This window comes from Staurois parvus, unplaced genomic scaffold (genome assembly GCF_062004578.1).
Source record: "Staurois parvus isolate SC_StPar_1 unplaced genomic scaffold, SC_StPar_1.0 ptg000283l, whole genome shotgun sequence".
Taxonomy (NCBI): Eukaryota; Metazoa; Chordata; class Amphibia; order Anura; family Ranidae; genus Staurois; species Staurois parvus.
In genome coordinates, this window is record NW_028318079.1 from 2,828,918 (window position 1) to 2,890,463 (window position 61,546).

The following is a 61,546-nucleotide window of genomic DNA, read 5'->3' on the forward strand; positions in this document are numbered from 1 at the left end:
GGGTGTAAGAACAGCTGTGATTCCTGCAACCACCCACAATAATGTGAACCTAGCCTACATGAACAAAAGAAGTTGCAATGGAGCAAAAATTATATTGCTACATAGTAACTGTTCTTGACGCTGCAGACACAGTTTTGTACGTGTTCACCCCTTGGCGATGGCACCTCCCGGCCCTTTAAGGGTTCCAGAAGCAGGGAGGCGGGGCGGGGTTTAGGGTTATGTGACCGCTGTCACGGCGGTCACATTATCAGGAAAGGTCCCGATCGAAAGAGGAGATTGGGACCTTTCCGTGAGTGTCGGACATGTGTGCTGGGAGCACGCAGGGCGCGCGCTCTCAGCACATATGTTCTTTTTTAATAGAATGTAAATGTCTGACAGGGACTCTAGCATTCCCTCAACTCACAAAAACCTTTTTATTTCTGTAATTTTTTTAAAGCATTTCCTTCACTTCTTGCCTAATTAAATGTCAGCAGGCAAGAAAGTAAAAGGAAATGTCTTTAATGGAGCCCTGGATGGTAGTCAAAACAGTGCAGGAGGTCTAACACTTTCTCACGCTACCGTAACATAAAAAAGGTGCCTAGATTTGGTGCACAATTTATGGTTAGTTACCAGCATCCAATAAAGCATTTTGATCTGTAAGAATGGTAATTGCATTCATAGGAAAAAATAAATAGAAATACAACTGTGAACAGTGTCCTCTATAACTCGTGTTTGATGATGGATCTTTTCTCTTTTCTTTTTTTTTTAGTTGGAGACGCATGGTGCAAGAAATATATTCCCATGAATGGCAACTTTGGGGAAACATATGATAAACTCAGCTCGGTCGTAAGCAACGTGGGCAGTTCGATTTCCAGCAAATTGATCAAAGAGGTAAGTGTGGTAGCCAAAGCAATTTGACTGGTTAACGCTCATTAACCCTTCTTCCAGAATCTCTTACAGTATAACTAAGCGTTCTTATCATATGTCTTACTTACCTCCCCTTTTATCTTGACAGAAGGAAGACGACGTTGGTGCTGGAGAAAATGTGACCAAGATTGACATAAAGGACAGTATCTACATCGCCGTGGAAAAGAGAAGTGTAATATTGGAAAGTATTGCAAATGTCCTGAAGCACATCGCTGCGATCACCTTCATTTACATCTTCTTTTCGTAAGTATTCCAAAACCTTTCTCAAACTACACCACAGTTGGAAATGATGATTGGCAGGGAGTCTTCAAAAAGTTAAATGTTTCAAACTGACTTTGGAAATATATAGGAAGTAAATTAGGACATTAAAGTGTATCTAAACCCAAGAACACAAATCCAATATACAGCAGCTTGCCAGTTCCTAGGCTTGATGGCTGCATTCATTTTCATTTTTCACACTAAGAACATTCTCTGCAAGTACAGCTGAATAGCTGTTAATTATGAGATTTCCGGTTTCTTTCACTTCCTGTGCACTGATCTGAAATCTCAAAAATGTTATCAGCTTTCTCTCCTGTGAACTAGGGAACTACTCCCTTCCCTACGTAATGGGGATCAGGAGTTGGGGAGGTGTTTGTAGTTCAAATTAGAAAAATAGCCTAGGGTGACAATGCTGCTGTATTACATTTACATTACAGTGAGTGATCAACAGACGCAAACAAATGTAAATGCAGCCAGCACATCTAAAGATCAGTAAGTGGCGATAAATTACCTTTTTTGGGTTTACATACACTTTAAAGTGTCTTGCAGTGAGTAGGGTTTAGGAAACATAACTAAAAAAAGATCTCTATACTCAATCCTCCTCTCCTCCATACTGCTAGAAGTTTAGATATGCTTATTTTTAGTCACATTGGTACCGTTTGGACCAATGTAAGTATGCATGTGTCATGCTTGGCCAACACCCGTGATAGCTGGGAATCACTAAGGTAAGCACTGCTACTAAAGTGTTAACAACTAGCTTCCGAGTCCCTTGCTGCTTTGCTGTTAGTGAACACAGGAGATCGCTCAATCAGCATGAGCATTGTTCAGAGAACATTTTGAATTTCCTTAAAGTGATATTCTAGGTTAGTTTTTTGTTTAAAAAAAAAAATATTAAACATCTCATACTCTGTAGTTTTGCACAGAGCAGCCCCAATCCTCCTCTTTTCAGGTCTCCCGCCGGCCCTTCTGGCCCCTTCCTTCCTGCCAAGTGCCCCCACAGCAAGCAGCTTGCTATGGGGGCACCCAAGAAGGCTCGCTGCCGAGCCACTGCTCTGTATGTCCATTCACACACAGATGCGGCTTGTCCCTTCCCCGTTCTCTCCTTATTGGCCCACTGGCTGTTATTGACAGTAGTGGGAGCCAGTGAGGAGGGAGAGACCTGAAACAGCCGAGGCTCTTGTGCACATCACTGGATGAAGACGGGGCTCGGGTAAGTATTGGGGGTCTGATGGACACAAGTTTTTGACCTTCATGCATAGAATGCATGAAAGTAATGAAAACCTTGAGCCTTTACATCCACTTTAATGAAAGCAAAGCACTCTTGACAATGACATCATAAACCTTAAAAGCTCCAGAATATATCATTTTTGTAGGATGTGAAGGAGTATACATGCATACATCCTTACCAGACAATTTGTACGTGTCAGTTGTATATAGTTCATTTTACTAATCTCTTTTTCCTTTACAGTGCCTTCATGTACACCACACGATATAATTCTGACATCCGATATGACAACTGCTATGTGACAACCTACTTCAGACAGATAGATGCAAGGCGTCGGAAACAAGTAAGTAATTCTACATCTAAATCTATGGCTTTAATGATCATTCAATTTAAACTTGATCTTTAACTTTAACCTCTGATTTGTCTATATTGTCTTTGCAGAAAAAAAGATATCTACTGCCGATGAAGAAAGGGGAAACTTCAAAATTCATTTTTCCTTTTAGCCCCAAGATCCAGGGACCAGAGGTCTCATCAATGGTAAGTACATTGTTTAGTGCCTGCTACATCAGCAGTTATTATAATAGATGTAAACATAACATTCTATTTTGGATATTGTAGGGAAAGCAACTGTACACGCTACTCAAACTTCCTCACTACTCTATCCAAAACTGAAAAAAATGTAGCTTTAGATATACTTTAACATGAACATTTTCTTGTTTTAAACAGATGACGGAGTTACGCCAATGTATCTTTCCCATCGTGACGTTTACAATCCTAGTGATGTTCGACAGGATCCTCTATCACGTTCTGGATATAATAAGGAGGCATTCGAACATTTCTTATGTGTTTGCAAGTAAGTATCAACTTTACTGAAAAGGCGACGGTAATATTCACAGGCCACTTCATCCATGGGGAGCACAAATTACATACATACCATATGCACCTCACAGATCTTTAAGTTAATTCGTAATTGAACTTTCAGTTTATCCATTTTTTGTCCGCCCTATAGCAGATTTACTGCTACAGGGTGGACGTTCTGTGCTAAATCATGTGTAAATGCATGATTTTGCACTTCCATCGTAGGGGGCGAGCGCCGCTTCTGCTGTGATGGGACACAGCAGAAGCCGATCAACAGGTACTGGCCAATGGATAAGCGCTAGTACCTGTTGATCGCTGAGAAGACTGACAGAACATAGCTCTGCCTATGTAAACAAGGCAGAGTTGTGTTCTGTCAGCGGCAATCTGCTGGATTTTCTTCCTCTGCAAAGCAGAGAAAAAAAACCTAGTAGATTTCCTAGTAAAAACAGCACACAGAGTACATAAAAACACTGCCTAGGCACACAGTTGGCCCTTTGATCACCCTAGATGTTTAACCTCTTCCTAGCCAGTGTCATTAATACAGTGACAGAGTATATTTTCTAGCACTGATCACTGTATTAGTGTCACTGGTTCCCACAAAGCGTCAGTTAGTGCCAGACTGTCCGCAGCAATATCGCTGTCCTGCTATAAGTTGCTGATCCCGGCCATTACTAGTGTGTGTGTGTGTGTGTGTATATGTATGTATGTTTGTATGTATATATATATATAAATTCTGGTACATAAGACGGTATAACTTTTGCGCAAACCAATCAATATAGGCTTATTGGGATTTTAGTCTTTTTTTTGTTTATAACGCATAAAATAAAAAACCCTGAGATTATCAAACCCCACCAAAAGAAAACTCTATTTGTGGGAAAAAAAAGACACAAATTTCATTATGTACAGCGCTGCATGACCGCGCAATTCTCAATTAAAGTAACGCGGCATTGTATAGCAAAAAATGGCCTGGTCGTGAGAGGGGGTAAATCTTCTGGAGCTAAAGTGCTTAAATCAGTAGAATACATTCCAAGTGCTTCAAATAGGGATGCAACTATCCACTGAACAACAAGGCCAAATGGGGTCCCGTGTGTGATTATATTATTCAGAAGTACACGCAACAATATTCCTAATTGAAGGGCCTGAGACAACAAATATAGGTCACACATTTTACTCAAAACTTGTCACAATGCCTGATTCTAATCTTGCATTCTCTCTCAACAGGTCATCACAAGCTGGAGGTCGGCGTGGACGGAGACAGCATGCTGGCAAATCTATTAAGAAGAACTATTGGTCTTTTGAATTCATCATCAAATACATTTGAGACCAGCAGTAATGAAAGTAAGTATACAAATGGTAGCTTATCCTGTAAAGCAGTATTTTGTAGACACTAGAGGAAGAAAAGCTGCTGTAAGCCAAATACTCTTATTGCCCATTTCAGTGAATTTGGAGGTCCATTGGAGGGCAGAGTATTTAATAGATACTGTTTAGAAAGCAGCTATAGCTTAAAGCGGAGTTCTGGTCTTTTTTTTTTTCTTTTAGAAGCACCCCCGTGATAGTGGCAGCTTATGCCATGCACTTTGGCATAAGCCAGACAAATAGGGTGGAACTTCGCTTTAAGTAGAAAAGCCTTCCCGTTTCCAGCATGCTGCAAAGAAGGAGCCTTGCTCTCTTTGTGGAAGCAGTGGTCTTTCTGCAGAATGGCTGGAATCTGCAAATCTGCTACTACAGGTGTTACTAAAGCTCATTTTAGTTTTAGCAAATACAAACATATTGTATCCGTATATATTACAATTCTTCATTGTTCTAACGTTTAATCTCTCTTTCCCATAGTGTGCCTCCCAAAACCCACTGCCTTGACAGGCTTGGATTACGTCGTCACCTGTCTACCCATACTGGCAATGCTTTTCATGTCAGTCTTTCAGGTCTACTTCTACCGCCTACGCCGAGTTGTGGCATCTTACTACTTTCCACAAGTAAGTCTCATACACAAACTTTAAGGACCCATTCGCACATCTCTGCTGCATTGTGGTCCTGTGCTTGATCATTATCTATGTTAGCAGGTTGTAACCACTTAGTGTCAATCGATCTTTAAATGTATTTGAATGTGTTTTTTTCTAATTGATTCCTTTTCTTTTCCCCAATAGAGAGAGAAACGGAGAGTCCTCTTCCTTTATAATGAGCAACTCCGTAAGCGGGCCACCTATGCACATGTCAAAAGGAAGCAAATCATGAGTAAAGCCCGTATCAACCGGAAAAATCTGAAGACCACCATGGGAACTCTCTATCAAAAATGTAAATTTTTGAGAAAGTTCATCAGAAGGCACTGCATAGTGTGTGATCAAAGTGAGACGAAGAATTCGTTTGTGTGTCCAAAGCCTGATTGTGGAACGGTCTACTGCCGCCAGTGCTGGAGGGACATGAAAAAATTCTGCTATGCGTGTACGCCATATGAGGATTTTATTCTAGGTCCCGATTACAGTGACAGCGAGCAAGGCAGTGACTGATCACCATACATCGACTAGACTGGCTTTTGACATTCCCTGGAAATATGGATTCATTATAATGCCTAAACATCTGGAACTACAATCAAGAAAAAAAGTACAGGAGACTTTGAGGACCCTTTCAGACAGGCGCCTGATTGGAAGGTCCATGCAATCATTATGTACAGGCGGGTGTAAATGAACTTGTTTCCATTTACACCCGCCTACCATTTTTTATTATTTTTGTACCCTGATCATCGGGTACCGATACTTTGAGAGGAGAGAAAGCTGCCGGGATTTGAAATCCCTGCGGCTTTCTCTCCTCTCCTTGCAGGGATGACAGTACGGGCTAGATGGCTTTTGAGTGGTCAGCACAGTCATGGTGCTGACCAATCAAAAACCATCTAGCCCATACTATCATCCCTGCAAGAAGAGGAGAGAGAGAGGCATGGGGATTTGAAATTCTCGCAGCTTTTTCTCCTACAGCTGAGAATACAGAGCATTGCCACTTAATCTGCCTCATAGCTGACACCAAGGTATACATCCCCACAAGCTGCGAGGGGACAAGGAAAGGCCAGAGGAGGACACAGGGGGGTCTGGAATCCCATGGAAAGTAGGGGCAAAAAACAGTGGAAGTATGTACCTATTAGTAATAGTTACCATTCCCAGAAAAAAACTTCCAATAAAGTTAGAGGAGGGAGGGAGGAGGAGGATAAGCTGAATCTTCACTTTTAAATGAGGTTCTGCTTTAAGGGAAATTCACACTGGAACGTGCACACCCCTGTGAGGTTTCTGCTCGTTTCAGTGCGGTCCGTATTCATTTGAATACAAAATACAAGTAAATGTGGAAAAAGTAGTGCAGGCACTATTTTTTCAGAATGGACTGTGCCAAAACGCATGGTACCATTTTTGATAAGGCCAGGGGAGGACACAGGGGGGTCTGGAATCCCATGGAAAGTAGGGGCAGAAAACAGTGGAAGTGGAAGTATGTACCTATAGGTACCATTCCCAGAAAAAAAAAAAAAAAAAAAACACTTCCAATAAAGGTAGAGGATGGAGGGAGGGAAGGAGGAGGATAAGCTGAACTTTCACTTTTAAGTGAGGTTCTGTGTTAAGGACTGGTTCACAGTGGAACACGCATGTTCTTGTGTGGTTTCTGCTTGTTTCAGTGTGGTCCGTATTCATTTGAATACAAAATGCACTGGAATGTGAAGGTGTGGGGGTGGAGGGTCGGCGGAAAGGAGGGAAGAGAGGAGGGCAAAACTTCCGCAGTTCTTGCTGAAGCGAGAATTGCGGAAGTGGAAGCAGGTACCTGTCAGAGAAAAAGTACCCACTCCCAGAAGAAAAAGCTTTTAACCACTTGCCATCCGGCCGCTGTATATAAACGGCCGGACGGTGGCAGTCCAGGGGTGGGTTGCTGTTCATAAACGATGCCCGCATTTGCAAGCTGTGCGCGCTACCTGGGAGCGCGCAGCACCATGATCCGGTGCCCGCTGTGTTCTCCGGACAAAGTGGAACACCGATCATCGTACGGGACTTACGTCACTTATGACATTACTGTTTACTACGTGTGAAATCTGTGAATGATCACAGAGGTCATATGGTACAAGGCTATTCACAACAGCCTTGTACCATGTGACAATCTGTGACCAATCACCGCTTACACAGCATTTCTCAAAGGCTGCAAGAATGCAGGCAGAGAGAAGGAGAAATGATTGCTTTTATACCCATAAAGGCTGTAAAATCAATCAGTGCAAAAAAAAAAAAAAAAAAAATCATCACCCCCCCACAAGTAGTACAGCGCCTTCTAAGTGTCTCTATCTCTCCCCCATTTCCCACCTTCTAAGCACCTCTCTCTGTCCCGTTTCCCGCCTTCTAAGCGTCTCTCTCTCCCGTTTCCCGCCATCTAAGCGTCTCTCCCGTTTCCCACCTTCTAAGCATCTCTCGCTCTCCTGCTTCCTGCCTTCTAAGTGTCTCACTCGCTCTCCCGCTTCCCGCCTTCTAAGCGTCTCTCGCTCTCCCGCTTACCGCCTTCTAAGCGTCTCTCGCTCTCCCGCTTACCGCCTTCTAAGCGTCTCTCGCTCTCCCGCTTCCCGCCTTCTAAGCGTCTCTCGCTCTCCCGCTTCCCGCCTTCTAAGCGTCTCTCGCTCTCCCGCTTCCCGCCTTCTAAGCGTCTCTCGCTCTCCCGCTTACCGCCTTCTAAGCGTCTCTCGCTCTCCCGCTTCCCGCCTTCTAAGCGTCCCTCTCCCGTTTCCCGCCTTCTAAGCGTCTGTCTCTCTCTCCCGTGTCCAGCCTTCTAAGCGTCTCTCGCTTTCCCGCTTCCCGCCTTCTAAGCGCCTCTCGCTCTCCCGTGTCCCACCTTCTAAGCGTCTCTCGCTCTCCCGTTTCCCGCCTACTAAGCGTCTCTCTCTCACGCTTCCCGCCTTCTAAGTGTCTGTCTCGCTCTCCTGTTTCCCGCCATCTAAGCGCCAGTCTTGCTCTCCCGTTTCCCGCCTTCTAAGCATCTGTCTCGCTTTCCTGTTTCCCGCATTCTAAGCGCGTCTCTCGGTCTCCCGCTTCCCGCCTTCTAAGCGTCTCTCTCGCTCTCCCGGTTCCCGCCTTCTAAGCGTCTGTCTCGCTCTCCCGTTTCCCGCCTTCTAAGCGCCTCTCTCGCTCTCCCGTTTCCCGCCTTCTAAGCGTCTGTCTCGCTCTCCCGTTTCCCGCCTTCTAAGCGCGTCTCTTGCTCTCCCGTTTCCCCCCTTCTAAGCGTCTCTCTCGCTTTCCTGTTTCCCGCCTTCTAAGCGTCTCTCTCGCTTTCCCGTTTCCCGTCTTCTAAGCGTCTCTCTCGCTCTCCCGGTTCCCGCCTTCTAAGCGTCTGTCTCGCTCTCCCGTTTCCCGCCTTCTAAGCGCCTCTCTCGCTCTCCCGTTTCCCGCCTTCTAAGCGTCTGTCTCGCTCTCCCGTTTCCCGCCTTCTAAGCGCGTCTCTTGCTCTCCCGTTTCCCCCCTTCTAAGCGTCTCTCTCGCTTTCCTGTTTCCCGCCTTCTAAGCGTCTCTCTCGCTTTCCCGTTTCCCGTCTTCTAAGCGCGTCTCTCGCTCTCCCGTTGCCCGCCTTCTAAGTGTCTCTCTCGCTCTCCCGTTTCCCGCCTTCTAAACGTCTCTCTCGCTCTCCCGTTTCCCGCCTACTAAGAGTCTCTCTCGCTCTCCCGTTTCCCGCCTTCTAAGCGTCTCTCTTGCTCTCCTGTTTCCCGCCTTCTAAGCGTCTCTCTCGCTCTCCCGTTTCCCGCCTTCTAAGCGCCTCTCTCTCGCTCTCCCGTTTCCCGCCTTCTAAGCGTCTCTCTCGCTGTCCCGTTTCCCGCCTTCTAAGCTTCTCTCTCGCTCTCCCGCTTCCCGCCTTCTAAGCGTCTGTCTCGCTCTCCCATTTCCCACCTTCTAAGCGCCTCTCTCGCTCTCCCGTTTTCCGCCTTCAAAGCGCCTCTCTCGCTCTCCCATTTCCCGCCTTCTAAGCGCCTCTCTCGCTCTCCCGTTTCCCGCCTTCTAAGCGTCTCTCTCGCTCTCCCGTTTCCCGCCTTCTAAGCGTCTCACTCTCTCCCGCCTTCTAGGCGTCTCTCTCTCTCCCGCTTCCCGCCTTCTAAGCGACTCTCTCTCTCCGGCTTCTTGCCTTCTAAGCATCTCTCTCTCTCTCCTGCTTCCCACCTTCTAAGCTTAGAAGGCGGGAAGTGGGAGAGAGAGAGAGAGATGCTTAGAAGGCGGGAAGCGGGAGAGAGAGAGATGTTTAGAAGGCGGGAAGCGGGAGAGAGACGCCTAGAAGGCGGGAGAGAGTGAGACGCTTAGAAGGCGGGAAACGGGAGAGCGAGAGACGCTTAGAAGGCGGGAAACGGGAGGGAGAGAGACGCTTAGAAGGCGGGAAACGGGAGGGAGAGAGACGCTTAGAAGGCGGGAAGCGGGAGAGAGAGAGACGCTTAGAAGGCGGGAAACGAGAGAGACAGAGACACTTAGAAGGTGGGAAGCGGGAGAGAGAGAGACGCTTAGAAGGCGGGAGAGAGTGAGATGCTTAGAAGGCGGGAAACGGGAGAGCGAGAGGCGCTTAGAAGGCAGGAAGTGGGAGAGAGAGAAACGCTCTCCCATTTCCCGCCTTCTAAGCGCCTCTCTCGCTCTCCCGTTTCCCGCCTTCTAAGCGTCTCTCTCGCTCTCCCGTTTCCCGCCTTCTAAGCGTCTCACTCTCTCCCGCCTTCTAGGCGTCTCTCTCTCTCCCGCTTCCCGCCTTGTAAGCGACTCTCTCTCTCCGGCTTCCTGCCTTCTAAGCATCTCTCTCTCTCCTGCTTCCCACCTTCTAAGCTTAGAAGGCGGGAAGTGGGAGAGAGAGAGAGACGCTTAGAAGGCGGGAAGCGGGAGAGAGATGTTTAGAAGGCGGGAAGCGGGAGAGAGACGCCTAGAAGGTGGGAGAGAGTGAGACGCTTAGAAGGCGGGAAACGGGAGAGCGAGAGACGCTTAGAAGGCGGGAAACGGGAGGGAGAGAGACGCTTAGAAGGCGGGAAGCGGGAGAGAGAGAGACGCTTAGAAGGCGGGAACCGAGAGAGAGAGAGAGACGCTTAGAAGGTGGGAAGCGGGAGAGAGAGAGACGCTTAGAAGGCAGGAAGCGGGAGAGAGAGAGACGCTTAGAAGGTGGGAAGCGGGAGAGCGAGACAGACGCTTAGAAGTCGGGAAACGGGAGAGCGAGAGAGAGGCGCTTAGAAGGCGGGAAACGGGAGAGCGAGAGAAACGCTTAGAAGGCGGGAAACGGGAGAGCGAGACAGGCGCTTAGAAGGCGGGAAACGGGAGAGCGAGAGAGGCGCTTAGAAGGCGGGAAACGGGAGAGCGAGACAGATGCTTAGAAGACGGGAAACGAGAGAGCGAAAGAGGCGCTTAGAAGGCGGGAAACGGTAGAACGCGAAAGACGCTTAGAAGGCGGGAAACGGGAGAGCAAGAGACGCGCTTAGAAGGCGGGAAACGGGAGAGCGAGACAGGCGCTTAGAAGGCGGGAAACGGGAGAGCGAGAGAGGCGCTTAGAAGGCGGGAAACGGGAGAGCGAGACAGACGGTTAGAAGGCGGGAAACGGGACAGCGAGAGAGACGCTTAGAAAGCGGGAAACGGGAGAGCGAGACAGACGCTTAGAAGGCGGGAAACGGGAGAACGAGAGAGACACTTAGAAGGCGAGAAACGGGAGAGCAAGAGACGCGCTTAGAAGGCGGGAAACGGGAGAGCGAGACAGACGCTTAGAAGGCGGGAAGCGGGAGAGAGAGAGACGCTTAGAAGGCAGGAAGCGGGAGAGAGAGAGACGCTTAGAAAGTGGGAAGCGGGAGAGCGAGACAGACGCTTAGAAGTCGGGAAATGGGAGAGCGAGAGAGAGGCGCTTAGAAGGCGGGAAACGGGAGAGCGAGAGAAACGCTTAGAAGGCGGGAAACGGGTGAGCGAGAGAGGCGCTTAGAAGGCGGGAAACGAGAGAGAGCGAGACAGACGCTTAGAAGATGGGAAACGAGAGAGCGAGAGAGGCGCTTAGAAGGCGGGAAACGGGAGAACGCGAAAGACGCTTAGAAGGCGGGAAACGGGAGAGCAAGAGACGCGCTTAGAAGGCGGGAAACGGGAGAGTGAGACAGGCGCTTAGAAGGCGGGAAACGGGAGAGCGAGAGAGGCGCTTAGAAGGCGGGAAACGGGAGAGCAAGACAGACGGTTAGAAGGCGGGAAACGGGACAGCGAGAGAGACGCTTAGAAAGCGGGAAACGGGAGAGCGAGACAGACGCTTAGAAGGCGGGAAACGGGAGAACGAGAGAGACGCTTAGAAGGCGAGAAACGGGAGAGCAAGAGACGCGCCTAGAAGGCGGGAAACGGGAGAGCGAGACAGACGCTTAGAAGGCGGGAAACGGGAGAACGAGAGAGGCGCTTAGAAGGCGGGAAACGGGAGAGCGAGACAGACGCTTAGAAGGTGGGAAACGGGACAGCGAGAGAGACGCTTAGAAAGCGGGAAACGGGAGAGCGAGAGAGACGCTTAGAAGACGGGAAACGGGAGAGTGAGAGAGACGCTTAGAAGGCGGGAAACGGGAGAGCAAGAGATGCGCTTAGAAGGCGGGAAACGGGAGAGCGAGACAGACGCTTAGAAGGCGGGAAACGGGAGAGCGAGAGAGGCGCTTAGAAGGTGGGAAACGGGAGAGCGAGACAGACGCTTAGAAGGCGGGAACCGGGAGAGCGAGAGAGGCGCTTAGAAGGCGGGAAACGGGAGAGCGTCTCTCTCTCTCCCGCTTCCTGCCTTCTAAGCGTCTCTCGCTCTCCCGTTTCCCGCCTTCTAAGCATCTCACTCTCACCCGCCTTCTAAGCGTCTATCTCGCTCTCCCGTTTCCCGCCTTCTAAGTGTGTAAATCCTGATTGGCAGCCCACAAATTTTGAAGCACACCTACTTCCCCCATTCACTGCCCAACCCGGAATTCAGGATGGAAACAGCAAATTTAAATGCTGCCCTTGATTTTTTTGAGCTGTTTTTCACAGATAATCTTTATGCATTGATTGTGGGCCAAAGCAATTTATATGCATGACAGTTTATCGCCGCTAACCCAAATTCACACCTTGCCAGACCATTCGCATAGAAACCCATTACGGTTTCCGAATTTAAAGTTTTTTTGGGCCTAACCCTCAACATGGCCATTACTAAAAAAAAATGAATTGCAGTCATATTGGTCCACCGACCCGCTTCTTCACATGCCCGTGTTCTCTGATGTCATGGCCAGGCATAGATATCAGACAATATTGCGTTTTATGCACTTCAACGACAACACACTCAGTCGTCCTCGGGGTCACCCTGAATTTGACCGGCTCCACAAAATTCGGCCCCTCGTAAATCACTTTAACCAAACATTTGCAGATGTGTATACTCCCCATCAAAACATCTGCATCGATGAGTCCCTCATTCATTTTCCTGGCTGCCTTGCATTCAAACAGTATATCCCCAGCAAGCATGCCAGATATGGGGTCAAGGTGTATAAGATCTGGGAAAGGGCAACAGGCTATATATGTAAGTTTTGGATTTACGAGGGAAAAGATAGTCATGTGGAGCCCCTCGGATGCCCAGACTACATGGGGAGCAGTGGCAAGATAGTTTGCGACTTGGCGTCATCCTTTTTCCATATGGGGTACCACTTATACGTGGACAATTTTTACTCAAGCGTGCCACTATTTAGACGTTTGTACAATCTTGGAATTTGCGCATGTGGCACTGTGCGACCTAATCGCCAGGGTCTCCCCCAACTGCTTGTAAATACCCGTCTTAGAAAGGGGGGAAAAGCCTGCTTGAGAAACGAAGAATTGTTCGCAGTGAAGTGGAAGGAAAAACGGGATGTTTTCGTCCTGTCTTCAATTAACGCAGATACGACCATCCAAATTGCCACTACAGCTGGTGTTGTTGAGAAGCCCCTCTGTGTCCACGATTATAACCTTAACATGGGAGGGGTGGACTTCAATGACCAGATGATGCAGCCGTACTTCGTTTCCCGAAAATCCAGATGCTGGTACAAAAAAGTGTCTGTTTATTTATTTCAATTGACTATATATAATGCTTTTGTTCTTTACAAAGCAACTGAACATAGTGGATCCTACTTAAAATTCCAGTTAGAGATCGTCAAAGCCCTTTTGTAGCCAGGAGGTGCTACGCCCCAAACCCCAACCCAGATGCAGTTAGCCGGCTGCATGAGAGGCATTTTGCTGATGTCATTCCTGGTACCCCAACCCAAAGGAACCCCCAAAAAAGATGTTGTGTCTGTAGCAGACATGGAATTAGGCGTGACAGACGCTTTTATTGTCCCTCCTGTCCTGGCCAACCTGGCCTTTGCGTCAAGAACTGCTTCCGCCTCTACCATACACTAGTGGAGTATTAGTATAGGGTACAGCACGGCACAGTTCAGGGCACATTTACACAGGGTCTTGAAAGATGTTAGATAGTCAGGAAACTGGCTATCGCATTTGGAAAGACCCTACCATCTGTTTTAGATGTTAAAGTTTGAAAAAAAAAAGAAGTTAAAAAAAATATAAAAAAGTACAAATCCCCAAAAAAATAAAAAATTTTAAAAAACAAAAATAGTTATAGTTTTTTTTATTGTTGTCATTTTTGTTAATGTTCTACTTTTACTGTTTTATTGTTAACCTTTGCAGTTTGCAGGAATGCTTTCAGCTGCAGCACTGACCTGTTTATTCCGACAGCAATGGGAACTTGCTCTCAGAATATACATAAATCAGTGCGGGCAGCGCTGTCAGATGAGATTTTTTATCCGCAGTTTAAAAAAAGAGCATATATGCCGAAGCATGGGGAACTGGGGTGGCCAGTGGGTGGATGGCCCCTATGCTTCGGCATATATATATTTTATATTTGTTGGCACATTTCATATTTGCCCACCAATAGAAGTGGGTGGATGAAGGGAGGTATTCTGATGGTGGGCATACCACACACTTTTTCTGGCAGAGATTTCTTCTCTTTTTTCCATTCAGCCCACAGGCTGCATAAAGAAAAAAATAACATAGCATATACACCCAACAAGGACCAGCGACGTACTGATACATCACTGGACTTTGAATGGGTATACCAGGGTGATAGCTGCAGGCATCATCCTGGTATCGTTTTTTTCAGCCGGCGATGGGCTTTCATGTAAAAGCAATCCTAATGGCTAATTAGCTGCAGAATTGCTTTTACAAGCAGCGGGAGAATATACCCCCCCTCCCACGCTGCCTTCTACGGCCTTCTCGGGCAGTCCCGTGCCATCGGGGAAACGTGAGAATGCTGAGGGTGTTTCTGCCAGCTGATCATAGAGCTGATTGGAGACCGGAATGGTGCCAATCATCTCTATAGTCTAAGAAATCAGAAGCTACGAGCATTTCATTACTTCAGTCGCGCAGGATATAAACAGCCCCATTTGTAAATTGGGAAAGCATCTGATCACACCGATCTTGGTGAGATTAGATAATGTAAGGGCAGAGGAGATATCTAGAGTATGACAGACCCCAGATTTCTCAAAAAAATATATATATATATGACAATGCCCATTGAAGTTATAGGGGATATTTGAATTCCCTGTGATAGCATTAAAAGTGATCAAAAAAAAAAAAATTTAAAGGGACAGTGTAAAAATAATTAAATAAATCAGAATAACAAAAAAAAAAAGTACCCTCGCCCCCCCCCCCCCGCGCACCTGCAGGTGTGAGGGTACTGTGCCAGTATGGAAACAGTGGTTGCACCATGCATGTGAGGTATCGCCACAAACGTCAGATCAAGGGCAGTAATCATCTGTAAATCTAAAATGGAAGCTTGTAAAGGATGTTAAAGCGTTGTCTATAGATATTAAAAATGTATGCAGTTTGTCGCCATTGCACGGGGCATGCGCAATTTTAAAGCATGGGATGTTTGGTATCTATTTACTCAGCATAGCATCATCTTTTATATCTTAATGAATAATTGGCCAATATATTGTGTTTTTGTGCATTAAAATTAAAAAAAGTGTATATTTTTCAAAAAAATTGCGTTTGAAAAATCGCTGTGTGAGTATTATGTGAGATAAAAAATTGCAGCACCAACCATTTTATTCACTAGGGTTTCTGCTCTAAAAAAATATATAATGTTTGGGGGTTCAAATGAATTTCCTAGCAAAAATACAGATTTTTGTAATGTGAACAAAAAGTGTCAGAAAAGGCTTGTTCTTCAGGTGGTTAGAAGAGTGAGTGATGTGTGGCATAAACGTCTAATGCTAGGCATAAAATGCCCCCACCCCCCAAAATGACCCCTTTTTGGAAAGTAGACACCCCAAACTATTTGCTGAGAGGCATGTTGAATCAATAAAAAAATGTATTTTTTTACCACAAGTTTTTGGCAAATGACAAAAAAAAAAAAATTTACACAAAATTGTCATTTAAGTAATTTATTGATCACACAAGCCATAGGTATATGCGGAATTAATCCCCAAAATACATTCTGCTACTTCTCCTGAATATGGGGTTCCACATGTGAGAGACATTTTGGCAGTCTAGCCAAGTACAGGACCCCAGAACCCAATAAGCACCATCAGGCTTTTAAAGGGCTGTATTTCCTCATTACACTTCCTGACTAACTATCACTGTTTCGGAGGCCCTGGAATGCCAGAATAGCACCAACCCCCCCCCCCCCAAATGACCCATTTTTGGAAAGTAGACACCCCAAGGAATTTGATAAGTTTGTTGCCACAAGTTTTTGGAAAATGAAGAAAGAAAACAAAAACATTTTTTTCTTTTCTTTTTTTATATTTTAAAACCTTGTGAGAAAAAATGAGATCTGCAAAATACTTACCATGCCTCTTTTTAAATTCCTTGGAGTGTCTACGTTCCAAAAATGGGTCATTTGGGGGGGTTTGGGGCTATCCTGGCATTTCAGAGCCTCCGAAACTGTGATAGGTAGTGAGGAAGTGAAATGAAGAAGTTACGCACCTTCAGGCTTTCAAAGTGGTCAGTGGATTTCAGGCTCCTGTAGGTGGCTAGGCTCCCCAAAAGTCTCACACATGTGGTATCCCCATACTCAGTAGAAGTAGCAGAATGTCTTTTGGGGGGTAATTCCACTTATACCCATGGCTTTTGTAAGCAATATATCATTTAAGTGACAACTTTGTGTAAAAAAAAAAACACGCCGATGAAAGCGTAGGTTCCACTGTTACTGTTTGTATTGAGGATAAGGTGTTTTTGACGGTTGTCCCATCTCTTATTTTACCCTCCATATTTGCTTCCCTTACTCCCCCCCCCCCCTTTTTTTTTTTTTTTTTTCCTCTCTCTCTATCTTTCTTTCTTTCCCTTTCTCTTTCTTTCCCTTCTTTCTCGCCTTCTCTTTTCTTTTCTTTTCATATGCTTACACACGTTTCGGACAATTTTTCCAATAGAACATTGAGTAGGTGGTCAGCATCACCTCCCGCAATTCGTCAGCGGTTCACACGACAATTACTCCTACATTCGCACAATTCCATCTTCGTATTCTGTAGTTTTGACTTCTACTTAGGCATCGTATTTGCTCGTCTCCCCCCTACAGATTTTTACCGCAAGACAATATGGTAGGAGGCCAAACGTCTCTTTCTTTTTAGCACTTGACAAGCATACCTGAATATTACAGGCACATCCCTTTCGTGGCCTAGTTCATCCACACTGTTTGGTTTTGCGTTGGACCTCTTTTGCCTTTGTATGATACATGCTTTGTTGTATGTCCTATGTACACTTCATCTGTACATTTTCGTGTGATCATTTGTATCTTGTTTTCAATAAACTTTGTTTTTTGGAAAAAAAAAAAAGACAAAAAACAATTTTTGTCATTTTCCAAAAAGTTGTGGAAAAAGAATAAACCATCCATGGACTCAATATGCCTCTCAGCAGATAGCTTAGGGTGTCTAATTTCCAAAAAGGGGTCATTTGGGGGTGTTTGTACTATCCTGGTATTTTAGCCCATCAAGAAATGTGATAGGCAGTCAGAAAGTAAAAGCTGTGTAAATTTCAAATGATCTATACCATAGTTTGTAGACACTATAACTTACACACAAAGCAATCAATATACACTTATTGGGATTTATTTTACCAAAAACATGTAGCAGAATACATTTTGGCCTACATTTATGACAACATTTGAGTTTTTTGAATATTTTTTTATGACAGAAATGAGAAAATATTGTTTTTTTTTATCCTCAAAACTTTGGGTTTTTTTTGTTTATAGCGCAAAAAATAAAAAGCGCACAGTCGATCAAATACCACCAAAAGAAAGCTATATTTTGTGCGAAAAAAAGGACATAAATTTGATTTATGTACAGCATTGCATGACCGCGCAATTGTCAGTTAAACTAGTGCAGCGCTGTATAGCAAAAAATGGCATAAATTACAATATCTGTACCATAGTTTGTAGACGCCATAACTTTCACACAAAGCAATCAATATACACTTATTGGTATTTTTTCTACAAAAAACATGTAGCAGAATACATTTTGGCTTAAATTTATGACTAACTTTGAGTTTACAATATATTTTTCATAGCTGAAAGTAGAAAATATTGTTTTTATTTTCAACATTTTCAGTCTTTTTTTGTTTATAGCGCAAAAAATAAAAAGCACACAGGTGATTAAATACCACTGAAAGAAAGCTCTATTTGTGTGAAAAAAAGGACGTAAATTTCGTTTGGGTACAGCATTGCAAGACCGCGCAGTTATCAGTTGAAGTAGTGCAGTGCCAAACAGCAAAAAAGGGCCTGGTCATTAAGGGGGGTAAATTCTCTGGATGGCAAGTGGTTAATAACCCCCATCATTGGTGTCAGTGGGCCATTAATAACCCCCAAAATTGGTGTCAGTGGGCCATTAATACCCCCCATCATTGGTGTCAGTGGGCCATTAATAACGCCCCATCATTGGTGTCAGTGGGCCATTAATAACCCCCAACATTGGTGTCAGTGGACTCAAGAATAACCTCCATCATTGGTGTCAGTGGATACAAAAATAACCCCCATTACTGGTGTCAGTGGACCAAGAATAACCCCATTACTGGTGTCAGTGGACCAATAATAACCCCCAACATTGGTGTCAGTGGATACAAGAATAACCCCCATTACTGGTGTCAGTGGACCAAGAATAACCCCATTACTGGTGTCAGTGGACCAATAATAACCCCCAACATTGGTGTCAGTGGACTCAAGAATAACCCCCATCATTGGTGTCAGTGGACACAAGAATAACCCCCATTATTGGTGTCAGTGTCCCAATAATAGCCCCCATCATTGGTTTCAGTGGACCGATAATAACCCCCATCATTGATGTCAGTGGACCAATATTAACCCCCATCAATGGTGTCCGTGCACTGATAACAACCACCAACTTTGGTGTCAGTGTCCCAATAATACTCCCAACCTTGGTGTCAGTGTCCCAATAATACCCCCAATCTTGGTATCAGTGTCCCAATAATACCCCCAACCTTGGTGTCAGTGTCCCAATAATAACCCCCATCCTTGGTGTCAGAGGATGCAATAATAACCCCCAACACAGGTGGCAGTATTATTAAACCCCTCCCCCACATTGGATGTCAGTGGATGCAATAATAACCCCCCATCATTGGTGTCAGTGGACGCAATAAAAACCCCCATCATTGGTGTCAGTGGATGCAATAATAACCCCCATCATTGGTGTCAGTGGATGCAATGATAACCCCCAACATAGGTGGCAGTATTATTACGCCCCTCCCCCACATTGGATGTCAGTATTAACCCCCTCCACCACACTGGATGTCAGTATTAAGCCCCTCCCCCACATTGGATGTCAGTATTAACCCTCTCCCCCACACTGGATGTCAGTATTAACCCCCTCCCCCACATTGGATGTCAGTATTAACCCCCTCCCTACATTGGAGGTCAATATCCGCTGCCATACAGGGCACTGTTACCCCCTTCCTGCCCAAGCCAATTTTCAGGTTTCAGCGCTCTCACACTTTGACAATTGCGCAGTCATCCAACATTGTGCCTAAACTAAAATTGTATTTTCTTCACACAACTAGAGCTTTCTTTTGGTGGTATTTAATCATTGCTGGGGTTTTTATTTTTTGCTAAATTAACAAAAAAAGACCGAAAATGTTGAAAAAAAACACGTTTTTCTCTGTTTCTGTTATAAAAGTTTGCAACTAAATAATTGTTCATCATAAATTTAGCCCAAGATGTATTCTGCTACATGTCTTTGGTGAAAATAACCCAAATTAGGATGTATTATTTAGTCTGTAGGAAAGTTATAGCGTTCACAAACTATGGTATAGATCTGAATATTGATCAATCCTGAAGTACTGACAGCCAATCTAATTTCTTGAGGTCCAAGAATGTCAGAACAGTACAGATATCCCCCAAATGTCAGAACAGTACAGATATCCCCCAAATGACCCCTTTTTGCAAAGTAGACAGTCCGACGTACTTCATAAGAGGCATTGCGAGTTTTCTGAAGTTGTAATTTTTGTGTCATAATTTTTCGGAAAATTGAAAAATTAAAAAAATTATTTTCACTATTTTTTTTTTACAAACTGTCACCAGTGCAGTACAGCGTCATCATATAACTGGCATGGCGGTGATCAGGGACACTGACTGGTGACAGAATGAAAAAAAAAATTACATTTTTAAAACATTTTAACATTTTTTAATTTTTTTTAGATTTTTTTTTCCAAACCATGACCAAAACAGTACAATGTTACCATAGTAACATTGTACTACTTTGGGGAAGTGATCAGTATTTTTTTTTTGCGCGGCTCTACGGACAGGCAAACTACGCATGCCCGAAAGGACGCCATATGGCGTCCACCCGGAGGGATGAGGGGTTTTGCAGGCCGCCATCTGGCTATAGGCCGGGCGGGAACCTGGTATTAACCCCTTCCCACATTGGTTGTCATTGGCATTGAAATTTAACCCCTTCCATATTCACCAATATGGGGGGAGGGGGTTAACTTTACCACAAATTCAGGGGTGCGGGGTATAATTTCACTGCCTTAAAGGACCTATCACTGATCGGCAGCGTATGACGGCATATCGGACAACAGTGTTAGTGCGTGCATGGAACAGCGTGTAGTTATGAAGTTTCTTGAAGGCGTAAAACTGTTGGCTATCTACAGAAGACTTCATGGTGACACTGTACTGCTAGGGTGACAGTATGTAAAAAAAAAAAACATAAATAATAATATAAAAAATAAAATAAAAATGTAAAAAAAAGTTTTTTAATTATAATTTTTGGTTATAAACTAATTTGGGTTATTTTTTTTTTTTTTACTAAAGAGATAACGGAATAAATTTTGGTCAATATTTATGATGAAATATTATTTGGAAAATTTTATAAGAAAAACACTTTTTTTCAAAATGTTTGGAGATTTTCATTTATATAGCAAAAAAAAATAAAAATCCCAGTGGTGAATAAATACCACCAAAATAAAGCTTTATCTGTCTCAAAAAAATGCTAAAAAGTGTACAGTGTTGCATGACCGCACAATTGTCATTCAAAGTGTGATAGCGCTGAAAGCTGAAAATTGGCCTAGGGCAGGAAGGGGGTGAAAGTGTCCGGACTTGAAGTGGTTAAACAAGGGTAGAGGATGGAGGGAGGAGGAGGATGAGCAGATCTGTCACGTTTAAGTGAAGTTCCGCTATAAGTGACAACTGAGTTCTGTATTACATATGGTCTCAGCCCGCCCACACAAGTACAAAAGGAACTACAGTGATTTTTCAAAAACTTACAAATACTGTAGCTCTTGACTTTTAATAAACAGACACTTACCAGCCCAGCAGTCCAGCGATGTCTTCACCGGTCTTCAGATCCCTGGCGCTGTCATCCTGGCTGTGGGGAGCAGGCTGTGACTTCCTGCTGTTTAAAAGCTCCCCATTGCTGGTCCCTCAGCTTCCTGGGACCTGTGATGTGTTTCGGGAGGTTGCAGGTAGGGAAAGGGGTGGAGGACTTCCAATAAAGCTAGAGGAGGGAGGGAGGAGGAGGATAAGCTGAATCTTCACTTTTAAATGAGGTTCTGCTTTAAGGGCCATTCACACTGGAACGTGCACACCCCTGTGAGGTTTCTGCTCGTTTCAGTGCGGTCCGTATTCATTTGAATACAAAATACACTGAAATGTGGAAAAAGTAGTGCAGGCACTATTTTTTCAGAATGGACTGTGCCAAAACGCATGGTAGGATTTGATTTGGTGGCCGCAAGCACACTGCAATTGCAAGATGCATTTGAGGTCATTTACTATAAAATATATGAATTAGAACTGCAAACAATGTTCACTGAACCAGGGACATCCTAAAGAAGAACTACAGTTTTCAAAAAATTAAAAGTCAACGGCTACAATACTGTAGCTGCTGACTTGTAATAAACAGACACTTACCGGCACAGGATTCAATCGGCCAACTGTATGGTAACCCAGAGGCACCGCCGGATTGAATACTGGGCTTCCCGATGGCATAGGAGAGCCCTAGGAGGAGCCGGTGGATGATGGGAGGGGGTGGGATGTAAACAAAACAAATAAAATGGTGTTAATATCAATAGTACTAAGGACACAATATTAGAAGAGTGGGGAGACAGAAAAAATAACCCCAAAACAGAAGTGATAAATATAAAGGCCTGAATCCAGACCTAATTGAGGGCAATCTGAACTGTGACAAAGACAACTTGAGTAACTAGAAAATCTACAATTTCTGGGGAAATTGTGTGAAGTGTTCTTACCTCCACCAGTAGTCTACAACTCACACTCTAGCTGTTGTCACTCTGCTGCCTGCTCACACACCTGGGTTCCTATGGCAACTCACTCTACAGCAAGGGCAGAGGAGAGCGGTTAAAAACAAACTGCTCCAACTTGCTAACTTCACTGGCAGTTGCCATCTTCAAACGGTTGTAATTTACAAAGTATAAATCCTACACTGAAGAGCTTTATATTGTGAGAATCACAAGACCCAGGCCTACATTTTGATGCATGGTATGTCTCCGAAATATTAAAAATGAAGGCACAGTCGCAGTTTAGAAATTGCCCTTCAAATTTGAGGTGGCTAGAGTGGAATGAATGTCAATGGGCGGTGTGAGTTGCAAACAAATGGCCATATTGTGAAAACTATCAGGACTATGGCTTAGCCGTGGACATTTTTAGTGGCAGCAGGGATAGCAGAACGTTTTGATATAAGATTTGTGTAGGTTTGAAAATGAGGGAGTGATGGCAGTTTAGAAATCATGTCCTGATTTTTTAGCTCACCCTCTAGCTTTTGTCAGCTCCCACTCTAGTTTTGAACATTGAGCCATTCATTCCTATGGGACCAATTTCACCACAAAAACGCCGATATTTCGTGAACCATTTGGCGAAACGTTCCACAAAGTAATAGCACACCAATCGGGAACAATCCGCACGTTTCCGTATATTACTTGTCTATGTAGTGTAAAAACTGTGGGAGGAGTTAGGGTGGTAAATTTGGCTATAATAATAAGAATATATATGTGAGGTAACAGTAAGTGGTCTTGTCATGCAAGAACACTTAATAATCAGCAAGTGAACATAAATAATACATAAAAGTGTAAAGGCCTGAACCCAGACCAAACTAAGTGCAATATAGATTGTGATGAAATACAACGTGAACACTTAATCAGCAAGTGAACATGAATGATGTATTCAACATAATAGGAAGAACACGTCCTAAATAAAAGTGCACAAAAAACAGCGTGCAAAGAAAACTGTGCCAAAATCAAATGGCAAAAAATATGTGCAAAACTAATCATACAGGGTGCATGAAACTATAAATGCATCATAAATAATACATAAAAATGTAAAGGCCTGAAACCAGACCAAACTAAGTGCAATATGAATTGTGATGAAAACAACGTGCACAATAATCAACAAATGAACATAAATGATGTATTCAACATAATAGGACTAACACATCCTAATTAAAAGGGCACAAAAAGCGCCATGCAAAGAAAACTGTAACAAAATCAAAAAGCAAAAAAATACATGTGCAAAACTAATCATACAGGGTGTATGAAACTATAAATGCACCTTATAATCAGGATTGATGCCAGTGAAAAACGCACAGTAGAAATAAACGTGCGTCAATAAGCACAAAACTAATGAAAGCACCGTGACATATAACAAATAATAAGTGACCATCAAAATAAATATAAGTGATCATCCAATCGACATAAAGTCAATTTAAATAGACCGCCAACTACAAATGAACAAAGCAACTGGATGAAATGAATTATAAATCCGTCACCGGCTAAAATGCCTCCTCACCTCCACGCCAAGACCCCAAGGGGCCACACAGCTTTCAGGCCTCACACTCTCAGGGCCCTTAATAGATATTCAAGATGATAGAATCACACCGATCACAGGAATATGGCCTTCCTTACCGTATAACCGTAATGATGTCATTAGTCTTGAAACTGGTAATCCTTTTCACAGGAACATCAGACAGCTCAGACGCACCTCAGAGGAAAAAGAGAGAGCACTCCCGTAGTGTAGTAATTTTACAGCAAAAACCTTAATGGAGAAATGCCAAATGAACATTTACATCACATCAGTTGAAATCAGACCTCAAACACATGTATTGATATGGGTTTATACTTCCAGGGTATACCAAAATGGCTCTGTGTGTCTACAGAGCACGGCTTGGCCCCGTTCCCACTCCCTTCTCACTGGCTGTGATTGACAGCATCAGGAGCCAATGCTATGTGTGAGCCAATGAGGAGGGAGAGAGCCCGGGAGAGCCTATGCTCTTGTGCACAGCGCTGGATCCAGATTGGGCTCATGTGCGTATAAGGTGGGGGGGTTGGGGGGAGCTGCATACACTTTAAATAAACTTGACTTTTAATAAACAGACTCTTACCAGTCCATGGATCCAGCACTGTCATTTCCCAGGCCAGTTCTTCGCTGGTCTTTGGGACCCCGGCGCTGCCAACTTGACCGTGAGAAGCCAGCAGTGACTTGCTTCTGTTTCACAGCTGGCTCCCCACTGTGCATACGTGAGATGCGTTATGCTTTCAGATTTTCCCACAGCCTCCTGGGACCTGTGACACTGTTCCAGGAGCAGGGGTGTGGAAATTTTTTTTAAAAACTACTTGTCCAAGGGTCCCAATCTACTTGTCCCTCATGACAATCTACTTGTCCTGATGAAAAAATGTTTTAACCAAAACTGTATTTAAATCTGAGGTGCTTTTAGGAATGTCTAGGGCTTTTAAAAACCAAAGAGGCTTTACGGCGACTTAATGCTTTTAACATTGCGCTGTTTATCTCCTACTCACCTCCCTGCCTGTCTCTAGCATCCCACCCGTGGACTTGCAGAGAGGGGAGATACCTTGCAGTGTGATGAGCACCTATTGGGTGCTAATCAGGAAAGGGGAGTGTTAAGTTCTCCGCTGAGCAAGTAAATGAAGTGCTGGCCCCAATGAGAAAAGAACTCTATTTCTTCAGGTTACCGATCATTAGTAGTTTAGGAAACAGAGATGATCAGCAGAGAACCGCAAACAAAGCAGTGATAATTTACAGCTGCTTAGTAAACTGTGTGTTTGATTGTTCTCTTACTGTAATTTCACGAGATTATAGTAAGATCAGCCGTTTTCCAGCATTCAGAGCGTTTGTAGATCGCTTCTCCCTTCATTCGGAGAAGTGATCTACACCGCTTCATAAAAAGGCATTCAGAGGAGAACTCTCTCCTCTGAGAATGCCGGAGAACTGAGCAGCGGTCATTTATCGCTGCATGATTGAAGGACACCAATATGCTGAAGTAATTCTCGGTATGTGTTCTTATTCTGGTGTCCTTTTATGAAACAGATCAGCGACGACACTGAGGATCATTGTTGTTCTCAGATCATTAGTGGTTTAGGAAACAGAGATGATTAGCGGAGAACATGTTCTCTGCTGATCATCTCACCACACAGACGGCCAGTGTATGCAGGAGCGATGTCAGCCCTTCACTGGTGATCTGTATGAAAATTCTCCCTCCAGGTTCTCCAGCCCAGAGGTGGAGAATCGGGGGAACCACAAACAAAGCAGAGGTAATTTACAGCTGCTTAGTAAACAGTGTTTGACTGATCTCTTACTGTAATCTCGCAAGGTTATAGTAACAGCAGACGTTTTCTAGCGTTCAAAGCATTTGTAGATCGTTTCTCTTCTCATTAGGAGAAGCGATCTACACCGCTTCATGAACAGGCATTCAGAGAACTGTCTCCTCTGAGAATGCCAGAGAACTGAGCAGCGGTCATTTACCGCTGCATGATAAACGGATACCTCTGTGTATATTTGGTTCCATAGTATTGCTTCTCTCCTTCTATAGAATGAATGTAATTATCGGCATTGGTTGTTATCCTTTATGTACATGTGGTGCATAGTATTGCTACGGTCTATATGCTGAATGCAATGCTTGGTATTCGTTCCTATTCCATATGTGCATATGGTGCATAATACAATTTATCTTCTTCTATACTGAATGTAGATCTTGATATCTGTTTTTTTTTTTCTGTATGCATGTATGGTGTAAAGTATCATATACTGAATGTAATGCTTAGTATTTGTTTTTATTCTGTATGTATATGCAGGGATGTGCAAATCCTATCGCCTGACGCCTGGGACATGCAGTTTTGTGCGCCGGGAAGGGTTTTTTCTTTCATTTAGCCCTGCTGTGGGCAAGCAGCGTGGTTTACTTTATGTGGTGCAATTTTCATGTCAGTTTTTAGTGCAATTTTCATGTCAGTTTTCAGAGCGATTTTCATGTCAGTTTTCAGTACCAAAGGTTCTTGTTCAGCGGTGCAGGCAGTGGTGTATGTAGGTTTTGTGCTGCCCTAGGCAAGACAAAAATCGGACACCCCCCTCCCCGTGGAGAGAGCCTGACACCAACCAGTGCCATCCCCCCACTCCCATGGAGGAGAGAGCCTGAGACATTGACCAACAACTCCCCTGCCCCCCCGTTCCCCCACCCGAGAGATCCTTCCACTACCAATGCTCCCCCATACACCGTCTTCCCCACCTGGCAAGAGAGAGAAAGACACTCATCTTCACAACTCCGGACATCCTCAGGAATGAGTCGGGCTCTGTATATACTCTCAAGCAGCCCGCAGCGTCTCTCAGATCCCACCTGACGTGTGTCCCTTCTTCAGTCCCTTCTTCCAGGGGGCAGCACTGCCCCCCTGAAAAATGCCGCCCTAGGGAAATGCCTTATTTGCCTTGTGGTAAATACACCCCTGGGTGCAGGTGTGATTCAAATCTGTCTTCTAGCCACTTCTATTCAAAACTTCCTATGAAACGCATTGTATGAGAACAGTTATCTCAGAATGCCACTATACTCTATGCTGTGTGAGTGTGGAGCGCATCACTCTAAATTTGTACAGGACCCTTTTTTTAACCGGATCAAAATCGCATCGCATAAATGTGAACGTCCTTCATAGAAAACAACGTATTTTCAAATGCCATGTGAATCGATGCCTTTTGGATTGCATCTGATCCGGGACTAAAACTCCATTCACACCTGGGCATTTTCGGTTCACAACAGTCACTGTGGTTCTGCCTGCGATCTCAAAGTGCACTACAATCGCAAACCGTAGGTTCAGGTGCAGATATTTTCAATGGCACCTAAAGCACAATGTGGTTCTGCCACGATTGTTGTGTGATTTATTGTGCGGCAATTGCAGCAAATCACATCACATGAAGCTTGTCGCCTTAAACGGAGCAGCAGCATCTTTTGGGCGACAAGCTTCACACGATATGACTTGCCGCATGAAATTGTGCGACAATCACGGCAAAACCACACCGCATTTTAGGTGCCATTGAAAATAATGGCACCTGAACCTATGTTTTGTGATTAGAGTGCATTTTGAGATTGCGAGCAGAATCATAGCGATTCTGCCACAATCCCAAAATGTCTAGTTGTGAATGGAGCCTCATGGAGCAGACACCAGGGCTTGATTTGGCTGCTCAGCATGCGCTTGTCCAGAGCACCCAACTGCTTCTGTGTGCGAGGGTAACCTGAAGGAATAAAGTGTTTTTTTCTCATTGGGGGCCGGCGCCTCACTTACTAGTTTAGCAGATGCTCTACTGCTGAGCATTAAGAGAACGCGACACTCTCCTTTCCTAATGAGCACCCAATCAGTGCTCATCACACTGCAAGGTCTCTCCTCTCCCTGCTAGTCCCCGGGTGTGGTGCTGGAGACATGCAGGGAGGTGAGGAGAAGAAAAACAGCGCAATCTTAAAACCTGATTTAAATTTTGGTTTTAGTTCATTTTCTTTTTTTGTATTAGGACCCCAATTTAGTCCCTTGGAAAAGTAGTTTTTTAAAAAATGTTCACACCCGATATGATACATAGTTTTAGACAGCTGACCCATAGCTCCACCCCTGCACAGGGCGGGGTCAGTGCTCCATGCATCAAACCACAGTAATTGGAAGATGATGAATAAATAAATAAATAGACCATCATGGCAGTTACAAATATATAAATACACCAGCATGGCAGATAAACATGTATACATAACAGGTCACCTCTCTGTATAATACATACAGCATTCTTTACACATATATATTCCTTGTATCTATTATGTATACATGTATTTCTGCCATGTTGGTGTATTTATATATTTGTAACTGCCACGTTGGTCTACTAATTAATTTGTTCATCATCTTTCAATTACTGTGGTTTGATGCATGTACCACCCCTTAAACAATTTAGCTACGTCCAGTTTTTTTTGTGATAACATACGGTCCCTCTGTATCACCCTCCAAACTAGAGGTCTCCAAACTGCGGCCCGAGGGCTGGATGTGGCCCTTTGCTAGCCTTTATCCGGCTCTTGGGACACTTTTCCTCCAAATGATATGAGGCACTATTCCTCCCACTGTCACCAACAATGGTGCACTATTCTTCCCACTGAAACCAACAATGGGGCACTATTCCCTCCACTGATATAAAAAATGGGGTATTATTCCTCCCACTAATACTAATGATGAGGTACTTTTCCTCCCATTAATACCAATGATGGGGCACTACTTTTCCTCCCACTGACCACCAACCCTGTGTCCATGTTTATTTTCACTGATGCTGGGCCTGGGACATTTTCTACCCCCATCGGCCACAATCTGGCCCTGTAAAGTTATATTGTAAAGCGTTGAGCAAACTGTTGGCGCTATATAAATCCTGTATTATAATAATAATAATGAAGTCTGAAGGACAGTAAACTGGCCTTTAAAAAGTTTAGAGGCCCCTGATCTAAACTGTGCTCCTAAGCTAACACCTCTAGATAGTGTAATAGTCCTTCTCTCCATAAGATTATATGATGGAAGGGATCAGACTGCAATCACATGATTTTGTGTGTTTATGAAAACAACAAAAAACGTGCCTCACACTTGCACTGCTGTTCATTGTTAATGACACCCTGAACACAGCAAAACACGCAAAGCCCGATCCTCAAAAAAGTGCATGAGCTACTTTGCCATATTTTTTCGCTGTTTGGGCAGCCCACTGACATGAATCAGCTGCCCTATGTGTTTGATGCAAATATGTGCAAAGACATGGAAAAAATGCATCACAATTTAGCACACACTTTCGAAAATGATAAATTGTCAATGCAGCCATAGCATTTTGTAAATGTACACAAAATTGATTAATTTCAATTGGGTTTACAAAAACGCACAAAAAACATGTGACACGCTTGCGTTGACATCCATTGTTAATGGCATCCCAATTTCAGCAAAAACAAATGAAGTCTGATACTAAAAATGTTGCTGCGGTTTTTTGCGCTTATGGCAGCCCACTGAATTGGCTAAATGTGCAAAAATGCAAACAAAATCGGCACAATTTTGCATGCACTTTCCAAAATGCAAAAAGCGAATGTAGCCGTAGCATTTTGTAAGTGTACACAACATTTAGCATTTTGTGCTTGCGCTGCTGTTCTTTGTTAATCGCACCCCAAAAGCGGCAAAATGTGCACTTTGGGCATCCGGTTGAAATCAATGGTCTGCCCTTTGTGTTTGACACAAAACAACACAGAAACGCGGAAATACGGCACGATTTGGAAAGCAATCACAAAGAGCTAAATGTGAACGTAGGATTAAGCTACATTGGGGGAACCAAAAAATGCTAGGCTATGCCAAAGTGATGGACAGACAGTGGGGTTGATTTACTAAAGGTAAATATACTGTGCACTGCTAGTGCAGTTGCTTTATATCCGAGGGGAAACTGAAATGGCACATGATTTCTTTCATCCAATCATGTGCCAACAAAAAATGCTGTTTTTTTATTCTTGCATGTTTCCCTCAGTTCAGTGCACAGCCTATTTACCTAAATCAGCCACAATTTTTAAATTCTGCCATCAGACCTAAAAAAAAAAACGCTTAAATGAATCCGTTTTTCTTTTTTCATGTAGCTGAACCAATCAGAACACATCGCAGTCAGAGCAGGACATGGTACATTCTGATTACCTTCTATTGCACTTTAAAACATAGCTACACCATCTTATCCTACAGCCAAGTAAACACACTGCCAACACAGCCTCTGTTTGAATTGGTTGCCATGGTGATATGATCAGCCCTGCCAGCCTGCAGGTTTTTGTTTGAAATCATCTCAATAAAAGATATTTAAAAAAAATGCTTAAATGTGTCCATCTTTCCTTTTTCATGTAGCTGAACCAATCAGAACACATCTGCAGTCAGAGCAGGACATGGTACATTCTGATTACCTTCTATTGCACTTTAAATCCTCATTCACGGGATGTTTTTAGCCCTCATGCACACGGGACATTTTTAGCCCTCATGCACACGGGATGTTTTTAGTCCTCATGCACACGGGATGTTTTTAGCCCTCATGCACACGGGACATTTTTAGCCCTCATGCACACGGGATGTTTTTAGCCCTCATGCACACGGGATGTTTTTAGTCCTCATGCACACGGGATGTTTTTAGCCCTCATGCACATGGGATGTTTTTAGCCCTCATACACACGGGACGTTTTACAGCGGCTGTTTTTGGCCTGTGATGTTTTTTTCTACAACCAGTAAACCCCCCAGCATGTTATCCTAGGTGTCCATGCACACATAGACTGTAATCAACGTTTTTTGGCAGGGACATTTTTTGGCTGGAAAAAAACCCAGGACTAGTGGGTTCCTAGATGAGTTTTTAAGCTGTCAAAACGCTCTAACGCTGAAAAACACGACAGAACGCTGCAAATCAGTGTTTTTGGAGGTTTTTTTTTACCAAAAATGTTTAATTTTTTAGTAAAAAAAACCTCTAAAAATACAAAACAAAACCCTGCAACTGTGGAAAACCGCCGCTAATCGTGGCAAAACGCCTGTTTGAATTGGTTGCCATGGTGATGTGAGCAGCCCCGCCAGCCTGCAGGTTTTTGTTTGTTTGAAATCATCTCAATAAAGTTATTCAAAAAAATGCTTAAATGTGTCCATCTTTCCTTTTTCATGTAGCTGAACAAATCAGAACACATCTGCAGTCAGAGCAGGACATGGTACATTCTGATTATCTTCTATTGCACTTTAAAACAGAGCTACACCATCTTATCCTACAGCCAAGTAAACACACTGCCAACACAGCCTCTGTTTGAATTGGTTGCCATGGTGATATGATCAGCCCTGCCAGCCTGCAGGTTTTTGTTTGTTTAAAATCATCTCAATAAAGTTATTCAAAAAAAAAAAAAAAAAGAAAAAAAAAAAAAGAAACTCCTACACTGTGATGTCATCACCCTGCAGTGGCTTAACCAAATCTTCCAGTCACCTGGTCAGAAGCACAGAGGAGAGAGAAGAGAGAGGAGTGCTAGCAGAGAGCTGTTCGACTATAGATTACTGATCGCAAAAATGACCACCATGCATACCATCATTGAGATGTACGACGAGGATGTGGTGGTGCGCTCAGACATGGAAGCGCCCACCCAAAATGTTACAGCCGTGAATGAACATCATCATGGCGCTCGACACACCAAAACCGGACGCAAGAAGAAGATGAAGAAGCCAAAACGTGCCAAAACAAGTAAGGATTCATTCTTCATTTGTCTTACCTATAACACTAACATTCCCATAGACCGTGATCTGGGGGGGGGAGGGGTCCTTCACATTCAGATATTCCTGGATATGTGACAGTTATGTAGAGGCGGGTCACATGATCGTCTCCAGCTGAAATGAGTTTATTTTTAGACTCTCCAATATTTTCTAGATGGGTTTTCTATAACACACAGAACCACCATTGGCTGTGCTCGCCCTGTACACCCCGCATACAGGACAAGGTGTACACATTGCTATTTCTACATGTAATTACAGCCGTCGCATGCCCCAACCTTCATTAACATTTATATTTTTTTAAAGTATAGTGAGCTAAGAATGACTTAAAATACATACAAGTGCTCAGGCTTCATTCACATGGCTGTACAAAAATAAAAAAGCGCATTTATAAGAGTTTTTTTATATTTACGGATCTGAACGCAGCTGCATTGTTTTCAATGTCGACATTCACACAGGTGTGTAAACAGGCCCTGCGTTCAGATCCATAACATAGAATCCAGAAAGCTATATCAGATGCAGGTACTGGAAAAAAAAACAAACAACCATTTTACACAAATTTTTACTGATCATTATGCAGGAAGTTGTGTAATAGGATCGGTGAAATGTTTACACCAACGTGAATGTGAGCCCTATGAAGAAAATTGCTAGAAGGTAGGCTGGTATTGCAGAACAGAGAAAAGATTGGAAGCCATACCTGCTAGGAATCTTCTTCTACAACACTGGGGTTCCCTTTAATGTAGGACTATAGGCAAAACATTTATTTTGGATAGAGTAAGGGAGGGTTATAACCCCTGTCACATTTCTTTTCCCCATCCATGTCTTATTTGGGAGATTTCACAGGCCCTTAGATTGATCAAACATAGGCTAGGCAGAGTTCTCAAATACAAGAGAAAAATCAATGAAGGAATCTAACAATTTATCTTTTTCTTTTTTTTAGCTTTGAAACGTTTTGCAGACTTCGCTTTTCCCCGAATTATCAACAACTTCCTATTCGAGGAAACAGATGTTTTTCAAAAATCCAAATTCTTCTTTGGATTTGGATTTGGGGGCCTCATAGGATTTGGTAAGAATCTAATTCACTTATTAAACTTTTTTTAGTTGAATAGTAGAATGTATGCATAGTAGTCATCTCTCTTAGATCGTCAGGGACTCTCCCTGGTTTTGTCCATTTATTCCTGAAGGTGACTTCTGGTATTCATGACAAGCTCAGATATATTAGTTGGGCAGCAGTGTTCCTAAAAATGATCATACAGTAACCAGTAAAAAAAAAATGCACATCTTTTTGCGGGTAGAATAATTTTTTTATTAGGATCCTGTAAAGCAGTGGTGTGCTCTTATCTGGTCCTTGGAGCACTATTCCACCAACTGACACCAAAGATGGGGCACCATTACTCCTAGTGACACCATCAATGGGGCACTACTCATCTCATTGATATCAACAATGGTGTACTATTCCTCACATTAAAACCAATGATGGGGCACTGATGTCAGGGCATTTTTAACTCTCTCTGGCCACAGTCCGGCCCCCCTAAAGCCTGAAGAACAACTTTGTATGGGCAGGAAGTTACTGAATGACAGGAGGAATCAATGAATTACCTACAGCACTCATCAGTGCCCTGGTAGTTCATTAAGAACTACAAACCACCAGCTGCAATGCCGAACGGAAGTTGTAGTTCTCCCTTTCAGAGAACTCTATGAATAAATGACAGTGCCGGGTGGGTGGAGCCCCTCTCGGCTGCGTTTTTTTAAAAGCTGTGACAGCAGGTCCAGAGGAAAGGTGAAGGGGGTAGAGGAGGCTGCTCATTTAGTAGCATGTAACATGTTACACCCTGGATACGAGTAAACATGTGACATGTTATGAAAGGCGAGCTTAGCCTTTAAGACTAGCTTGTTAAAAAAAGGTGTGGTATAGGGCAGCACAATGGTTAAGTGGCTAGCAACTCTGCCCAGCAGCACTACGGTTTTTGGTTCAAATCCCAACCATGGCGCTACTTGCCTCGACTTTGCATGTTCTCTCTGTGCCTGCGTGGGTTTCCTCCCACATTCTAAAGACATGCTGGTAGGCTAATTAGCTCCTGTCTAAATTGGCCCTAGTATGTAAGAATGTGAGTGAGGGACACTTCGATTGTACGCTCCTTGAGGGTTTGGGACTGATGTGAATGTACAATATATATGTGTAAAGTGCTGTGTAAATTGATGGTGCTATATAAGCACCTGTAATAAAATAGTAAAGATTTACCTTTCCAGTAGCCTGTGTATTCAAACTCTGCTGATTCCCCAGCTTTGGGGAGTATGCAACATTTTCAGGTGTGAATACCTGCTACCCCCCACATGCTGTTGTGTCTCCTGCTGGCTTGAACGTCCCTATAGGGTATAGAGTCCACTGGAAGTGACCACAGCTTGGTGTGGGGTGCAGACTACTGAGATTTGGAACACCTGTAAACCAGTGGAGTTTGAAGACACGCGCCTCTGGTTAGGTAAGTATATAGCATAGGCTGGCCTTATAGTAGTGACAGGGTCACTTTAAGGTTTTGACCTCTATACATGTAAAGAATGTCTGTGCTGTATTCATTTTCATAACTAACCATGTTTTCTTATGTTTTCTTCAACAGTCATCTACCTCCTTATGATTGACCCCCTAAAACTACCAGATTGGATAAAAATATCCATTTTATATTTTCTAACAGGTAAGTACACTACGGGTGAGGTTTACTAAAACTGGTGCGCTCAGAATCTGGTGCAGCTGTGCATGGCAGCCAATCAGCTTCTAACTTCAGCTTCTTCGATGAAGCTTTAGCAATAAAACCTGGAAGCGGATTGGTTTCTATACAGAGCTGCACCGGATATTTTACTCTCCAGTTTTAGTAGATAACCTCTATTTAATTATCCTTATTTCTGTCTGATATGCAAAATAAAATGACAATTCAAATATTTTTGGTTTTGAATAGGGAAGGCTTAGGATCACTGACAGGTTCTTCATGACTATGGGTGTCCCTACTAATAGTACTACTAAATATATTTCCCATTATTTCCGGTCCTGGTCACCACTGTCCCTGGATCAAGAAATGGGAAATCTCCCCTGAAGGTATTCAGAGAGCAGCAGCAGTTTGGCAAAGGCTCAGCCTTGTTGGAGTTTTCAGCAAGTGAAGAGAAATTGACTCAATAAGGAGACTTGTAGTAATAAAAGCCCAACAGAAGAACCGTTCCTTCCCCACCCTATCCCAAACCTAAACAATGTTTTGGTTGAAGTTTTATTTCAGTGATTATTTGCAGTATTTCTCCCATTTTGACAATGTATTTATATCTGTAACACTTTTTTCCTTCTTTTTTTTTAGTGATTTGTGCTAGTGGGTGGGGCTTGTCCACCTATTTCAGATGCACCACCCTGATCATTGTACCGAATGTACTTGGAAAGGAAGGACGTGCGTGCCTACTCATTATTGCTTTAGCAGCAATATATGCAGGTCCAGGGGCTAATCTCAAGCACAACTTTACAGAGATACCCCGTTCAATTGGCTGCACGGCAGAGCTACAAATCAATAACACCAAGATGCTATGGAAAATATTATCAACACCGGTGAAAAATATCCTAAAGAATGTAATGGTAAGTAAACACAATCATTACCATGCAATAGAAACACAATCAGTACCATACTGCTACAATCAGGACCATGCTATAGAAACACAATCCGTATCATACTGACACAATCAGGACCATGCAATGAAAACACAATCAGTACCTTACTGCCACAATCAGGACCATGCCATAAAAACACAATCGGTACCATAATGACACAATCAGGACCATGTTATAGAAACACAATCGGTACCATAATGACACAATCAGGACCATGTTATAGAAACACAATCGTACCTTACTGCCACAATCAGGACCATACTGACACCATCAGTACCATACTGTCACAATCAAGAGCATGACATAGAAAAACACTTAATACCATACTATAACAGGAAAATGTCACTTGTAGGCCAAAAAGCTGTACAATCTTGCTTGCCAGGGAGGGTGTTAATTTGGCTGGTGGGGGAATGATGCTATGGAAACAGTTGTGTGGTCTCTACTAAGCCTGCTTTTGGGGAGTTGCCACCTATTTTGTCCCAACACATCCAGAGGCAATGCATAGATTTTGCAGTGTGAGGAGTGTCCGGTGCATTAGGATGACACTGGAAATAAATGGGTAAGCATCATATAGTGCCCAAACCCCGTGTTGTTGCTAAGCGAATATAGGGCTCATTAACACCATGGTATACTAATGCCAAAACAAGTTCACATCTGCCCATGTCTGGCCAGTAAGGGGATTTCCATAACATGGTCCTGGTATTTATGCTACATACTTTAAAATAAAGGTGTTTACCATTTGTGGGGTACATGAAATCTAAGCGAGTTCTCTATTATGTTTTCTAGCAAAAAACGGGTGACTTCAAGGGCCTTGGAGAAGACGTGAAGACAGAATTTAAGGAACCTAAAGAAGCCGTGGAAGGTAAAAGTGGATACAACGTTAAGAAAGAAGAAGAGCTGTACCGAAAGATCAAGGTGGACACAACACAGCAAAAGTTCGATATCAAAAGCATGCTTCGTTGTGAATGTAAGTATACAAGATCATCTGCAAAGTCTTTATCTTTACATCTCCACACCATTCTGTGGAGATACTAAGAGATGTCAAGATGTCTTAATCTTAAGAATCAAAGGCTTCTTTCACAAAGGGCAGAATCCTCACTGGGGGATCTGTCCCCCATTAAGCAGAGTGGAGCGGGAGGATGACAGGTCTCGCAATAAGCGGAGCGGACATGGACACAGCCTCCTCTCCTCTATGGACAGTGGGATGTAAACACACCGTTTGTCCGTTTACACTCGACTGCCCTACGATCCAACCAGACGGGGGGAATGGATTTCCCCTTTCGTTTTTGCTTTTAGCGGATGAAATTGGGTTAAAGGTAGGCGGTATAAATAGACACACGTCCGTTTACATCCGTCGCTGAATAGAGGAGAATGGAGGATCCTCCTGACCCTATCAGAACAACAGTGTGAAAGGGGCTTTAAGATTCAACAATATTGAAATCACATTTAAAACATTTTTTTGCTTGTCTAATCTTTGTCTTTCTCTTTCCTCACAGATGTCATCGGACTTGGCATCACCAAATGCGAAGAGTGGTTTGCAACAAAACACGCGGATTGCATGCGTACAATCGCAGTGCCCCTCATCAACCATGTCCTGTGTTTACCACTGCAGTTTTCATTTCTGTGCGGCATCCTAAACAGTAAGTACCTCATTTACATTTAACAATATCATTTGGATATGACCCAGTTTAACAATTGCAAGTATACCCCTTGTGGACCACAGCAATTTTTACATTTCAGCTATGGGCCTATAATTTCACAGATAACTGTCATTACTTACAATAAAAAAAAGTCTGTGTTTTTTTAGCACACACAATTTTTTCGGGGGGGTCCGCTCCTCTCAGCAGGGAGTTTGTGAGCATATTCCCTGATGAATCGGAGCCAAACAGGATGGATGTCAGTTTTTTGTGCCCAGCAGACACAGGTGGACCAGAGCCGGTGTATACAAATTTCAATGTTCGTTTACATAAGGCTACCTCCTACCTGTCACGTGTAGTTCTGGAAAAATGGCAAAAGGGATGCAGTCCTTTTCCTTTTATTTTCCAGACCAATGGGGTCCACCTAAAGAACTGACAAGCAGACCTGATCGAAATGCCGGTGTTGATGTAACTGACATTACATGCAAGGTTGATGTAACTGACATTATATGCACATCAAAGCCCTCCCCTTTTATCTGCTATAAGGCTAAATTCATGCTATTGCGGCTCTGTGAGCTGCGTTATACTTGGGCACGGCAGCCCATTCATTTGAATGGGCTGCTGTGCCTGCGTTTCATACAGGAAAAAGGTTCCTGCACCATTTTTAACCCGCAATGGCCTGGAAATAGCATGGTGCATTTTCCCTGCGGTTCCCGCACTCGCAAATTCACTGTTTTTAGATATGTGGAGGAGCCATTAAGAATGAAGGGCAGACATGCGCATCTGTAAAGAGCGGCGCGTTTTGGCTGCAGGTGGTTACGGGTGTAAGAACAGCTGTGATTCCTGCAACCACCCACAATAGTGTGAACCTAGCCTACATGAACAAAAGAAGTTGCAATGGAGCAAAAATTATATTGCTACATAGTAACTGTTCTTGACGCTGCAGACACAGTTTTGTACGTGTTCACCCCTTGGCGATGGCACCTCCCGGCCCTTTAAGGGTTCCAGAAGCTGGGAGGCGGGGCGGGGTTTAAGGTTATGTGACCGCCGTGACACGCCGTCACGGCGGTCACATTATCAGGAAAGGTCCCAATCGAAAGAGGAGATTGGGACCTTTCCGTGAGTGTCGGACATGTGTGCTGGGAGCACGCAGGGTGCGCGCTCTCAGCACATATTTTCTTTTTTAATAGAATGTAAATGTCTGACAGGGACTCTAGCATTCCCTCAACTCACAAAAACCTTTTTATTTCTGTAATTTTTTTTAAAGCATTTCCTTCACTTCTTGCCTAATTAAATGTCAGCAGGCAAGAAAGTAAAAGGAAATGTCTTTAATGGAGCCCTGGATGGTAGTCAAAACAGTGCAGGAGGTCTAACACTTTCTCACGCTACCGTAACATAAAAAAAGGTGCCTAGATTTGGTGCACAATTTATGGTTAGTTACCAGCATCCAGTAAAGCATTTTGATCTGTAAGAATGGTAATTGCATTCAAAGGAAAAAATAAATAGAAATACAACTGTGAACAGTGTCCTCTATAACTCGTGTTTGATGATGGATCTTTTCTCTTTTCTTTTTTTTTTAGTTGGAGACGCATGGTGCAAGAAATATATTCCCATGAATGGCAACTTTGGGGAAACATATGATAAACTCAGCTCGGTCGTAAGCAACGTGGGCAGTTCGATTTCCAGCAAATTGATCAAAGAGGTAAGTGTGGTAGTCAAAGCAATTTGACTGGTTAACGCTCATTAACCCTTCTTCCAGAATCTCTTACAGTATAACTAAGCGTTCTTATCATATGTCTTACTTACCTCCCCTTTTATCTTGACAGAAGGAAGACGACGTTGGTGCTGGAGAAAATGTGACCAAGATTGACATAAAGGACAGTATCTACATCGCCGTGGAAAGGAGAAGTGTAATATTGGAAAGTATTGCAAATGTCCTGAAGCACATCGCTGCGATCACCTTCATTTACATCTTCTTTTCGTAAGTATTCCAAAACCTTTCTCAAACTACACCACAGTTGGAAATGATGATTGGCAGGGAGTCTTCAAAAAGTTAAATGTTTCAAACTGACTTTGGAAATATATAGGAAGTAAATTAGGACATTAAAGTGTATCTAAACCCAAGAACACAAATCCAATATAAAGCAGCTTGCCAGTTCCTAGGCTTGATGGCTGCATTCATTTTCATTTTTCACACTAAGAACATTCTCTGCAAGTACAGCTGAATAGCTGTTAATTATGAGATTTCCGGTTTCTTTCACTTCCTGTGCACTGATCTGAAATCTCAAAAATGTTATCAGCTTTCTCTCCTGTGAACTAGGGAACTACTCCCTTCCCTACGTAATGGGGATCAGGAGTTGGGGAGGTGTTTGTAGTTCAAATTAGAAAAATAGCCTAGGGTGACAATGCTGCTGTATTACATTTACATTACAGTGAGTGATCAACAGACGCAAACAAATGTAAATGCAGCCAGCACATCTAAAGATCAGTAAGTGGCGATAAATTACCTTTTTTGGGTTTACATACACTTTAAAGTGTCTTGCAGTGAGTAGGGTTTAGGAAACATAACTAAAAAAAGATCTCTATACTCAATCCTCCTCTCCTCCATACTGCTAGAAGTTTAGATATGCTTATTTTTAGTCACATTGGTACCGTTTGGACCAATGTAAGTATGCATGTGTCATGCTTGGCCAACACCCGTGATAGCTGGGAATCACTAAGGTAAGCACTGCTACTAAAGTGTTAACAACTAGCTTCCGAGTCCCTTGCTGCTTTGCTGTTAGTGAACACAGGAGATCGCTCAATCAGCATGAGCATTGTTCAGAGAACATTTTGAATTTCCTTAAAGTGATATTCTAGGTTAGTTTTTTGTTTAAAAAAAAAAATATTAAACATCTCATACTCTGTAGTTTTGCACAGAGCAGCCCCAATCCTCCTCTTTTCAGGTCTCCCGCCGGCCCTTCTGGCCCCTTCCTTCCTGCCAAGTGCCCCCACAGCAAGCAGCTTACTATGGGGGCACCCAAGAAGGCTCGCTGCCGAGCCACTGCTCTGTATGTCCATTCACACACAGATGCGGCTTGTCCCTTCCCCGTTCTCTCCTTATTGGCCCACTGGCTGTTATTGACAGTAGTGGGAGCCAGTGAGGAGGGAGAGACCTGAAACAGCCGAGGCTCTTGTGCACATCACTGGATGAAGACGGGGCTCGGGTAAGTATTGGGGGTCTGATGGACACAGGTTTTTGACCTTCATGCATAGAATGCATGAAAGTAATGAAAACCTTGAGCCTTTACATCCACTTTAATGAAAGCAAAGCACTCTTGACAATGACATCATAAACCTTAAAAGCTCCAGAATATATCATTTTTGTAGGATGTGAAGGAGTATACATGCATACATCCTTACCAGACAATTTGTACGTGTCAGTTGTATATAGTTCATTTTACTAATCTCTTTTTCCTTTACAGTGCCTTCATGTACACCACACGATATAATTCTGACATCCGATATGACAACTGCTATGTGACAACCTACTTCAGACAGATAGATGCAAGGCGTCGGAAACAAGTAAGTAATTCTACATCTAAATCTATGGCTTTAATGATCATTCAATTTAAACTTGATCTTTAACTTTAACCTCTGATTTGTCTATATTGTCTTTGCAGAAAAAAAGATATCTACTGCCGATGAAGAAAGGGGAAACTTCAAAATTCATTTTTCCTTTTAGCCCCAAGATCCAGGGACCAGAGGTCTCATCAATGGTAAGTACATTGTTTAGTGCCTGCTACATCAGCAGTTATTATAATAGATGTAAACATAACATTCTATTTTGGATATTGTAGGGAAAGCAACTGTACACGCTACTCAAACTTCCTCACTACTCTATCCAAAACTGAGAAAAATGTAGCTTTAGATATACTTTAACATGAACATTTTCTTGTTTTAAACAGATGACGGAGTTACGCCAATGTATCTTTCCCATCGTGACGTTTACAATCCTAGTGATGTTCGACAGGATCCTCTATCACGTTCTGGATATAATAAGGAGGCATTCGAACATTTCTTATGTGTTTGCAAGTAAGTATCAACTTTACTGAAAAGGCGACGGTAATATTCACAGGCCACTTCATCCATGGGGAGCACAAATTACATACATACCATATGCACCTCACAGATCTTTAAGTTAATTCGTAATTGAACTTTCAGTTTATCCATTTTTTGTCCGCCCTATAGCAGATTTACTGCTACAGGGTGGACGTTCTGTGCTAAATCATGTGTAAATGCATGATTTTGCACTTCCATCGTAGGGGGCGAGCGCCGCTTCTGCTGTGATGGGACACAGCAGAAGCTGATCAACAGGTACTGGCCAATGGATAAGCGCTAGTACCTGTTGATCGCTGAGAAGACTGACAGAACATAGCTCTGCCTATGTAAACAAGGCAGAGTTGTGTTCTGTCAGCGGCAATCTGCTGGATTTTCTTCCTCTGCAAAGCAGAGAAAAAAAACCTAGTAGATTTCCTAGTAAAAACAGCACACAGAGTACATAAAAACACTGCCTAGGCACACAGTTGGCCCTTTGATCACCCTAGATGTTTAACCTCTTCCTAGCCAGTGTCATTAATACAGTGACAGAGTATATTTTCTAGCAGTGATCACTGTATTAGTGTCACTGGTTCCCACAAAGCGTCAGTTAGTGCCAGACTGTCCGCCGCAATATCGCTGTCCTGCTATAAGTTGCTGATCCCGGCCATTACTAGTGTGTGTGTGTGTATATGTATGTATGTATGTATGTATATATATATAAATTCCGGTACATAAGACGGTATAACTTTTGCGCAAACCAATCAATATAGGCTTATTGGGATTTTAGTCTTTTTTTTGTTTATAACGCATAAAATAAAAAACCCTGAGATTATCAAACCCCACCAAAAGAAAACTCTATTTGTGGGAAAAAAAAGACACAAATTTCATTATGTACAGCGCTGCATGACCGCGCAATTCTCAGTTAAAGTAACGCGGCATTGTATAGCAAAAAATGGCCTGGTCGTGAGAGGGGGTAAATCTTCTGGAGCTAAAGTGCTTAAATCAGTAGAATACATTCCAAGTGCTTCAAATAGGGATGCAACTATCCACTGAACAACAAGGCCAAATGGGGTCCCGTGTGTGATTATATTATTCAGAAGTACACGCAACAATATTCCTAATTGAAGGGCCTGAGACAACAAATATAGGTCACACATTTTACTCAAAACTTGTCACAATGCCTGATTCTAATCTTGCATTCTCTCTCAACAGGTCATCACAAGCTGGAGGTCGGCGTGGACGGAGACAGCATGCTGGCAAATCTATTAAGAAGAACTATTGGTCTTTTGAATTCATCATCAAATACATTTGAGACCAGCAGTAATGAAAGTAAGTATACAAATGGTAGCTTATCCTGTAAAGCAGTATTTTGTAGACACTAGAGGAAGAAAAGCTGCTGTAAGCCAAATACTCTTATTGCCCATTTCAGTGAATTTGGAGGTCCATTGGAGGGCAGAGTATTTAATAGATACTGTTTAGAAAGCAGCTATAGCTTAAAGCGGAGTTCTGGTCTTTTTTTTTTTTCTTTTAGAAGCACCCCCGTGATAGTGGCAGCTTATGCCATGCACTTTGGCATAAGCCAGACAAATAGGGTGGAACTTCGCTTTAAGTAGAAAAGCCTTCCCGTTTCCAGCATGCTGCAAAGAAGGAGCCTTGCTCTCTTTGTGGAAGCAGTGGTCTTTCTGCAGAATGGCTGGAATCTGCAAATCTGCTACTACAGGTGTTACTAAAGCTCATTTTAGTTTTAGCAAATACAAACATATTGTATCCGTATATATTACAATTCTTCATTGTTCTAACGTTTAATCTCTCTTTCCCATAGTGTGCCTCCCAAAACCCACTGCCTTGACAGGCTTGGATTACGTCGTCACCTGTCTACCCATACTGGCAATGCTTTTCATGTCAGTCTTTCAGGTCTACTTCTACCGCCTACGCCGAGTTGTGGCATCTTACTACTTTCCACAAGTAAGTCTCATACACAAACTTTAAGGACCCATTCGCACATCTCTGCTGCATTGTGGTCCTGTGCTTGATCATTATCTATGTTAGCAGGTTGTAACCACTTAGTGTCAATCGATCTTTAAATGTATTTGAATGTGTTTTTTTCTAATTGATTCCTTTTCTTTTCCCCAATAGAGAGAGAAACGGAGAGTCCTCTTCCTTTATAATGAGCAACTCCGTAAGCGGGCCACCTATGCACATGTCAAAAGGAAGCAAATCATGAGTAAAGCCCGTATCAACCGGAAAAATCTGAAGACCACCATGGGAACTCTCTATCAAAAATGTAAATTTTTGAGAAAGTTCATCAGAAGGCACTGCATAGTGTGTGATCAAAGTGAGACGAAGAATTCGTTTGTGTGTCCAAAGCCTGATTGTGGAACGGTCTACTGCCGCCAGTGCTGGAGGGACATGAAAAAATTCTGCTATGCGTGTACGCCATATGAGGATTTTATTCTAGGTCCCGATTACAGTGACAGCGAGCAAGGCAGTGACTGATCACCATACATCGACTAGACTGGCTTTTGACATTCCCTGGAAATATGGATTCATTATAATGCCTAAACATCTGGAACTACAATCAAGAAAAAAAGTACAGGAGACTTTGAGGACCCTTTCAGACAGGCGCCTGATTGGAAGGTCCATGCAATCATTATGTACAGGCGGGTGTAAATGAACTTGTTTCCATTTACACCCGCCTACCATTTTTTATTATTTTTGTACCCTGATCATCGGGTACCGATACTTTGAGAGGAGAGAAAGCTGCCGGGATTTGAAATCCCTACGGCTTTCTCTCCTCTCCTTGCAGGGATGACAGTACGGGCTAGATGGCTTTTGAGTGGTCAGCACAGTCATGGTGCTGACCAATCAAAAACCATCTAGCCCATACTATCATCCCTGCAAGAAGAGGAGAGAGAGAGGCATGGGGATTTGAAATTCTCGCAGCTTTTTCTCCTACAGCTGAGAATACAGAGCATTGCCACTTAATCTGCCTCATAGCTGACACCAAGGTATACATCCCCACAAGCTGCGAGGGGACAAGGAAAGGCCAGAGGAGGACACAGGGGGGTCTGGAATCCCATGGAAAGTAGGGGCAAAAAACAGTGGAAGTATGTACCTATTAGTAATAGTTACCATTCCCAGAAAAAAACTTCCAATAAAGTTAGAGGAGGGAGGGAGGAGGAGGATAAGCTGAATCTTCACTTTTAAATGAGGTTCTGCTTTAAGGGAAATTCACACTGGAACGTGCACACCCCTGTGAGGTTTCTGCTCGTTTCAGTGCGGTCCGTATTCATTTGAATACAAAATACAAGGAAATGTGGAAAAAGTAGTGCAGGCACTATTTTTTCAGAATGGACTGTGCCAAAACGCATGGTACCATTTTTGATAAGGCCAGGGGAGGACACAGGGGGGTCTGGAATCCCATGGAAAGTAGGGGCAGAAGACAGTGGAAGTGGAAGTATGTACCTATAGGTACCATTCCCAGAAAAAAAAAAAAAAAAAAGAAAACCACTTCCAATAAAGGTAGAGGAGGGAGGGAGGGAAGGAGGAGGATAAGCTGAACTTTCACTTTTAAGTGAGGTTCTGTGTTAAGGACTGGTTCACAGTGGAACACGCATGTTCTTGTGTGGTTTCTGCTTGTTTCAGTGTGGTCCGTATTCATTTGAATACAAAATGCACTGGAATGTGAAGGTGTGGGGGTGGAGGGTCGGCGGAAAGGGGGGAAGAGAGGAGGACAAAACTTCCGCAGTTCTTGCTGAAGCGAGAATTGCGGAAGTGGAAGCAGGTACCTGTCAGAGAAAAAGTACCCACTCCCAGAAGAAAAAGTTTTTAACCACTTGCCATCCGGCCGCTGTATATAAACGGCCGGACGGTGGCAGTCCAGGGGTGGGTTGCTGTTCATAAACGGTGCCCGCATTTTCAAGCTGTACGCGCTACCTGGGAGCGCGCAGCACCATGATCCGGTGCCCGCTGTGTTCTCCGGACAAAGTGGAACACCGATCATCGTACGGGACTTACGTCACTTATGACATTACTGTTTACTACGTGTGAAATCTGTGAATGATCACAGAGGTCACATGGTACAAGGCTATTCACAACAGCCTTGTACCATGTGACAATCTGTGACCAATCACCGCTTACACAGCATTTCTCAAAGGCTGCAAGAATGCAGCCAGAGAGAAGGAGAAATGATTGGTTTTTATACCCATAAAGGCTGTAAAATCAATCAGTGCAAAAAAAAAAAAAAAAATCATCACCCCCCCACAAGTAGTACAGAGCCTTCTAAGTGTCTCTATCTCTCCCCCATTTCCCACCTTCTAAGCACCTCTCTCTGTCCCGTTTCCCGCCTTCTAAGCGTCTCTCCCGTTTCCCACCTTCTAAGCATCTCTCGCTCTCCTGCTTCCTGCCTTCTAAGTGTCTCACTCGCTCTCCCGCTTCCCGCCTTCTAAGCGTCTCTCACTCTCCCGCTTACCGCCTTCTAAGCGTCTCTCGCTCTCCCGCTTACCGCCTTCTAAGCGTCTCTCGCTCTCCCGCTTCCCGCCTTCTAAGCGTCTCTCGCTCTCCCGCTTACCTCCTTCTAAGCGTCTCTCGCTCTCCCGCTTACCGCCTTCTAAGCGTCTCTCGCTCTCCCGCTTCCCGCCTTCTAAGCGTCCCTCTCCCGTTTCCCGCCTTCTAAGCGTCTGTCTCTCTCTCCCGTGTCCAGCCTTCTAAGCGTCTCTCGCTTTCCCGCTTCCCGCCTTCTAAGCGTCTCTCGCTCTCCCGTGTCCCACCTTCTAAGCGTCTCTCGCTCTCCCGTTTCCCGCCTACTAAGCGTCTCTCTCTCACGCTTCCCGCCTTCTAAGCGTCTGTCTCGCTCTCCTGTTTCCCGCCATCTAAGCGCCAGTCTTGCTCTCCCGTTTCCCGCCTTCTAAGCATCTGTCTCGCTTTCCTGTTTCCCGCCTTCTAAGCGCGTCTCTCGGTCTCCCGCTTCCCGCCTTCTAAGCGTCTCTCTCGCTCTCCCGGTTCCCGCCTTCTAAGCGTCTGTCTCGCTCTCCCGTTTCCCGCCTTCTAAGCGCCTCTCTCGCTCTCCCGTTTCCCGCCTTCTAAACGTCTGTCTCGCTCTCCCGTTTCCCGCCTTCTAAGCGCGTCTCTTGCTCTCCCGTTTCCCCCCTTCTAAGCGTCTCTCTCTCTTTCCTGTTTCCCGCCTTCTAAGCGTCTCTCTCGCTTTCCCGTTTCCCGTCTTCTAAGCGTCTCTCTCGCTCTCCTGTTTCCCGCCTTCTAAGCGTCTCTCTCGCTCTCCCGCTTCCCGCCTTCTAAGCATCTCTCTTGCTCTCCCGTTTCCCGCCTTCTAAGCGCGTCTCTCGCTCTCCCGTTGCCCGCCTTCTAAGTGTCTCTCTCGCTCTCCCGTTTCCCGCCTTCTAAACGTCTCTCTCGCTCTCCCGTTTCCCGCCTACTAAGAGTCTCTCTCGCTCTCCCGTTTCCCGCCTTCTAAGCGTCTCTCTTGCTCTCCCGTTTCCCGCCTTCTAAGCGTCTCTCTCGCTCTCCCGTTTCCCGCCTTCTAAGCGCCTCTCTCTCGCTCTCCCGTTTCCCGCCTTCTAAGCGTCTCTCTCGCTGTCCCGTTTCCCGCCTTCTAAGCTTCTCTCTCGCTCTCCCGCTTCCCGCCTTCTAAGCGTCTGTCTCGCTCTCCCATTTCCCACCTTCTAAGCGCCTCTCTCGCTCTCCCGTTTTCCGCCTTCTAAGTGCCTCTCTCGCTCTCCCGTTTTCCGCCTTCTAAGCGCCTCTCTCGCTCTCCCGTTTCCCGCCTTCTAAGCGCCTCTCTCGCTCTCCCGTTTCCCGCCTTCTAAGTGTCTCTCTCGCTCTCCCGTTTCCCGCCTTCTAAGCGTCTCACTCTCTCCCGCCTTCTAGGCGTCTCTCTCTCTCCCGCTTCCCGCCTTCTAAGCGACTCTCTCTCTCCGGCTTCTTGCCTTCTAAGCATCTCTCTCTCTCTCCTGCTTCCCACCTTCTAAGCTTAGAAGGCGGGAAGTGGGAGAGAGAGAGAGAGAGATGCTTAGAAGGCGGGAAGCGGGAGAGAGAGAGATGTTTAGAAGGCGGGAAGCGGGAGAGAGACGCCTAGAAGGCGGGAGAGAGTGAGACGCTTAGAAGGCGGGAAACGGGAGAGCGAGAGACGCTTAGAAGGCGGGAAAAGGGAGGGAGAGAGACGCTTAGAAGGCGGGAAGCGGGAGAGAGAGAGACGCTTAGAAGGCGGGAAACGAGAGAGACAGAGACGCTTAGAAGGCGGGAAGCGGGAGAGAGAGAGACGCTTAGAAGGCGGGAGAGAGTGAGATGCTTAGAAGGCGGGAAACGGGAGAGCGAGAGACGCTTAGAAGGCAGGAAGCGGGAGAGAGAGAAACGCTCTCCCATTTCCCGCCTTCTAAGCGCCTCTCTCGCTCTCCCGTTTCCCACCTTCTAAGCGTCTCTCTCGCTCTCCCGTTTCCCGCCTTCTAAGCGTCTCACTCTCTCCCGCCTTCTAGGCGTCTCTCTCTCTCCCGCTTCCCGCCTTCTAAGCGACTCTCTCTCTCCGGCTTCCTGCCTTCTAAGCATCTCTCTCTCTCCTGCTTCCCACCTTCTAAGCTTAGAAGGCGGGAAGTGGGAGAGAGAGAGAGACGCTTAGAAGGCAGGAAGCGGGAGAGAGATGTTTAGAAGGCGGGAAGCGGGAGAGAGACGCCTAGAAGGCGGGAGAGAGTGAGACGCTTAGAAGGCGGGAAACGGGAGAGCGAGAGACGCTTAGAAGGCGGGAAACGGGAGGGAGAGAGACGCTTAGAAGGCGGGAACCGGGAGAGAGAGAGACGCTTAGAAGGCGGGAAGCGGGAGAGAGAGAGACGCTTAGAAGGCGGGAACCGAGAGAGAGAGAGACGCTTAGAAGGTGGGAAGCGGGAGAGAGAGAGACGCTTAGAAGGCAGGAAGCGGGAGAGAGAGAGACGCTTAGAAGGTGGGAAGCGGGAGAGCGAGACAGACGCTTAGAAGTCGGGAAACGGGAGAGCGAGAGAGAGGCGCTTAGAAGGCGGGAAACGGGAGAGCGAGAGAAACGCTTAGAAGGCGGGAAACGGGAGAGCGAGACAGGCGCTTAGAAGGCGGGAAACGGGAGAGCGAGAGAGGCGCTTAGAAGGCGGGAAACGGGAGAGCGAGACAGACGCTTAGAAGACGGGAAACGAGAGAGCGAGAGAGGCGCTTAGAAGGCGGGAAACGGGAGAACGCGACAGACGCTTAGAAGGCGGGAAACGGGAGAGCAAGAGACGCGCTTAGAAGGCGGGAAACGGGAGAGCGAGACAGGCGCTTAGAAGGCGGGAAACGGGAGAGCGAGAGAGGCGCTTAGAAGGCGGGAAACGGGAGAGCGAGACAGACGGTTAGAAGGCGGGAAACGGGACAGCGAGAGAGACGCTTAGAAAGCGGGAAACGGGAGAGCGAGACAGACGCTTAGAAGGCGGGAAACGGGAGAACGAGATAGACGCTTAGAAGGCGAGAAATGGGAGAGCAAGAGACGCGCTTAGAAGGCGGGAAACGGGAGAGCGAGACAGACGCTTAGAAGGCGGGAAACGGGAGAACGAGAGAGGCGCTTAGAAGGCGGGAAACGGGAGAGCGAGACAGACGCTCTCTCGCTCTCCCGTTTCCCACCTTCTAAGCGTCTCTCTCGCTCTCCCGTTTCCCGCCTTCTAAGCGTCTCACTATCTCCCGCCTTCTAGGCGTCTCTCTCTCTCCCGCTTCCCGCCTTCTAAGCGACTCTCTCTCTCCGGCTTCCTGCCTTCTAAGCATCTCTCTCTCTCCTGCTTCCCACCTTCTAAGCTTAGAAGGCGGGAAGTGGGAGAGAGAGAGAGACGCTTAGAAGGCGGGAAGCGGGAGAGAGATGTTTAGAAGGCGGGAAGCGGGAGAGAGACGCCTAGAAGGCGGGAGAGAGTGAGACGCTTAGAAGGTGGGAAACGGGAGAGCGAGAGACGCTTAGAAGGCGGGAAACGGGAGGGAGAGAGACGCTTAGAAGGCGGGAACCGGGAGAGAGAGAGACGCTTAGAAGGCGGGAAGCGGGAGAGAGAGAGACGCTTAGAAGGCGGGAACCGAGAGAGAGAGAGAGACGCTTAGAAGGTGGGAAGCGGGAGAGAGAGAGACGCTTAGAAGGCAGGAAGCGGGAGAGAGAGAGACGCTTAGAAGGTGGGAAGCGGGAGAGCGAGACAGACGCTTAGAAGTCGGGAAACGGGAGAGCGAGAGAGAGGAGCTTAGAAGGCGGGAAACGGGAGAGCGAGAGAAACGCTTAGAAGGCGGGAAACAGGAGAGCGAGACAGGCGCTTAGAAGGCGGGAAACGGGAGAGCAAGAGAGGCGCTTAGAAGGCGGGAAAAGGGAGAGCGAGAGAGGCGCTTAGAAGGCGGGAAACGGGAGAGCGAGACAGACGCTTAGAAGACGGGAAACGAGAGAGCGAGAGAGGCGCTTAGAAGGCGGGAAACGGGAGAACGCGACAGACGCTTAGAAGGCGGGAAACGGGAGAGCAAGAGACGCGCTTAGAAGGCGGGAAACGGGAGAGCGAGACAGGCGCTTAGAAGGCGGGAAACGGGAGAGCGAGAGAGGCGCTTAGAAGGCGGGAAACGGGAGAGCGAGACAGACGGTTAGAAGGCGGGAAACGGGACAGCGAGAGAGACGCTTAGAAGGCGGGAAACGGGAGAACGAGAGAGACGCTTAGAAGGCGAGAAACGGGAGAGCAAGAGACGCGCTTAGAAGGCGGGAAACGGGAGAGCGAGACAGACGCTTAGAAGGCGGGAAACGGGAGAACGAGAGAGGCGCTTAGAAGGCGGGAAACGGGAGAGCGAGACAGACGCTTAGAAGGCGGGAAACGAGAGAGTGAGAGAGGCGTTTAGAAGGCGGGAAACGGGAGAGCGCGAAAGACGCTTAGAAGACGGGAAATGGGAGAGCGAGAGAGACGCTTAGAAGGCGGGAAACGGGAGAGCAAGAGATGCGCTTAGAAGGCGGGAAACGGGAGAGCGAGACAGACGCTTAGAAGGCGGGAAACGGGAGAGCGAGAGAGGCGCTTAGAAGGTGGGAAACGGGAGAGCGAGACAGACGCTTAGAAAGCGGGAACCGGGAAAGCGAGAGAGGCGCTTAGAAGGCGGGAAACGGGAGAGCGTCTCTCTCTCTCCCGCTTCCTGCCTTCTAAGCGTCTCTCGCTCTCCCGTTTCCCGCCTTCTAAGCTTCTCACTCTCACCCGCCTTCTAAGCGTCTATCTCGCTCTCCCGTTTCCCGCCTTCTGATCCTGATTGGCAGCCCACAAATTCTGAAGCACACCTACTTCCCCCATTCACTGCCCAACCCGGAATTCAGGATGGAAACAGCAAATTTAAATGCTGCCCTTGATTTTTTTGAGCTGTTTTTCACAGATAATCTTTATGCATTGATTGTGGGCCAAAGCAATTTATATGCATGACAGTTTATCGCTGCTAACCCAAATTCACACCTTGCCAGACCATTCGCATAGAAACCCATTACGGTTTCCGAATTTAAAGTTTTTTTGGGCCTAACCCTCAACATGGCCATTACTAAAAAAAAATGAATTGCAGTCATATTGGTCCACCGACCCGCTTCTTCGCATGCCCGTGTTCTCTGATGTCATGGCCAGGCATAGATATCAGACAATATTGCGTTTTATGCACTTCAACGACAACACACTCAGTCGTCCTCGGGGTCACCCTGAATTTGACCGGCTCCACAAAATTCGGCCCCTCGTAAATCACTTTAACCAAACATTTGCAGATGTGTATACTCCCCATCAAAACATCTGCATCGATGAGTCCCTCATTCATTTTCCTGGCTGCCTTGCATTCAAACAGTATATCCCCAGCAAGCATGCCAGATATGGGGTCAAGGTGTATAAGATCTGGGAAAGGGCAACAGGCTATATATGTAAGTTTTGGATTTACGAGGGAAAAGATAGTCATGTGGAGCCCCTCGGATGCCCAGACTACATGGGGAGCAGTGGCAAGATAGTTTGCGACTTGGCGTCATCCTTTTTCCATATGGGGTACCACTTATACGTGGACAATTTTTACTCAAGCGTGCCACTATTTAGACGTTTGTACAATCTTGGAATTTGCGCATGTGGCACTGTGCGACCTAATCGCCAGGGTCTCCCCCAACTGCTTGTAAATACCCGTCTTAGAAAGGGGGGAAAAGCCTGCTTGAGAAACGAAGAATTGTTCGCAGTGAAGTGGAAGGAAAAACGGGATGTTTTCGTCCTGTCTTCCATTAACGCAGATACGACCATCCAAATTGCCACTACAGCTGGTGTTGTTGAGAAGCCCCTCTGTGTCCACGATTATAACCTTAACATGGGAGGGGTGGACTTCAATGACCAGATGATGCAGTTGTACTTCGTTTCCCGAAAATCCAGATGCTGGTACAAAAAAGTGTCTGTTTATTTATTTCAATTGACTATATATAATGCTTTTGTTCTTTACAAAGCAACTGAACATAGTGGATCCTACTTAAAATTCCAGTTAGAGATCGTCAAAGCCCTTTTGTAGCCAGGAGGTGCAACCCAACCCAGATGCAGTTAGCCGGCTGCATGAGAGGCATTTTGCTGATGTCATTCCTGGTACCCCAACCCAAAGGAACCCCCAAAAAAGATGTTGTGTCTGTAGCAGACATGGAATTAGGCGTGACAGACGCTTTTATTGTCCCTCCTGTCCTGGCCAACCTGGCCTTTGCGTCAAGAACTGCTTCCGCCTCTACCATACACTAGTGGAGTATTAGTATAGGGTACAGCACGGCACGGCACAGTTCAGGGCACATTTACACAGGGTCTTGAAAGATGTTAGGTAGTCAGGAAACTGGCTATCGCATTTGGAAAGACCCTACCATCTGTTTTAGATGTTAAAGTTTGAAAAAAAAAAAGAAGTTAAAAAAAATATAAAAAAGTACAAATCCCCAAAAAAATAAAAAATTTTAAAAAACAAAAATAGTTATAGTTTTTTTTATTGTTGTCATTTTTGTTAATGTTCTACTTTTACTGTTTTATTGTTAACCTTTGCAGTTTGCAGGAATGCTTTCAGCTGCAGCACTGACCTGTTTATTCCGACAGCAATGGGAACTTGCTCTCAGAATATACATAAATCAGTGCGGGCAGCGCTGTCAGATGAGATTTTTTTATCCGCAGTTTAAAAAAAGAGCATATATGCCGAAGCATGGGGAACTGGGGTGGCCAGTGGGTGGATGGCCCCTATGCTTCGGCATATATATATTTTATATTTGTTGGCACATTTCATATTTGCCCACCAATAGAAGTGGGTGGATGAAGGGAGGTATTCTGATGGTGGGCATACCACACACTTTTTCTGGCAGAGATTTCTTCTCTTTTTTTCCATTCAGCCCACAGGCTGCATAAAGAAAAAAATAACATAGCATATACACCCAACAAGGACCAGCGACGTACTGATACATCACTGGACTTTGAATGGGTATACCAGGGTGATAGCTGCAGGCATCATCCTGGTATCGTTTTTTTCAGCCGGCGATGGGCTTTCATGTAAAAGCAATCCTAATGGCTAATTAGCTGCAGAATTGCTTTTACAAGCAGCGGGAGAATATACCCCCCCTCCCACGCTGCCTTCCACGGCCTTCTCGGGCAGTCCCGTGCCATCGGGGAAACGTGAGAATGCTGAGGGTGTTTCTGCCAGCTGATCATAGAGCTGATTGGAGACCGGAATGGTGCCAATCATCTCTATAGTCTAAGAAATCAGAAGCTACGAGCATTTCATTACTTCAGTCGCGCAGGATATAAACAGCAGGATATAAATTGGGAAACCATCTGATCACACCGATCTTGGTGAGATTAGATAATGTAAGGGCAGAGGAGATATCTAGAGTATGACAGACCCCAGATTTCTCAAAAAAATATATATATATATGACAATGCCCATTGAAGTTATAGGGGATATTTGAATTCCCTGTGATAGCATTAAAAGTGATCAAAAAAAAAAAAAATTTAAAGGGACAGTGTAAAAATAATTAAATAAATCAGAATAACAAAAAAAAAAAGTACCCTCGCCCCCCCCCCCGCGCACCTGCAGGTGTGAGGGTACTGTGCCAGTATGGAAACAGTGGTTGCACCATGCATGTGAGGTATCGCCACAAACGTCAGATCAAGGGCAGTAATCATCTGTAAATCTAAAATGGAAGCTTGTAAAGGATGTTAAAGCGTTGTCTATAGCTATTAAAAATGTATGCAGTTTGTCGCCATTGCCCGGGGCATGCGCAATTTTAAAGCATGGGATGTTTGGTATCTATTTACTCAGCATAGCATCATCTTTTATATCTTAATGAATAATTGGCCAATATATTGTGTTTTTGTGCATTAAAATTAAAAAAAGTGTATATTTTTCAAAAAAATTGCGTTTGAAAAATCGCTGTGTGAGTATTATGTGAGATAAAAAATTGCAGCACCAACCATTTTATTCACTAGGGTTTCTGCTCTAAAAAAATATATAATGTTTGGGGGTTCAAATTAATTTCCTAGCAAAAATACAGATTTTTGTAATGTGAACAAAAAGTGTCAGAAAAGGCTTGTTCTTCAGGTGGTTAGAAGAGTGAGTGATGTGTGGCATAAACGTCTAATGCTAGGCATAAAATGCCCCCACCCCCCAAAATGACCCCTTTTTGGAAAGTAGACACCCCAAACTATTTGCTGAGAGGCATGTTGAATCAATAAAAAAATGTATTTTTTTACCACAAGTTTTTGGCAAATGACAAAAAAAAAAAATTTACAGAAAATTGTCATTTAAGTAATTTATTGCTCACACAAGCCATAGGTATATGCGGAATTAATCCCCAAAATACATTCTGCTACTTCTCCTGAATATGGGGTTCCACATGTGAGAGACATTTTGGCAGTCTAGCCAAGTACAGGACCCCAGAATCCAATAAGCACCATCAGGCTTTTAAAGGGCTGTATTTCCTCATTACACTTCCTGACTAACTATCACTGTTTCGGAGGCCCTGGAATGCCAGAATAGCACCAACCCCCCCCCCCCCCCCCAAATGACCCATTTTTGGAAAGTAGACACCCCAAGGAATTTGATAAGTTTGTTGCCACAAGTTTTTGGAAAATGAAGAAAGAAAACAAAAACATTTTTTTCTTTTCTTTTTTTATATTTTAAAACCTTGTGAGAAAAAATGAGATCTGCAAAATACTTACCATGCCTCTTTTTAAATTCCTTGGAGTGTCTACGTTCCAAAAATGGGTCATTTGGGGGGGTTTGGGGCTATTCTGGCATTTCAGAGCCTCCGAAACTGTGATAGGTAGTGAGGAAGTGAAATGAAGAAGTTACGCACCTTCAGGCTTTCAAAGTGGTCAGTGGATTTCAGGCTCCTGTAGGTGGCTAGGCTCCCCAAAAGTCTCACACATGTGGTATCCCCATACTCAGTAGAAGTAGCAGAATGTCTTTTGGGGGGTAATTCCACTTATACCCATGGCTTTTGTGAGCAATATATCATTTAAGTGACAACTTTGTGTAAAAAAAAAAACAATTTTTGTCATTTTCCAAAAAGTTGTGGAAAAAGAATAAACCATCCATGGACTCAATATGCCTCTCAGCAGATAGCTTAGGGTGTCTAATTTCCAAAAAGGGGTCATTTGGGGGTGTTTGTACTATCCTGGTATTTTAGCCCATCAAGAAATGTGATAGGCAGTCAGAAAGTAAAAGCTGTGTAAATTGCAAATGATCTATACCATAGTTTGTAGACACTATAACTTACACACAAAGCAATCAATATACACTTATTGGGATTTATTTTACCAAAAACATGTAGCAGAATACATTTTGGCCTACATTTATGACAACATTTGAGTTTTTTGAATATTTTTTTATGACAGAAATGAGAAAATATTGTTTTTTTTTATCCTCAAAACTTTGGGTTTTTTTTGTTTATAGCGCAAAAAATAAAAAGCGCACAGTCGATCAAATACCACCAAAAGAAAGCTATATTTTGTGCGAAAAAAAGGACATAAATTTGATTTATGTACAGCATTGCATGACCGCGCAATTGTCAGTTAAACTAGTGCAGCGCTGTATAGCAAAAAATGGCATAAATTACAATATCTGTACCATAGTTTGTAGACGCCATAACTTTCACACAAAGCAATCAATATACACTTATTGGTATTTTTTCTACAAAAAACATGGAGCAGAATACATTTTGGCTTAAATTTATGACTAACTTTGAGTTTACGATATATTTTTCATAGCTGAAAGTAGAAAACATTGTTTTTATTTTCAACATTTTCAGTCTTTTTTTGTTTATAGCGCAAAAAATAAAAAGCACACAGGTGATTAAATACCACTGAAAGAAAGCTCTATTTGTGTGAAAAAAAGGACGTAAATTTCGTTTGGGTACAGCATTGCAAGACCGCGCAGTTATCAGTTGAAGTAGTGCAGTGCCAAACAGCAAAAAAGGGCCTGGTCATTAAGGGGGGTAAATTCTCTGGATGGCAAGTGGTTAATAACCCCCATCATTGGTGTCAGTGGGCCATTAATAACCCCCAAAATTGGTGTCAGTGGGCCATTAATAACCCCCATCATTGGTGTCAGTGGGCCATTAATAACCCCCATCATTGGTGTCAGTGGGCCATTAATAACCCCCAACATTGGTGTCAGTGGACTCAAGAATAACCTCCATCATTGGTGTCAGTGGATACAAGAATAACCCCCATTACTGGTGTCAGTGGACCAAGAATAACCCCATTACTGGTGTCAGTGGACCAATAATAACCCCCAACATTGGTGTCAGTGGACTCAAGAATAACCCCCATCATTGATGTCAGTGGACACAAGAATAACCCCCATTATTGGTGTCAGTGTCCCAATAATAGCCCCCATCATTGGTGTCAGTGGACCGATAATAAACCCCATCATTGGTTTCAGTGGACTGATAATAACCCCCATCATTGATGTCAGTGGACCAATATTAACCCCCATCAATGGTGTCCGTGCACTGATAACAACCACCAACTTTGGTGTCAGTGTCCCAATAATACTCCCAACCTTGGTGTCAGTGTCCCAATAATACCCCCAATCTTGGTATCAGTGTCCCAATAATACCCCCAACCTTGGTGTCAGTGTCCCAATAATAACCCCCATCCTTGGTGTCAGAGGATGCAATAATAACCCCCAACACAGGTGGCAGTATTATTAAACCCCTCCCCCATCATTGGTGTCAGTGGACGCAATAAAAACCCCCATCATTGGTGTCAGTGGATGCAATAATAACCCCCATCATTGGTGTCAGTGGATGCAATGATAACCCCCAACATAGGTGGCAGTATTATTACGCCCCTCCCCCACATTGGATGTCAGTATTAACCCCCTCCACCACACTGGATGTCAGTATTAAGCCCCTCCCCCACATTGGATGTCAGTATTAACCCTCTCCCCCACACTGGATGTCAGTATTAACCCCCTCCCCCACATTGGATGTCAGTATTAACCCCCTCCCTACATTGGAGGTCAATATCCGCTGCCATACAGGGCACTGTTACCCCCTTCCTGGCCAAGCCAATTTTCAGGTTTCAGCGCTCTCACACTTTGACAATTGCGCAGTCATCCAACATTGTGCCTAAACTAAAATTGTATTTTCTTCACACAACTAGAGCTTTCTTTTGGTGGTATTTAATCATTGCTGGGGTTTTTATTTTTTGCTAAATTAACAAAAAAAGACCGAAAATGTTGAAAAAAAACACGTTTTTCTCTGTTTCTGTTATAAAAGTTTGCAACTAAATAATTGTTCATCATAAATTTAGCCCAAGATGTATTCTGCTACATGTCTTTGGTGAAAATAACCCAAATTAGGATGTATTATTTAGTCTGTAGGAAAGTTATAGCGTTCACAAACTATGGTATAGATCTGAATATTGATCAATCCTGAAGTACTGACAGCCAATCTAATTTCTTGAGGTCCAAGAATGTCAGAACAGTACAGATATCCCCCAAATGTCAGAACAGTACAGATATCCCCCAAATGACCCCTTTTTGCAAAGTAGACAGTCCGACGTACTTCATAAGAGGCATTGCGAGTTTTCTGAAGTTGTAATTTTTGTGTCATAATTTTTCGGAAAATTAAAAAATTAAAAAAATTATTTTCACTATTTTTTTTTTACAAACTGTCACCAGTGCAGTACAGCGTCATCATATAACTGGCATGGCGGTGATCAGGGACACTGACTGGTGACAGAATGAAAAAAAAAATTACATTTTTAAAACATTTTAACATTTTTTAATTTTTTTTAGATTTTTTTTTCCAAACCATGACCAAAACAGTACAATGTTACCATAGTAACATTGTACTACTTTGGGGAAGTGATCAGTATTTTTTTTTTGCGCGGCTCTACGGACAGGCAAACTGCGCATGCCCGAAAGGACGCCATATGGCGTCAAGCCGGAGGGATGAGGGGTTTTGCAGGCCGCCATCTGGCTATAGGCCGGGCGGGAACCTGGTATTAACCCCTTCCCACATTGGTTGTCATTGGCATTGAAATTTAACCCCTTCCATATTCACCAATATGGGGGGAGGGGGTTAACTTTACCACAAATTCAGGGGTGGGGGGTATAATTTCACTGCCTTAAAGGACCTATCACTGATCGGCAGCATATGACGGCATATCGGACAACAGTGTTAGTGCGTGCATGGAACAGCGTGTAGTTATGAAGTTTCTTGAAGGCGTAAAACTGGCGGATATCTACAGAAGACTTCATGGTGACACTGTACTGCTAGGGTGACAGTATGTAAAAAAAAACACATAAATAATAATATAAAAAATAAAATAAAAATGTAAAAAAAGTTTAATTATAATTTTTGGTTATAAACTAATTTGGGTTATTTTTTTTCTTTTTTACTAAAAAGATAACGGAATAAATTTTGGTCAATATTTATGATGAAATATTATTTGGACAATTCTATAAGAAAAACACTTTTTTTCAAAAGGTTTGGAGATTTTCATTTATATAGCAAAAAAAAATAAAAATCCCAGTGGTGAATAAATACCACCAAAATAAAGCTTTATCTGTCTCAAAAAAATGCTAAAAAGTGTACAGTGTTGCATTACCGCACAATTGTCATTCAAAGTGTGATAGCGCTGAAAGCTGAAAATTGGCCTAGGGCAGGAAGGGGGTGAAAGTGTCCGGACTTGAAGTGGTTAAACAAGGGTAGAGGATGGAGGGAGGAGGAGGATGAGCAGATCTGTCACGTTTAAGTGAAGTTCCACTATAAGTGACAACTGAGTTCTGTATTACATATGGTCTCAGCCCGCCCACACAAGTACAAAAGGAACTACAGTGATTTTTCAAAAACTTACAAATACTGTAGCTCTTGACTTTTAATAAACAGACACTTACCAGCCCAGCAGTCCAGCGATGTCTTCACCGGTCTTCAGATCCCTGGCGCTGTCATCCTGGCTGTGGGGAGCAGGCTGTGACTTCCTGCTGTTTAAAAGCTCCCCATTGCTGGTCCCTCAGCTTCCTGGGACCTGTGATGTGTTTCGGGAGGTTGCAGGTAGGGAAAGGGGTGGAGGACTTCCAATAAAGCTAGAGGAGGGAGGGAGGAGGAGGATAAGCTGAATCTTCACTTTTAAATGAGGTTCTGCTTTAAGGGCCATTCACACTGGAACGTGCACACCCCTGTGAGGTTTCTGCTTGTTTCAGTGCGGTCCGTATTCATTTGAATACAAAATACACTGAAATGTGGAAAAAGTAGTGCAGGCATTATTTTTTCAGAATGGACTGTGCCAAAACGCATGGTAGGATTTGATTTGGTGGCCGCAAGCACACTGCAATTGCAAGATGCATTTGAGGTCATTTACTATAAAATATATGAATTAGAACTGCAAACAATGTTCACTGAACCAGGGACATCCTAAAGAAGAACTACAGTTTTCAAAAAATTAAAAGTCAACGGCTACAATACTGTAGCTGCTGACTTGCAATAAACAGACACTTACCGGCACAGGATTCAATCGGCCAACTGTATGGTAACCCAGAGGCACCGCCGGATTGAATACTAGGCTTCCCGATGGCATAGGAGAGCCCTAGGAGGAGCCGGTGGATGATGGGAGGGGGTGGGATGTAAACAAAACAAATAAAATGGTGTTAATATCAATAGTACTAAGGACACAATATTAGAAGAGTGGGGAGACAGAAAAAATAACCCCAAAACAGAAGTGATAAATATAAAGGCCTGAATCCAGACCTAATTGAGGGCAATCTGAACTGTGACAAAGACAACTTGAGTAACTAGAAAATCTACAATTTCTGGGGAAATTGTGTGAAGTGTTCTTACCTCCACCAGTAGTCTACAACTCACACTCTAGCTGTTGTCACTCTGCTGCCTGCTCACACACCTGGGTTCCTATGGCAACTCACTCTACAGCAACGGCAGAGGAGAGCGGTTAAAAACAAACTGCTCCAACTTGCTAACTTCACTGGCAGTTGCCATCTTCAAACGGTTGTAATTTACAAAGTATAAATCCTACACTGAAGAGCTTTATATTGTGAGAATCACAAGACCCAGGCCTACATTTTGATGCATGGTATGTCTCCGAAATATTAAAAATGAAGGCACAGTCGCAGTTTAGAAATTGCCCTTCAAATTTGAGGTGGCTAGAGTGGAATGAATGTCAATGGGCTTAGCCGTGGACATTTTTAGTGGCAGCACAGATAGCAGAACGTTTTGATATAAGATTTGTGTAGGTTTGAAAATGAGGGAGTGATGGCAGTTTAGAAATCATGTCCTGATTTTTTAGCTCACACTCTAGCTTTTGTCAGCTCCCACTCTAGTTTTGAACATTGAGCCATTCATTCCTATGGGACCAATTTCACCACAAAAACGCCGATATTTCGTGAACCATTTGGCGAAACGTTCCACAAAGTAATAGCACACCAATCGGGAACAATCCGCACGTTTCCGTATATTACTTGTCTATGTAGTGTAAAAACTGTGGGAGGAGTTAGGGTGGTAAATTTGGCTATAATAATAAGAATATATATGTGAGGTAACAGTAAGTGGTCTTGTCATGCAAGAACACTTAATAATCAGCAAGTGAACATAAATAATACATAAAAGTGTAAAGGCCTGAACCCAGACCAAACTAAGTGCAATATAGATTGTGATGAAATACAACGTGAACACTTAATCAGCAAGTGAACATGAATGATGTATTCAACATAATAGGAAGAACACGTCCTAAATAAAAGTGCACAAAAAACAGCGTGCAAAGAAAACTGTGCCAAAATCAAATGGCAAAAAATATGTGCAAAACTAATCATACAGGGTGCATGAAACTATAAATGCATCATAAATAATACATAAAAATGTAAAGGCCTGAAACCAGACCAAACTAAGTGCAATATGAATTGTGATGAAAACAACGTGCACAATAATCAACAAATGAACATAAATGATGTATTCAACATAATAGGACTAACACATCCTAATTAAAAGGGCACAAAAAGCGCCATGCAAAGAAAACTGTAACAAAATCAAAAAGCAAAAAAATACATGTGCAAAACTAATCATACAGGGTGTATGAAACTATAAATGCACCTTATAATCAGGATTGATGCCAGTGAAAAACGCACAGTAGAAATAAACGTGCGTCAATAAGCACAAAACTAATGAAAGCACCGTGACGTATAACAAATAATAAGTGACCATCAAAATAAATATAAGTGATCATCCAATCGACATAAAGTCAATTTAAATAGACCGCCAACTACAAATGAACAAAGCAACTGGATGAAATGAATTATAAATCCGTCACCGGCTAAAATGCCTCCTCACCTCCACGCCAAGACCCCAAGGGGCCACACAGCTTTCAGGCCTCACACTCTCAGGGCCCTTAATAGATATTCAAGATGATAGAATCACACCGATCACAGGAATATGGCCTTCCTTACCGTATAACCGTAATGATGTCATTAGTCTTGAAACTGGTAATCCTTTTCACAGGAACATCAGACAGCTCAGACGCACCTCAGAGGAAAAAGAGAGAGCACTCCCGTAGTGTAGTAATTTTACAGCAAAAACCTTAATGGAGAAATGCCAAATGAACATTTACATCACATCAGTTGAAATCAGACCTCAAACACATGTATTGATATGGGTTTATACTTCCAGGGTATACCAAAATGGCTCTGTGTGTCTACAGAGCACGGCTTGGCCCCGTTCCCACTCCCTTCTCACTGGCTGTGATTGACAGCATCAGGAGCCAATGCTATGTGTGAGCCAATGAGGAGGGAGAGAGCCCGGGAGAGCCTATGCTCTTGTGCACAGCGCTGGATCCAGATTGGGCTCATGTGCGTATAAGGTGGGGGGGTTGGGGGGAGCTGCATACACTTTAAATAAACTTGACTTTTAATAAACAGACTCTTACCAGTCCATGGATCCAGCACTGTCATTTCCCAGGCCAGTTCTTCGCTGGTCTTTGGGACCCCGGCGCTGCCAACTTGACCGTGAGAAGCCAGCAGTGACTTGCTTCTGTTTCACAGCTGGCTCCCCACTGTGCATACGTGAGATGCGTTATGCTTTCAGATTTTCCCACAGCCTCCTGGGACCTGTGACACTGTTCCAGGAGCAGGGGTGTGGAAATTTTTTTTAAAAACTACTTGTCCAAGGGTCCCAATCTACTTGTCCCTCATGACAATCTACTTGTCCTGATGAAAAAATGTTTTAACCAAAACTGTATTTAAATCTGAGGTGCTTTTAGGAATGTCTAGGGCTTTTAAAAACCAAAGAGGCTTTACGGCGACTTAATGCTTTTAACATTGCGCTGTTTATCTCCTACTCACCTCCCTGCCTGTCTCTAGCATCCCACCCGTGGACTTGCAGAGAGGGGAGATACCTTGCAGTGTGATGAGCACCTATTGGGTGCTAATCAGGAAAGGGGAGTGTTAAGTTCTCCGCTGAGCAAGTAAATGA

At 44.1% G+C, this 61,546-nt stretch overlaps 2 protein-coding genes across 2 annotated transcripts in view; both read left to right on the forward strand.

Moving 5' to 3' along the window:
- The window catches only part of LOC149458554 (E3 ubiquitin-protein ligase DCST1-like), a 12,837-nt gene extending 7,086 nt beyond the window's left edge, over window positions 1-5,751 (forward strand). Inside the window, exons 7-14 of the mRNA XM_089682000.1 lie at window positions 749-870; window positions 995-1,149; window positions 2,633-2,732; window positions 2,831-2,926; window positions 3,116-3,242; window positions 4,469-4,585; window positions 5,078-5,220; window positions 5,392-5,751. Coding sequence (XP_089538126.1) covers window positions 749-870; window positions 995-1,149; window positions 2,633-2,732; window positions 2,831-2,926; window positions 3,116-3,242; window positions 4,469-4,585; window positions 5,078-5,220; window positions 5,392-5,751 — 1,220 coding nt within the window. The remainder of the gene's footprint in view (window positions 1-748; window positions 871-994; window positions 1,150-2,632; window positions 2,733-2,830; window positions 2,927-3,115; window positions 3,243-4,468; window positions 4,586-5,077; window positions 5,221-5,391) is intronic.
- A 25,287-nt stretch (window positions 5,752-31,038) lies between these two features.
- On the forward strand, window positions 31,039-43,089 carry LOC149458555 (E3 ubiquitin-protein ligase DCST1-like). Its single transcript, XM_089682001.1, has 14 exons — window positions 31,039-31,210; window positions 32,177-32,302; window positions 33,852-33,926; window positions 34,575-34,843; window positions 35,663-35,843; window positions 36,373-36,516; window positions 38,094-38,215; window positions 38,340-38,494; window positions 39,978-40,077; window positions 40,176-40,271; window positions 40,461-40,587; window positions 41,806-41,922; window positions 42,416-42,558; window positions 42,730-43,089. The coding sequence occupies exons 1-14, from the start codon at window positions 31,039-31,041 to the stop codon at window positions 43,087-43,089; spliced, it is 2,187 nt and encodes a 728-aa protein (XP_089538127.1).
- Window positions 43,090-61,546: the final 18,457 nt, after the last annotated feature.

Bases quoted from the DNA above. Each gene is read 5' to 3' on its own strand.
- LOC149458555 (XM_089682001.1), top strand. From the start codon at position 31,039: ATGACCACCATGCATACCATCATTGAGATGTACGACGAGGATGTGGTG. The intron at 40,078-40,175 runs GTAAGTAATTCT...TTGTCTTTGCAG, and splicing joins ATGCAAGGCGTCGGAAACAA to AAAAAAAGATATCTACTGCC. The intron at 41,923-42,415 runs GTAAGTATACAA...TCTTTCCCATAG, and splicing joins TGAGACCAGCAGTAATGAAA to TGTGCCTCCCAAAACCCACT.